The sequence below is a fragment of the Mustelus asterias genome, chromosome 14 (genome assembly GCF_964213995.1).
Source record: "Mustelus asterias chromosome 14, sMusAst1.hap1.1, whole genome shotgun sequence".
NCBI lineage: Eukaryota > Metazoa > Chordata > Chondrichthyes > Carcharhiniformes > Triakidae > Mustelus > Mustelus asterias.
Window position 1 is genome coordinate 88405369 of NC_135814.1, and position 72089 is coordinate 88477457.

A 72089-nucleotide genomic window follows, 5' to 3' on the forward strand; every position below is an offset into this window, starting at 1 on the left:
GTGGGATAGCTTGATCTTGGTTTCGGACAAAGCTCGGCACAACATCGAGGGCCGAAGGGCCTGTACTGTGTTGTACTGTTCTATATAATGAGGTTATATTGTCCCTAGAGAGGCGGAGCCTCCTGCAGCGCTAGATCGCGGACATGTTGAGGTGGCTGGATTGCTGCTGTACACTCTGGTAGCAGGATAATGATGGATTGGGGAGGTTGTTAGGGGTGGTGGGGAGGTTGTTGGGGGTGGTGGGGAGGTTGTTGGGGGTGGTGGGGAGGTTGTTGGGGGTGATGGGGAGGTGTTGGAGCTGCGGGGGGGGGGGGGGGGGCAGTGCACCCAATTTCAGAATATAAAATTCGCCCCCTTACAGCCCCAAAGACCAGTGTTTTCACCAAGAATACCTTACACACACTGTGGTCAATGTTATTCTTTTATTCACCACTGCTGATGAACATAGATACTTTCAGTGGAAACAATCACCAGATGTTCCTATGGATTTTCAAGCTGATGTTCTGTGCTCCCTCATTGTTGTAGTCCAGTTTCTCACTCTTTCCCTGACTCTTCCCGTTTGTCAATCAGCTCCAAGACCTGAACTGTGTTCCGTTTAGCCTGATCCAAGAGGTCAAAGGTCTTCAGTCTAGCCTGTGGACAAGCAGAGAGATGGTTAACTCCTAATCTGTAAGAAAATGTCGTGCTTCAACACTGAATCTACACATGGGGCAGAATTTTCCCGTCCCACCCGCCAGGGGAATTGTAACGGGCAGGACAGAAAATTTGGTGGATCACGCAAAGGTTCTCTGGCAGGAATTTCCAGCCTTGAGGTGAGCGCGGCCGGAAAATTCCGCTCAGAGTTTCTAGACTCAGACAGTAATACAGAAAATGACAAACGCTTGTCATTTTCTACTCTATCCCCACAAACCAATGAAACATCTGCCCACTTTAATGATACAATTATATTATATATGAAGCTTTGGATTTAGACACTTACAACTTATGTTTACAACATTGAGGCTATGTCCTTGCTGCACATTGGGGGTTTATCCTCATTTATCCCCACTGCTACATGGCAATATTTTCTAGTCTGCTTTCCTGTTGTTCTCCAATAACACTCACATCTGTCAGTTATATATCCTATTACATTTTGAGAGTTACAACTGAATCTGTTTCTATCTTTTCAGGCAGGGCTTTCCAGTTCACAACAACGAGCTGAATAAAACTCCACAACTCACCTCTGGATTTTTGCCAATTACCTTAAATCTATGCCCACAGGACTCTTCTGCCCTGGAAATAATTTGAACCTATTTACCAAAATGCTCAAATCTTCCCTCAATCCTCTCTAAGAGATTATCCACATGAGATTAAAAAGCTTTCAATGGGCTTCATGAATGGGAGATTTTTTATGATCATGTTTGTAGAGTGAGAGCTTGCTTAGATTTTTAGAGGTTTATTTTATTTCATCTCTACATGGCTCCTGAGGTCTGCCCAAAGTGGAAACTGGATGAGTTGGCATGGAGGCAATGTGGGGGCATGAGTTGGTATTGCATTGACATGGAGGCTGTGAGGAGCCATGGGGGGGGGGGGGGGCGGGGAATGTGTGGGGGGGCACGTGTTATCCTTATCTGGACTTGGAGGGGGTGGGTGGGTTTGAGTTGGCAAACTCAATGCCATGGGGAGTGGGTGGGTTTGAGGGAGTGGGTGGGTTTGAGGGAGGGGGAGGCTTCGTGGGAGGGCCAAACAGATTTTATTACAATTGGGACCCATAGAACTGAGGTGGGCCTTCTAACCCACACTCAGCAAACTCCATGGCCACCTAAAATCTGCTTCTGGGGTCAGTGGGCTTGAGCTTATCCCGACCTGCCACCTCCAAAACAAAAATTGAGTGTTTGGGGGATTGAAACAGAGGTGGGTTCTGCTGAGCTGTGAGCAGTGCACCTCAGCAGTGAAAATCCTTGACTTTTATGGAGAAGGATCCTGTATAATTCACTTGTTTTATCATCTGCCTCTTTCAAGGATTTTCATACATAAATCACCAGGTTTCTCTGTTCCTCTACCCCCTTTAAAATTATATAATTAATTTACATTCTTTATTCACATTCCTCCAAACAAAATGCATTACTTCACATTATTCTGCCATGTATCTACCCCTTTCACCAGTCTGTCTATACCCCCCTGCAATCCTGTCCTGTTCAAACCCCAGCCCCGTGTCCTCTGCTCCATCCATACCTTGGCATTGAACTCCTTCTCTTTGATATCTTTGAGATTAATGATGACGTTGTAATGGGCCCCAAATACTCCCAGCTCTAAGGCTTTAGCCGCCACCTAGAAACAAGACAGAGAGTTTAGAAACAAAGTTGGGACCAGAGGCTGGAAGATCTGACTTCCCCCACAGTTACTCTTCCAATTCATGATTGGTTCAAGTTCTAACATAGGAGAGCCCATGGTCAAAGTATATTCCAGTGTTCAATTAGATCACAGGCTGAGGGAAACAAATTAGGCTCTACAGCCTTAAATGGAAATCAGCTTTTAACAAGCTAGAGGAATCTAGATCCTTCTCAAAGAACGATAAACAGTTATGATACAACAGCGCATGGCTCCAAATACTAAAAGAGTTTCCATTTAGATGCCATGAGTGATCAACATTTGCTCCCGCCTAAACAAACCTCCTTGTAAACTAACCAAAACTTGTTGGTTATTTCTGAGGAACCGGGGAGACGCCACTTGAGGGTTTCTTACTCGGCCTGTAATCACGTCTACCTGCAGATCGGATTTGCACGCCAGGTTTCCACATGTTGCCATCTCCCGGAGCACTGGCCACAGGCTGTTCACTTTCTCTGCTAAGGACAGAGGGACACTGACTGCTTTCTTCAAGCCACCCTGCATCGCAGCTTCTCGCCTGTAAAAGGAAAACGGAAAAATCAGGCTCTTGTCGCCGTGAATGCAGTTCCATCAACTGAAAGTGTGCAACTTGTTGAATGTCCCCCTAATGCCACAGTGGGACGGATTGTAACTTTCCTTGTAATTACTGAGGCTGTTATATCTTCAGTAAGGCAGCAGGGTACCACAGTGACAACATTGCAGAACACCTTGAGAATAACCAAGTCAAACATTGTCCCAAAATCCACCAATCCTCACACGTTAAAATGGGATTACAGTGGGAAAGAATTTGGGAAACACTGTCCTCACCATTCATTGCGTAAAAAAGGAGTTCCTCATTTTCCTGTTTTTTCCTTTGCCATTCACCTTAAATATATATCCTGCGGGTCTTGGTCCACATTTCCCCCTATTGACTGTGTCCCGGTCCCTCATTGAACACTTCGATCAAATCTCCTCTCAAACCTCTCTTCCCAGGAAGAACACCACCAGCTTCTCCAATCTATCCATGCAACTGAAATTCCTCATCATTGCATTCATCCTCAGGAATGTTTCCTGCGGCTTCTCCAAGGACTTAATCCACCTAAAGTGCCCCAAAGAATAGTAGACAAAATGCATGACACCAGAGGACAACGGCGCAAGGGCGCCGGGCTCCACCGGGGCAAGGGCGCCGGGCTCCACCGGGGCAAGGGCGCCGGGCTCCACCGGGGCAAGGGCGCCGGGCTCCACCGGGGCAAGGGCGCCGGGCTCCACCAGGGCAAGGGCGCCGGGCTCCACCAGGGCAAGGGCGCCGGGCTCCACCAGGGCAAGGGCGCCGGGCTCTACCGGGGCAAGGGCGCCGGGCTCCACCAGGGCAAGGGCGCCAGGTTCCACCAGGGCAGGGCGCCGGGCTCCACCGGGGCAAGGGCGCCGGGCTCTACCGGGGCAAGGGCGCCGGGCTCCACCGGGGCAAGGGCGCCAGGTTCCACCAGGGCAAGGGCGCCAGGCTCCACCGGGGCAAGGGCACGGGGCTCCACCAGGGAAAGGGCGCCAGGCCCCACCGGGGCAAGGGCACGGGGCTCCACCAGGGAAAGGGCGCCAGGCTCCACTGGGGCAAGGGCACGGGGCTCCACCAGGGAAAGGGCGCCAGGCTCCATTGGGGCAAGGGCGCCGGGCTCCACCGCGGCAAGGGCGCCGGGCTCCACCAGGGCAAGGGTACAGGACCCCACCGGGAATATAGTGCAGGAATCCACGTGGAGAAAAGCTCAAGACTCCACAAGGACAGTAGTGCAGTACACTGCTATTATTCTTGGTATGTCCCGCACTATTGTTCACATGAAATGTCAGCAGGTCAGGCCACTAAAATTGTCACGCCGGACCCAATTTCATGAGCTGTGGTCAGCAAGCCATGTGGAGACTCCATTTCTGCTTCCAAAATGAGCAGGTAATGTTAACGATTAAGGTGACAACTCGAATTACTTTTTGTGAGCCTCTCTGAATTTTTCGAGTAGCCCATGGGCGATACGGGTTGGTGGGTGGTTCAGAGCCTCACAGCATTTAAAGGTTTCAGTGGGCTGGCAACAGTTAGTGTTGCTGCACATTGCAGTCATGCAGTTAGGCCTTTCACTTTCCTTCCTAAAAGTAGGAGGGATGCCATTGATTTGGGGGTGAGTTGCTCTTGCCCTGGCAGTTGCCCTGGCAGGGAGCTCACTTGAGAGAGGCATGGTGCTGGGTGAGGTCTGAGCACCATTGCAGGTCCAAGTGGAAAGATGCCCCCGTTAGACTGGCAGTGCCTGTGTGGAATGGACATAGAGGACACAGGAGAACCGGAGATGGAGTGAGGAGCAGGGCACATGGATCTGGACAGCAGCAACAATATTTCCACCTGCATTGGGGAGCAGCAGAAAACCGCAGCGGGGACCATGAGCAGAGATGATCACTGAGACCTGGGTAGCCAGGGCCGACACACAATGGTTCAACTACTTCCAGATATTGGGACAGCAGCCTGAGATGGAGGTTGTTACAATCCGCTGCTTATTCATTCACTAAAGGAGGAATATGGAAGCAGTCTTTCCTTAACTTAGGTTTATTCGCAAACCCAGAGAACACATGCACAGGCTTCCAGTTCCTTTCCCCATCCAGCTGCAAACCAGTTCTCACATATACTTAAGAATAATGTGCTAACCTTTCTCCAGTTAGTAACGGGTGCTCTCACAACTTTGCATTACAAACACTGGACTTCGCAAGGCGGCTAGGTTTTAAAATATTTCCTTTTAACTTGGGAAGAAAGATTGTGAGGTGATACTAGACACCTTTGAATCTACAGACCCATGTAATCTTGTTGCTATGGAGAACTCAGAGAAACCTGTTGAAATATATCAAGTTATAGTTTTCAACCCTGGACATCTGCTTTTTGAGACACTGGGTAAGCAACTACTTCTATGCGGAGAAGCAAAGCAGCTACTGCTGTGAAAAACAGAGGAGGCCTGTTTTGTGATAATAACCCAGCAGGATGCTGGTGAGAGTTTGTTTTAGGTTCAAAAAGGGGACAGACCAACAGGACATTTTGTGACTTAAGGAACAAAGGAGTGACCAAGATGGGCCTCACTGGTGAAAGTTAGAGTTGGAAGACTCAGGCTGAGTGGAACGACTTTCAAAGGACTCTGGAGGTTTTGACCTAGATCAGCAGGAGAAGTGAGCCTGCTGGAGAGTGCAGGGTTTGCAAGACGTATCTTGATTGTGATAGTTAATGAAAAAGTATCTTTTCTTTAGTTTGGTGAATCAATTACTAATTAAGTAATGCTTGGTCAATGTTGGTATTAATTTGTTTGTTACAGTCGAAGTTTAAAAACCATGAAATATTGTTCTTTAATAATTTTCATCAATCACTGGGAAATTAATCTTTTAAAAGTGGTCTTTAAAAAGGTCGCTACAGGGATCATAATAAATTAAACGTTAATTACATGAATTATAGCACACAAGCTGCTTCCCCTGTGTCAGCGGACAATGAAGTCATTGCCGTAAGGACTGCCTCAGGAAGCTGAGTGCTGGGCAATCCTGCCTGTGTCCATTCATTGCAATCACTCTGTTAACAGAGGTTAGAGCAGGAGGGACTTTACCATCCACTTCCAATCCCACCTCCACATTCCTTCTGGGTCATGGAAATTCCTGACCCAAAATTCTACTTCAATGCCTCTTAATTTGGACAATTTACACTATACGCCACCTTTATATTAGTCAGGACCTGGGGAGTGGAAAAGTTCCTGGTCATCTGCCCTAGGGGGCTTAAATTTGTTCAGTAATGCTCCCCTGAGGAACTCTAGGACCTTTTAACGTATTTTTGAAAAAAAGGAGACAAAGCTGTCAAAGCTTTTCATCTTGCACTCATCAGGACAGATACAAAAATGCCAAATTTCAAAGGGAGCGACAATTTATACCACTTGAAAGAAGAGTGCTGATTGGTTGGCAAGTCAACTCTGATCGACCAATGTCCCCCACACTTTTGTTTCATTCAAAAAAAAGGCTTGGATGTGTTCCTTTAGAGGACAGGTCCCTGTAGATGAATATACAGGAAACTGTGTGTTATCCAGCATTCTACCAAGTAGAATTCTCTACGAACCAGAATCGTCACTTTACCAGCCAGAAGCAATTACAAAGTTATCCACAAACCGGATCTGTATATTGTATTATTTTATACATTAATTTATGTTTCACTGTAGTGTTGATAGTTAGAAATAAAAAAAGGGTACTGTTCGTTACTGCCCGAGTACTTACATATTAGTTCATACTCCAAGTATTGCGTTGTATTCCATAGCTAAATAGAGCTCTCTGGTAACCGGCATTTTTGATTAAACAGCACCACCTGTACCCCAAGCATGCTGGATAATAATGATTTTATTGTACGTAGATTTGAGCAAGCCTAAGTGAACATTGCTACATAGATTCATACACAGGAACCTGAACTCTGCAGGCAAAAGGAACAAGTCCAGGCATTTCTGCTTTCTTGAATGAAACAAAGTGTGGGGGGGGGGTGGAGAAATAGTTTCCAGGGTAGTTATCCACGGCAACACCTCAACCAGAGTTGACTTGCCAACCGATCAGCATTTCTTTTCATGCAGTATAAATTGTTGTTCCCTTTGAAATTTGACATTCTTATGTTTGTCCTGATGAGTGCCAGATGAAAATCTTCAACAGCATGTCTTTTTATTCAGCAATACTCTATACTACCTTTTACAATGTTAAATGCGCTATTTAAATACAAGTTGTTGTTACTTTAAGCTGCTGATGCTGAAGTCCCACTTTCCCTGAACACATAGGACTAGATAGATAGCTAGAGCAGCCTCCTATGTGTTATAAGTATGAGGCCACCTCCATGCTCGACTGTACTCTGTATCCATTCTGTACTCCACCGAAGCAGAGAACTCATGCAGGCAACTCCCTTCCCTCAAGATAATGACACAAAAAATCTTAAAGGGAGGTGGTTTTTCCCGGGCACCACATGGACCTTGCCAAAATGCATCTGGGCAGAGGGATCTGGTGTCTTTGTTCATGAATCACAGAAAGTCGGTATGCAGGTACAGCATGTAATAAAAAAGGCTAATGTAATGTCAGCATTTATTGTAGGAGGACTGGAGTATAAAAGTAGAGAAATGTTGTTGTAATTGTATAGGGTGTTGGTGAGACCACATCTGGAGTATTGTGTCCAGTTTGGTCTCCTTATTTAAGGAAGGATGTGGTGGCACTGGAGACAGTTCAGAGGAGGTTCACCAGATTGATTCTGGGGATGAGAGGGTTGACGTATGAGGAGAGATTAAAAAGTTTGGGCTTGTACTTGCTGGAGTTTAGAAGGATGAGAGGGGATCTGATCGAGGTATATAAAATACTAAAAAGGGATTGATAAAGTAAATGTAAACTAAATGTTTCTTCTTATGGGACAATCTAGAACAAGAGGTCACAGGTATAGGTTGAGAGACGGTAGATTTAAAACTGAGATGAGGAGGAACTACTTCTCGCAGAGGGTTGGTGAATTTGTGGAACTCGCTGCCCCATAGCACAGTGGAGTTTGAATCGTTGAATGGTTTCAAGGAGATAGATATATTTCTAATTTAAAAAGGGAAAGAAGGATATGGGGAACAGGTGAGGAGGTGGATTTGAGACCAGGGAGAGATCAGCCATGATCTGATTGAATGGCAGAGCAGGCTCAAAGGGCTGAATTTGCCTACTTCTACTCCTAATTCCTATGTTCCTATGTAAGAGCAAGAAACAGTGAATCCAGAGAACTGGGTTCAATCAGAATTGTTGGCACTCCTACGAGTGAGACTTACCTTTCCCTTTCTGCTGATGTCGACTTGGGCATCTTGATGGCAGCCTGAAGAAGAGATTGGAAGATCACAAGCTCAGTTTACCATGTTCCTCTGGATGGACACATACATTGAGGAATAAGTGGGAATGGAAGAAAACATGGACCCAGGGATAATGCAAAGCCAACTCTTTGTTGCGCAGATAAAGTCCCCAAATTTTTTAAAGGATCAAAAACACTGACAGGCTCAAGCAAGCAACTTCAACAAGTACTGTCCCTTCCTCTTCCAGAATCCAAATAGTAATAGTTAGTACACATCTCTGTGAAACCAGCTGCCTGCACAAAGTCTATCATAACAATACATCCAATTTACAGCATGGACATTAATCAACTAATCTATAGCAGGGTTTATGCTCCGTACAAATCTCTTTCCATCTTAATTGATCCAATTCACTCAGCATAACTGCCTGTACCTTTCTCCTTTTTATGTTTTAAAGGAAGTGACAGCAGAGATAGTGGAGGCTTTGGTGATAATATTCCAAGCTTCCCCGGATTTTGGAAAGGTTCCAGTGAATTGGAAACACATTAATGTAACATCCCTGTTCCAAAAGGGAGCAAGGCAGGAAGTAGGAAACTATAGGCCAGATAGTTTGCCAACTCTGATTGGGAAATTGTTGGAATCCATTATTAAGGAAGTAATAACAGGGCTTTTGAAAGTCAAAACGCAATCCATCAGAGTCAGCATGGTTTTATGAAGGGTAAACCATGTTTGACTAATTTGCTCGAATTCTTTGAAGATGTAACAGGCAAAGTGGATAATGGGCGTCCTGTAGATGTAGTATATCTGGACTTCCAGAAGGCATTTGATAAGGTGCCACACAAAAGGTTAATATACAAGGTAGGATCCCACAAGGTTGGGGGCACAGTGGTAGCACTGCTGCTTCATAGTGCCAGGGACCAGGGTTTGATTCCCGACTTGGGTCACTGTCTGTGCGGCGTCTGCACGGGTTTCCTCCAGGTGCTCTGGTTTCCTCCCACAGTCCAAAAGACGTGCGGGTTAGGTGCATTGGCCATGCTAAATTCTCTCAGTGTACCTGGAGTATGGCGACTAGGGGATTTTCACAGTAACTGCACTGCAGTGTTAAGTAAGCCTACTTGTGACAATAAATAAACTTTTAAAAACTTCAATATATTAGCTTGGATAGAGGTTAGTTAACCAACAGAAAGCAAATAGTAGGAATGAATACGTCTTTTACAGAGAAATTAAAGACCAGAATCAGATAAGGACACTGTAAAAAATAGTGGGAACTGAATAACGTTAAAAGGACTAGCCTTAAGATTTTGTACCTAAACGCTTGGAGCATTCAAAATAAAATGGATGAATTAGTTGTGCAGGTAGATGTAAAGGGGTATGATATAATTGGGATTACAAAGACATGGCTCCTAGGTGACCAAGGATGAGAGCTAAACATTGAGGGTTATTCAGTATTTAGGAGGGGCAGACAGAAAGTAAAGGTGGTGGAGTTGCATTGTTGATTAAAGAAGATATTGATAAAATATCGAGGAAAGATATTAGCACAGACGATGTGGAATGTGTATGGGTCGAGTTAAGAAACACCAAGGGGCAAAAAACATTCATGGAGGTGGTATACAGACCACCAAACTGTAGTGGTAATGTTGGGAATAGCATTAGACAGGAAATCAGAGATGCATGTGATAAAAGAACATCTGATATTACGGGTGACTTTAATCTGCATACAGACTGGGTGAGTCAAATTAGTCACAGTACAATAGAGGAGGAATTTCTGGAGTGTACACGGAATAGTTTTCTGGACCAATATGCTGAGGAACCAACAAGGGAGCGGGTAATCTTGGACTGGGTGTTGTGCAATGTGGAAGGATTAGTTGGCGATCTAGCTGTGAGGGAATCCTTGGCGACGAGTGACCAACTAAGTGCCACACAATAAGGTGGAAAAAGCCACCACTGCCGCTGGTGGGCTCAATACCACTTTTTCTGCCTGACATTGGATTTTGCTGCTATGGAGATGATTCTGCCCTATGCCAGCTCTCTGTAGAACAATCCAATCAGCCCCTTTACCTCACTCTATCTCCACAGCCCTGCAAATTTATCTCCCTCATATGCAAATCCAATTTCCTTTTGAAATCATTCACTGTCTTCACTTCCACCACCCTTATAGACAGTGAGATCCAACTCATTACCACCCACCACATAAGAATGTTCTTCCCCACATCATCCCTGCATCTTGTACCCAAAACCTTAAATCTATGTTCCTCTAGTTTTTGTGCCATCAGGGTGGCACAGTGGCACAGTGGTTAGCACTGCTGCCTCACAGCACCAGGGATCCGGGTTCGATTCCAGGTTTGGGTCACTGTCTATGCGGAGTCTGCGCATTCTCCCCGTATCTGGGTGGGTTTCCTCCAGATGCTCCAGTTTCCTCCCACAGTCCGAAAGACGTGCTGGTTAGGTGCATTGGCCATGCTAAATTCTCCCTCAGTGTACCCAAACAGGCACTGGAGTGTGACGACTAGGGGATTTTCACAGGAACTTCATTGCGATGTTAATGTAAGCCTATTTGTGATACTAATAAATAAAAGATTGGGAACTTTGTCTAACTTTGCTGAATATGTCATAATTTTGTATACCTCTAATAAATCTCCCTCTATCACCTTTGCTCCAAGGAGAACAACCACAGTTTCTCCGACCTAACAGTCGGGGCGGCACGGTAGCACAGTGGTTAGCACTGCTGCTTCACAGCTCCAAGGACCTGGGTTCGAATCCCGTCTCGGGTCACTGTCTGTGTGGAGTTTGCACATTCTCCTCGTGTCTGCGTGGGTTTCCTCCGGGTGCTCCGGTTTCCTCCCACAGTCCAAAGATGCGCGGGTTAGGTTGATTGGCCATGCTAAAAAAAAATTGCCCCTTAGTGTCCTGAGATGCGTAGGTTAGAGGGATTAGCGGGTAAATATGTAGGGATATAGGGGTAGGGCCTGGGTAGGATTGTGGTCGGTGCAGACCTGATGGGCCGAATGGCCTCTTTCTGCACTGTAGGGTTTCTATGAACGTTGTAGCTAAAATCCCCCATCTCTGGAACCATTCTGAAAAATCTCCACTGCATCCTCTGAAGGACCTTCATATTCTTAATGTATGGTGGCCAGAAGTGGACGCAATATTCCAATTGTGGCCTAACCAGACTAAATGCCAGTTCTTTCTTTATCAATCATTCATATATCACTCACCATGTAGCTGTTGAATGCGTTGGAGTCATCATCCACCATTGTGATAAGCTCTTTCATTGTCTGATGGAATGGAGTGATCAGCCTCCTCATTTGACTGTCCAGATGGTCAAACTGTCGCTTCCCATAGGTCATTAATCCAACCATTGAACCCAGGGCCGCACCCTAGTAAATGAATGCAGATTAAACAAACAATTCATTGGAGAGTCAGACAGAAGCACAACCCAACACTAGTCCAAAGATGTGCAGGTTAGGCTGATTAGTCATGTTAAATTGCTCCTTAATATCAGGGAGATTAGCAGGGTAAATACGTGGGGTTATGGGGATAGGGCCTGGGTGGGATTGTCATTGGTGCAGGCTCGATGGGCTGAATGGCCTAGGGGTTCTATGATTCTATGACTAGTCACAGGGGTGACTGTGAAATTGAATTGAGGATGTATTTTGCAGTACATCTGAAACCTTAATGTACAAACCATGGCAGCCACGGCTGCAGCAACAGATCCTCCCCCAGGGGCTGCGGAACGAGCTCCAACGCTTTGGATAAACTCCCGCAAAGGTCTAGAAACCAGACAGTCCTCTCTCTCATCCTGCACCATGTATCTGGTGAAAATAAACATACCATACATTGAACAAACCTCCTAAAAACATTAGGGAGACCCTTGTAGATCATATTCTTTAGACATTTCTTTACAGTATTATAAAATAAATAAAATACATAGGCAGTTTTCTTTAAATCAACCAATTCTTGAGTTGCAAACATTTTTGTCCCATTCACAGATTACTGCTAGGTGTACATTACGTCAATGCTATTTGTTCCAGTCCGGACATTCATCTTGATCATTCTGGGGTATTATCTCTAAAGGTTGGTGAATCTAATAACATCATTCTGGTCAAATGGTCCATTTATTGCAGTATGAGTGGAGGTGATAAAGGATGGAGTAATCTAACGTTGGTAATATGTCAGAATGCTCAGGGTTAACCCAAGCTTAGCCTCTGTTCATCGCTGGCATTCTTTTCTGAAACCTGTTCCGCTTTGTGACAGAGCTGCAGAGCGGAAACCTAATGGCAAAGCAAAAATAAACAGGCAAGGAACATGAGGAATAAAATGTGACACTTTTGAGGATAGATAAGGGTAGCTCACTGGTACAAATGACTGTCAGGGGATGTTTACTGATGGATATCAACCGAGAATCGTGTGGTGCTCTGGTACTAAAGCTGTACCATCTTTCCCATTTTCAGTTAGTGAACCAGCTGAGGTGTTGAGGTGATCATAAGAATGGCCTCTGTCATCACAATATAGCCTTAAGATGCAGCTATATACATTGTACTTGATTGCAGGCTATTAAGTTTAAATTTATTTATTAGTGTCTCAAGTAGGCTTACAAAGTGCCGCCCATAGATTTAGGATTAATAAATTTATGCCTGTGTGGAGAGCAAAGCAAAATACTGCAGATGCTGGAATCTGAAGCACAAACAGAAAATGCTGGAAAATCTCAGCAAGTCTGACAGAATATTCTCTCTCCACAGGTACTGTCAAACCTGCTGAGATTTTCCAGCACTTCCTGTTGCTGAATGGAGATTTCTTGAACTTGCTGACTAAATACACCCAGACCCCAAGGGATAATGTATTAATGTAGATAAGTGTATCTTCATACCTACTGGAACAGAAAACAAAAAAAAACACAAAATGAAGAAAAATTAATTACCAAAGCTCAAAAAACATTTGGGGTGATGCCTTCATGATATCAACTTTCCCTACGGCTGCAAACCCCCCAGTCATAGAATCCTACAGTGCAGAAGGAGACCATTCGACCCATCGAGTTAACACCAACCACAATCCCACCCAGGCCTTATCCCCGTAAACCCATGCATTTAACCCTAGCAAGTCCCCCTGATACTAAGGGGCAATTTAGCATGGCCAATCCACCTAACCCGCATATCTTTGGAGTGTGGGAGGAAACCGGAGCACCCGGAGGAAAGCCACGCAGACACGGGGAGAATGTGCAAACTCCACACAGACAGTGACCCAAGCCGGGAATCGGAGTCCACTGTTTTAACATTGTTGGAGTGAAAGCAGTTCTGAAGAAACTCCTAACTATTTGCTCTTAAATCTTCGCTCGTGTCCCTTCAAAGGTCAGCAGACCTTTGCTCGTTGTACAACAATGATGGTGTTGTTTAGAAATAGCAATTTTAGCGACTAATAAACTCATACCAAGAAGTGCATCACTTACTCAATGATTCTTTCTTTAGCACTGAAAGGAGCGAGAGAATCCAGTCCCAGGCGGCTTATAACCTGCAGTTAAGTGGATAGAGCAGCACAATAAGGAACATAGAAAGAAAGGAACAGGAGCAGACCATTCAGCACTTCATATCTATTCTTGGCTATTTAAATCGATCGTGGCTGGTCTGCACTGTAACTCTGTTTAACCACCATGGTTCCATAATGTTCAACACTTTTGCCGAAAAATAAAGGAGGAAGTGACGGCATGGTGTTAGGAAAAACATTAGCTTAAATTAATGCTCACTGATTGACTCCCTATCTAGTACAGTAGAATGGAGCTAGCCCACACATGCCCAATATGGTCCAATAGAGATATATCACTCATATCCAGTATGGCAGGATGGAAGTATCCTATACTTACCTTCTATGTTAGAATGGGGATGTTCCACATTTCCAGGACAAGCCCAGATTGGGGGTGGGCGGAAGGAGAAAGTATCTTCCCCTGCATTCAAAAGATGTGTCTCAAAGGCACTTCAGTGTTTCCTCATGAGAAGTAGGTATATGCAGTATATGAAACATTGTGTTTATCATAATACATGCAGTTTGCTATGTGTATATTATAAATCTGTCAAAGGGTCCATTTATAGTGTGCGTGGAATATTTCCATATGATAATTAAAAATATCCCTACCCCACTGCTACTCTCCATTTTGCCTCAAGTCTCTCTCCAGTCTCCCTACATTCCATCCCTGAGCTCTTGCTAGTTTCCATTTCATCCCCATCTTCACCTTGTCTCCTGCAAATTCATTTGTCCACCCTCAACCTCCTTGAGCATCTCTTACTTTTCTCTTGGTCTCTAAATAATTGTGTGTGACTGAGGTGACTGTGTTAACTGTTTCCTAACCTCAGCACTGTCCTTCTCAGTACTGATGTTAAACTGACTTGATTGTAATTGTTGGGGCTATCCCTACAACCTTTTTTGAACAGGCAGGTAGCACAGGAATCAATCTCCTGAGATTATCTCACACTAACTGCTTTTACATTTCAGGTACTGGTGAACGAGGGTGGTTCCAGAGAGCACTGGAGCAAGAACTACGTTCGTGGCACGACAGGTAGCTCAGCTGCACAGGACGGGAGGAGGAAGAGTGGAAGTGTTATAATGGTAGGTGTTCCCACAGTTACAGCAGCAGATGGGTGTTTCTACGACTGTAGATGAGACTCCAGGATGGTATGTTGCCTTCATGGTGCCAGGTTCATGGATGTCACAGAGCGACTGCAGACCATTCTTTTGGGGGAGGGCAAACAGCCAGAGATAGTACTCCCCTTGGGACCAATGACATCGAAAAAGGCTGAGGTCCAGATTTTGGGGAGTTAGGAAGAGAATTAAAAAGCAGGAGCTCAAGAGCAGTAACCTCAGGATTACTCCCAGTGCCACATGCTAGTGAGCATTAGAATAGGAAGATTGGTCAGTTCAACACGTGGCTGGAGAAAAGGAGGAAGAGGGAGGGTTGTAGATTTCTGAGGCATTGGGACCTGTTCTGGGGCAATGGGATCTGTACAAGAAGGTCATTTTCCATTTCAATAGGACTGGGGCTAATGTTGTTGCAGGGATGTTTGTGGGAACCTGGCAATAACATTGATCGGTATAGTATATAGACCACCAACTAGAGGAAGGGATGTCGAGGAACTAATTTGCAAAGAAATTACAGAGAGGAACAAGAATTATAGGTAATTCTAATGGGGGACTTTAATTATTCAAATATAGATTGGGATAGGAATAGTATAAAGGGATAAGAAGGGCGAGAGTTCCTGGAGTGTGTTCAACATGATTTTCTGCAGCAGTATGTTTCTGGTCCAGGCAAGCACTGTTGGATCAGGTTCTGGGGAATGCGTGGCCCATGTGGATTCAATAACAGAGCATTGAGGGGACAGTGACCATTGTATCATAAGGTTTAGGTTTTTTTATTCATTTGTGGGACATGGGCGTCGCTGGCTGGCCAGCATTTATTGCCCATCCCTAGTTGCCCTTGAGAAGGTGGTGGTGAGCTGCCTTCTTGAATCGCTGCAATCCATGTGCTGTGGGTTGACCCACAATGCTGTTAGGGAGGGAATTCCAGGATTTTGACCCAGCGTTCGCAAAGGAATGGCGATATATTTCCAAGTCAGGATAGTAAGTGGCTTGAAGGGGAACATGCAGGTGGTGATGTTCCCATTTATCTGCTGCCCTTGTCCTTCTAGATGGAAGTGGTCATGTGTTTGGAAGGTGCTGTCTAAGGATAGAACATAGAACATAGAACAGTACAGCACAGAACAGGCCCTTCGGCCCACGATGTTGTGCCGACCTTCATCTGAAACCAAGATCAAGCTATCCCACTCCCTACCATCCTGGTGTGCTCCATGTGCCTATCCAATAACCGCTTAAATGATCCTAAAGTGTCTGACTCCACTATCACTGCAGGCAGTCCATTCCACACCCCAACCACTCTCTGCGTGAAGAACCTACCTCTGATATCCTTCCTATATCTCCCACCATGAACCCTATAGTTATGCCCCCTTGTAATAGCTCCATCCACCCGAGGAAATAGTCTTTGAACGTTCACTCGATCTATCCCCTTCATCATTTTATAAACCTCTATTAAGTCTCCCCTCAATCTCCTCCGCTCCAGAGAGAACAGCCCCAGCTCCCTCAACCTTTCCTCATAAGACCGACACTCCAAACCAGGCAGCATCCTGGTAAATCTCCTCTGCACTCTTTCCAGCGCTTCCACATCCTTCTTATAGTGAGGTGACCAGAACTGCACGCAATATTCCAAATGCGGTCTCACCAAGGTCCTGTACAGTTGCAGCATAACCCCACGGCTCTTAAACTCCAACCCCCTGTTAATAAAAGCTAACACACTATATGCCTTCTTCACAGCTCTATCCACTTGAGTGGCAACCTTTAGAGATCTGTGGATATGGACCCCAAGATCTCTCTGTTCCTCCACAGTCTTCAGAACCCTACCTTTGACCCTGTAATCCACATTTAAATTAGTCCTACCAAAATGAATCACCTCACATTTATCAGGGTTAAACTCCATTTGCCATTTTTCAGCCCAGCTTTGCATCCTATCTATGTCTCTTTGCAGCCTACAACACCCCTCCACCCCATCCACTACTCCACCAATCTTGGTGTCATCAGCAAATTTACTGATCCACCCTTCAGCCCCCTCCTCTAAGTCATTAATAAAAATCACAAAGAGCAGAGGACCAAGCACCGATCCCTGCGGCACTCCGCTAGCAACCTGCCTCCAGTCCGAAAATTTTCCATCCACCACCACCCTCTGTCTTCGATCAGATAGCCAGTTACCTATCCAATCGGCCAACTTTCCCTCTATCCCACACCTCCTTACTTTCATCATAAGCCGACCATGGGGGACCTTATCAAACGCCTTACTAAAATCCATGTATATGACATCAACCGCCCTACCTTCATCAACACACCTAGTTACCTCCTCAAAAAATTCTATCAAATTTGTGAGGCACGACTTGCCCTTCACAAATCCGTGCTGACTATCCCGGATTAATCCGCATCTTTCTAAATGGTCGTAAATCCCATCCCTAAGGACCTTTTCCATCAACTTACCAACCACCGAAGTCAGACTAACCGGTCTATAATTACCAGGGTCATTTCTATTCCCTTTCTTAAACAGAGGAACAACATTTGCCACTCTCCAGTCCTCTGGCACCATCCCCGTGGACAGTGAGGACCCAAAGATCAACGCCAAAGGCTCTGCAATCTCATCCCTCGCCTCCCAAAGAATCCTAGGATACATTTCATCAGGCCCAGGGGACTTATCGACCTTCAGTTTATTCAAAACTGCCAGTACATCCTCCCTCCGAACATCTATTTCCTCCAGCCTATTAGCCTGTAACACCTTCTCTTCCTGAAAAACATGGCCCCTCTCCTTGGTGAACACTGAAGAAAAGTATTCATTCATCACCTCGCCTATCTCTACTGATTCCATACACAAGTTCCCACCACTGTCCTTGACCGGCCCTAACCTCACCCTGGTCATTCTTTTATTCCTCACATAAGAGTAAAAAGCCTTGGGGCTTTCCTTGATCCGACCCGCCAAGGACTTCTCATGTCCCCTCCTAGCTCTCCTCAGCCCCTTTTTCAGCTCATTCCTTGCTAACTTGTAACCCTCAATCGAGCCATCTGAACCTTGTTTCCTCATCCCTACATAAGCTTCCCTCTTCCTTTTCACAAGACAGTCCACCTCTTTTGGTGAATTGCTGCAGTGCATCTTGTAGATAGTACACACTGCTGCTACTGAACACAGTGGTAGAGGGATTGAATGTTTGTAGATGTGGTGCCAATCAAGGGGGCTGCTTTGTCCTGGATGGTGTCAAGCTTCTTGAGTGTTGTTGGAGCTGCACCCAACCAGGCAAGTAGGGAGTATTCCATCACACTCCTGACTTGTGCCTTGTAGATGGTGGATAGGCTTTGGGGAATCAGGAGGTGAGTTACTCGCTGCAGTATTCCTAGCCTCTGATCTGCTCTTGTAGCCACTGTGTTTATGTGGTGAGTCCAGTTGAGTTTCTGGTCAATGGTAACCCCAAGGATGTTGACAATGGGGGATTCAGTGATGGTTACACCATTGAATGTCAAGGGGCGCTGGTTAGCGTGTCTCTTATTGGTGATGATCATTGCCTGGCATTTGTGTGGCGCAAATGTTATTTGCCTGGATATTGTCCAGATCTTGTTGCATTTGAACATGGACTGCTTTAGTATCTGAGGATACTGGCAGTGGAAAAGGACAAGGAGTGATCCAGAGCAGGGATAAATTGGGGAAAAGCCAACTTCGATTGGATGAGAGTACGTCTGAATCAGGTGAGTTGGAATCAAATGTTGGTAGAAAAGACAGTGGGCTACATTCAAAGTGATTGTAGTTCAGGCAATTTCAATGCTTATTCCATTGAAGGGGAAAGGTAGGACAAATAAATCAAAAGCATGCTGGGTGATGAGAGATAAGTCAAGGGAGTGGACTTTGGTAGAATGCTCCTTCAGAGATCAAGTGCAGACTCAATGGGCCAAATGGCACTGTAAAGATTCTGTGTTTGCGTGATTCTGTGATAAAAAGCAAACAAAACACTGGGGTTCATTTCCAGAGGGATCGAAACGCTGTCAGCAGTTATGGGAGGATTCAAAACTCAAGGTCATAAAGATAAGACATTCACTCATAAGTTCATCAGGAATTCACCTATAGATTAAATTTACCTATAGATGCAAAATTCACGACCACATACAGTTGTTGATGCACTTAAGGGGAAGCTAGGTCTGTAATTAATGGAGAAAAGAAAAGAAGGGTATCCTGATAGAGAGATGGGAGGTGTTGTTTAAAGGGTTAATGTTAAATATCTAAATATATAGTCTACATTATCAGTGACGTAAGATCACATTACAACAAGGCATAGACAGAGATAGTTCTATGTAGAGCCTTGTGCTATCTGTATTGAATACGGTTATAATGTTCAATAAAAGATAAAGTTTACCAATTGCCTTGCCTCCAGAAATCAAGATCACGAACAACCCCATCTAAAACTCACAACGTTGATAACACAGGAGTTATATATTTCACTGGTTGGATGATTGCTTTAAGAGCCAGTCACATGATTTGATGGTGGTGTCATTGGGGTGTTTCAGAGGCTCCTGCTTTAGTTAGTTTCATTTTCTACTCTGTGCAGGCAACAGCTCCTGCAATAAATCTGTTGTTGTTATTTTGAATCTATGGGGCAAATTTTCCAATTCTGCCCACCACTTGAATCGTAGCAGGTGAGGGGTGGGCCATGGAAAGGTTCGTTGACCTTGGGCAGGATTTTCCGGTTTCAGGGCGAGTGCTGCTAGAAAATCCCACCCTACAAACCAGATGTGCAAACCACATCTTTTTCTTTAAAACCCACAACCCCTAAGGTAGTTAGGACATTACAATAGAAGAAGGCCTGTGGGAAACATAAATATTGGCGTACACACATGGTCCAAATGGCCTGTTTCTGTGCTGTTGACTTGATGTAAGTTTCCCTCAGTTAGGTTAGATTTCTAGACATCGCTGAATCTGTCATTGGAAGTGAAATGGCAAAGTGTCCATTTCCCACATGGTGTGGGAATGGCAGGGAGATGTCTCCATGGGTCTGAGATGGAAGTGTTTGATTCTTTGGCACGACTATTCCTCACATTAATGGGCACTAAACTCAGGCAAATAAAACTCTGCCTCAGGTTCTGACCAAGACCACAAGAAACTACAAAGGGTCATGAATATGGCCCAGCCCATCATTCAAACCAGCCTCCCATCCATTGACTCAGTCTACACTTCCCGCTGCCTCGGCAAAACAGCCAGATAATCAAGGACCCCACTCACCCCGATCATACTCTCTTCCACCTTCTTTCATCAGGAAAAAGATACAAAAGTTTGAGATCATGTACCAACCGATTCAAGAACAGCATCTTCCTTGCTGCCATCAGACTTTTGAATGCCCTGCCTTATATTAAGTTGATCTTTCTCTACACCATAGCTATGGCTGTAATACTACATTTTGCACTCTTTCCTTTCCTTCTCACCTAAGTACTCTATGAACGGTATGCTTTGTCTATATAGTGTGCAAGAAACAATACTTTTCACTGTATACCAATATATGCGACAATAATAAATCAAATCAAATCAAATCAATCATCCCCATTTGCAGTTAACACACATACCAGTCGGACTTTATGCTCTTCCTCAAGAATAAATAAGTTTTCCTTCTTCATGTAAAATTCTGCCGCATCCATCATGGCTTTCAATGGGATGAGGCCCACAATCTGAGAACCCACTATGGGCAAGTCCAAATCCTGTGAAGAAAATAACATATTACCATGGCAACAATGGAGTACCAACTACATCGCGAATGAAGAGTGTTCCGATTGACAAATAACCTGACTAAGTCCCATTTGTTCTTTGGTGTCATCTTCTTCCCAGAATGTTGACTTGCCATGGATCTCCCCTCTGCCTTTCCTGCACGGCCTCTACACATTCTGCATTAATCAACAACATCCAGTCCATTATATCCATCATCCATTTTTTCCTCTGCTTCCATCTCCTTTGTTTTCTGTCGATCTTCCTCTCCAACACTGTCTGTGTCTACAACCTACTCTACTGATGTGGCCTAAGTATTATATCTTTGTCTCTTTGATATCATGCACTCATTTCCTCTCTTCTCCAGCCATTATCAGCACTTCCTCATTGGTCTTTCTGTCCGAGTAGATTATGCGGAACATCTTCCTATATGTCTACATCTCGAACGTATTCAGCTTATCAATGATCTCTTAGTTTTTTTGCCGTTGTCTCCATGGCACATAACACAGATGAAAAAATCTAGCACCTCAGCACTCTATTCCTAAGATTCAGGTTCATTTGGGGACTGGGCAGAGCAGATGGGGAGAAACTCTTCCCCCTTGTAAAATGGTCAAGAACGAGAGGGCACAACTTTAAACTGATTTGCAAAAGAAGCAAATGTGATGTGAGGAAACACTTTTTCACACAAATAGCTTGGTTCTGGAATGTATTGCCTGGGAGGAGGCAGGTACAATCGAAGAATTCAAGAGGACATTCGATGATTATTTGAATAGAAACAGGGATACGGGGAAAAGGCAGGGGAATGGCACCAAGATACACACCTTTATTTCCTGATGGTAGACTCTAGTAAGTGCCTTCCTATAGTTTATGAAGCATACATACACAGGTTTTTCACATTTCCGGGTATCTTTCAATCACTACTTGCAAGTTAAAGATCCCCTTTCTTGTTCCTTTCTTGGGTCTGAATCCTGACGAGTCATCTCTCTGTCTCTCTGCAGACTGGTTTATTAGAATAATTTTAATCACATGGCTCATGAAGCAGATTGCCTGTTCGCTGAACACTCAAATGATTTTTCATTTCTTTGAGAGCTTAATGAACAAGATGCTCAGGTCAGAGTCAATAATGTGTGAATTTTGTCGCAGAGGTCTGTCAGTGTCCCAGCATTAACATTCAGGGTTTTCAGATGTTCTGTTGATAACTCAATTCCTTTTCTTCCATCTTCTCGATCACTCCACTAACTTCTGCCTCAATTATCTCTGCTCCTCTTGTTCCCTCTGATGTCAATTCACTTCGGTCTCAATTTTATTTAGTTCTCTGATGGACTCCACACATCATTTCTCTACACTTGCCTTTTTTAAAGAGTGGTTTGCCTTCCTTGCTCCACATGCATGGGTGGGATTGTGGTCGGTGCAGACTCGATGGGCCGAATGGCCTCCTCCTGCACTGTAGGGTTTCTTTCTATGCTTTTTTTAAAAGAGAGGTTTGCCTTCCTTGCTCTTTATGCAGCCACTATTTGTAGTTTTTCTTCCTCGCTGTTAGTGCTTCAACTTCTCCTGCAATGACCGCATGTTGTGCGATTCCCTTGCAGTGATCTTCATACCATTTTCCTCGCTCTCCCTTCATGATTTTCTTATCTGTTTTTCTATATACTTCGTATTTTTCTTTATTGTTAATTTCTGTCTCCTTTCCTCCATCATCATCACTCTTGATGTTGCCATCTCTCTTTCTGAGGGAGTGCCTCGGTTACAGAGTGTTTCTCGCTCTGTTTCAACTTTGCCCGATGCATTCCTATCATTTCCTCCTCACTACAGATCTTGATTCCTGAATTAAAGATGCTAGCTACCTCCACAGAATACTTCATCAGCACACCTTCCCCATCAGCCTGCCTACACTGGGATTTGCTCTTTCATGGGATTTCCAGCTTGGTCTCCATCTTCATCAGAAGCAGGCAGAGACCGGGATTGACGTCCATATTCGGGTAAGTGAAGGCATTTTTGATGCTGTTTTTGTACCTCTTGCTGATCGGCAGATTCGATTTCTGTGAACATCTCCTGGATGCCTCCAGGTGTACAATCTTCTTGCATGATGTTTGAACAACAGACAATTTCCAATGGGTGGCACAGTGGTTAGCACTGCTGCCTCACAGCGCCAGGGACTCGGGTTCGATTCCCGGCTTGAGTCACTGTCCATGCGGAGTCTGCACGTTCTCCCCATGTCTGTGTGGGTTTCCTCCGGATGCTCTGGTTTCCTCCCATAGTTTGAAAGACATGTTGGTTAGGTGCATTGGCCATGCTAAATTCTCCCTCAGTGCAACCAAACAGGCGCCGGAGTGTGGCGACTAGGGGATTTTCACAGTAACTTCATTGCAGTGTTAATGTAAGCCTACTGGTGACACTAATAAATAAACTTTAACTTTGAAAAAGTCCCATAAATTTTAGTTAAGAAAGTTATTTGAAGTGGAAGGGTGCATTTCCTGTTCTTACTGCAATAGCCTGCAGTACATAAAGATATGCCATCAAATAGTGAAGCTACATTGTCTAGCAATAGAAGCTCTATAACACAAACTTACAATGTATGTTGCTTCTTCCACATTACCTTGGCATCCTTACAGACTTCCTCAAATACGGTGTGCAACGCAGTCACCTCAAAATCCAGAAGATTAGTAGACACCTGGGCAATATTGGCTTCTTCCAAGTACCAGCCGATAGCCTGGACTTTGTTCAGACGTCCTGGCTGCACAATACAAAGAATGAGTCACTGAGACACTTTCCAAAACATTACTTCACAAATTGCTATTGGAACGCCCTTCACTTAAATAAGGTTTGAGCTCAAAGTATCATGGCTACCACCTCAATCTTACCAATGCCTGTGACCCCTCTATCCTCAGGATCTCAATCACTGCTGATAGGATCTCCAACCACTTCCCTCATTGCAGCCCCCTTCCCCCTTTCAACTCCACCTCCTTCTGCATCTACCCCCAGAAATAACGCCATCCCTAAGATTTTTACAGTTGCTCATTCACATTCCCAATAGTTTTGCCTTTGACCCTTATTCACCATGACAGCTCTGCAACCATCAACCTGCTCACTTCCATTTTTAGTGCCTTGACCCTATCAAAACCTTGGTTCTCTCCAATTGAGAAGCTCTCTGCCAATGTGGGCCCCTTCTTCCCATCCTCAAGTTGGAGTGGCACAGACATGGGAGTGTCTGGTGCACAGCCCGGTTTAGTCATCTTCACCTGGCCTGGCTGGACAACACCGATAGATTGCAGACCTCCCTCCCTCAGCCCAACATTGTAGAGTGATCCTGAAGACCAAAGATCTGACTACTTCTCTTTTCCATGACATAGCGTGTCCATAAACCCCCCTCCACCTTCAACAATAAGTGCCTCTTGCCTTGTTCTCTCATTCCAGTTTTCCCTCATTCTTTCCTTGAGCCCATCTAATTGATGAGACCTGTGGCCTGATACCACCATCCCCATTTAACCAATCCAGATAATATGAACACAAATCCTCATGTGGCCTTTGAACAGTAAAATCAGCCAAATTGAAAATGCCCCATCTTCCTATTCCCCGCCTTGAATGTTGGGTTAAAATAACTCAGGTAAACATGTTGGAAGCTGCGAATTGGTTGAAGAACAGGCTTGTTAGGTGACCCTTCCTGCGGCACAATACCTATCAGGGCTCCTTCTGGCAGAATGGCTCATTCTGGATACCATTTGGAGTCTACTTTGAGGAAACTCATATCCAGTGGGTTTGATTTTAGCAGGTACACTGACATCACCAGCTGAGTTAACACTGAATAGCACTGTGGGATCATTTGTATGGTTTGCTTCAGTTAAAAGACTTAATTTCAAGGTATTTCTGCCTGTGTAACTAATTATGCTAAGCTTTAAAGCTAACAACCACACTTTAAAACTCACCTGGGAATTCTGGGATGAGCTTAGAAATTGACTGCATTTGAAAATACAGTGTTAGCAGAAATGATGCTGAACAGCCTCACAGCTGCCAATTGTTTATGTAAGTTGGAGACTGTGTGTCCCTGGCTCTTTCAATAACATAGATAAGAATTCATCTATTGTAAGTAACAGTTATCTGTTTAATTCAGTCCAGTCCTGTGCAAGGTCTGAGTTCAAGTCTGTACAGGGCCTGGCCGTGAAGCCAGTCCCTAACTTCTCTCTCTCTCTCTTCAGTAAATCAGTCTTTTCACTTTCTGATGTGTTAATTTTAAATGATGCACAATAAAAGAAGTTCAACTTCAGGCCAGTGTTGCCTGTGTCTATTCTAACAGATGAACAGACTGTACAAGCACTAACCTGCTCCTTCCCTCGGCCCTGCTCGCGGAGGTTGAGGGCGATACGATGAGCTTGCTCCTTGGTGCTCAGCAGATTAACGTTGTAGGCAATGAGGAAATTTCGTGCTCCAGTTACTGTGGTCCCCCAGCGCGGGACAAAGGTTGCCGGGCCAAAATCCGGAGCCCACTCAGGGTTCTGCAGCTGCAATGAGACAGGTTAAAATATTACACATCACCCACTGGTCTGAAAGGATCTGAAACTTTGCTGAGGCTCCATCTTTATCCTCTTGAATGGCCCATCAGAGGCCTAAGTGATATTATCCTATTTAAGCCCAGTCCCATTCAGGTCCAATTACCACTCCAAAACACTTCTTTCCCTCCAGGTGAATGGATCAGGAACCTTTTTTAAAAATTCATACATGGGATGTGGGTGTCGCTGGCTGGGCCAGCCTTCATCACCCAATCCTAGTTGCCCTTGAACTGAGTGGCCATTACAGAGGGCAGTTAGAGTCAACCACATTGCTGTGGCTCTGGAGTCACATGTAGGCCAAACCGGGTAAGGACGGCAGAATTCCTCCCCTAAAGAACATCAGTGAACCAGATGGATTTTTTCGACAATGGTTTCATGGTCATCAGTAGATTCTTAATTCCAGATATTTCTTTTATTGAATTCAAATTCCACCATCTGCCGTGTCGGGATTCGAATCCGGGTCCCCAAGAACATTAGCTGAGTTTCTGGATTAATAATACTCTAGCAATAATACCACTAGGCCATCACCTCCCCATCTCCCACAACAATAGCAAATATCAGGATCTGGTTAAACAGCTTGGGGTCTTGAGAAAGTATTGAATCATTTTTCTCTCAAGGTTATGTTTCACCTGTCACAAAAAAAGATTGTTCAAACAAAAAGCCATGATGATCTTAATCAGCCAGTTGAGGACATTCTGAAGGCTGGGTTACCAACCCTCCAGGATTGTCCTGGAGATCTCCAGGGATTGAAGATCTATTTCCAGAACATTGTTGTGTACAACGCTGGAGAAATATCATAAGGGCGTTGAAAAAAATAGGGCTTACGTTATTGTCTTGAACATTGCACTTTACCAGATATAAAAATATCTGACTGACAGTCAAGCATCATCCAATTGGATAAGGAACCATTTTGCTTTCCAGTTGGTGTAGGAAGGCAGTGTGTCACAAGGATGGACTTATTGGCTGAAAAATGGCTGAAGTGTGGGGACAAATCACGTGATGAAACCTCCAGGAACACATTAAATTCAGGTTGGCAATCCTTCCAGAACATGGGAATGACCCCAACGAGATGGCTGTGAACTGAAAGGAAGACGGTTCATGTGGTAGGATTCCTGTGTTGCTGACTGCATTTAGGTGGCACGGTGGTTCACACTGTTGCCTCATAGTGCCAGGGACCCAGGTTCAATTCCCAGCTTGGGTCATTGTCTATGTGGAGTTCTCCCCTTGTCTGCATGGGTTTCCTCCAGATGCTCCGGTTTCCTCCCACAGTCTGAAAGACGTGCTGGTTAGGTGCATTGGCCATGTTAAATTCACCCTTAGTGTACCCGAACAGGTGCCGGAGTGTGACAACTAGGGGATTTTCACAGTAACTTCATTGCAATGTTAATGTAAGCCTACTTGTGACTAATAAATAAACTTAAACTTGCATTTCCTTTCCTCATGAAGATGCCCTCGGTAACTTCCATGCAACTGCTTCCCTCTGTTGTTAATATAGAGCCTCAAAAATGATAAGATTACTGCAGCACTTCTGTGATGCCTGCTGGTAATTCATGTTAATCCAACTCATCCCTCTCAGCTAGCTTCCATTCTGGGGACCCAGGGGTTCGAATCCCACCACGGCAGATGGTGGAATTTGAATTCAATTTTTAAAAATCTGGAATTAAGAATCTACTGCTGACCATGAAACCATTGTCGATTGTCATAAAAACCCATCTGGTTCACTCATGTCCTTTTGGGAAGGAAATCTACCGCCTTTACCCGGTCTGGCCTACATGTGACTCCAGACGCACAGCAATGAGGTTGACTCTCAACTGCCCTCTGAAACGGCCTAGCAAGCCACTTAGTTCAAGGGCGACTAGGGATGGGCAACAAATGCTGGCCAGCCAGCGACACCCATATCCCATGAATGAATTAAAAATTACCCCTCCCAAGCAGCACCTTATGTACCTATCAGAATCTGCGCTGACAATAAATCCTGCTCTTTTGCTCTCCCAGAAAGTGTTGAGAGTACATCCATCTCTCTGTTGTTGGACTCAGACATTCCAACAAGGTTTTAAAACAATAGAGGATGAGGGTGCAACACTTACACAGCACCTTAGATAAATCCAAAAAGTTTCACTTACAATGACTTGTTCTAAATGTTGTGGAGATGTTAGCATTGGACTGGGGTGGGCACAGTAAGAAGTCTCCCAACACCAGGTTTATTTGGAATCACGAGCTTTCAGAGCACTGCTCCTTCAAGAAAATGTGCTCTAAAGTGCAGCTACTGCACTGTTTCTCGATATAAACAGCAAGGAGATGAGATACCTTTTGTTATCGCTGGCTGAAGTGGGCTGGAAAAGACAGTGCAATCCATCTGTCTGGTCCCAAAACCTAATAGCTCTCAAAATCCTCAAATAACTACCCAATCCTCCCCATACATGTCCCACCTTTATTCTCCTACACTATCTCCTTGTTTGGTCTCCTTCACCCAATTATCAACCCAATTATCAACCCAATTATCAACCTCCTTCCTCTCCGTAAAATCATCAAATCGCAACTATCATCTTCCCTCTCCAAGGCCTGGGTCTGTGCCCCTGGTTCAAGAGTTTGTAGCAATCTCAAAGATAGTATCAGACTTCCATTTACCCAATCCTCAAGAGTCTCAAATATTTGAGAATGGCTAGCACCCTCTCTGAATGGTGGTATTTTTAATCTCAACCCAAGCCGCCAGAACAGGCGTTTTGACCTCAGTTTAAAGTCTCATCTTGGGAAGAGTGTTACTGACTATGTCAAGCTGAGGGCAAGATCAGAGTGAGATGGTCGGAAACATTTCAGATTCTAGACTGCACTGAGCCAAAAGGTAATAAATCCCCGAAATGTCCAGGCGGATGGAGTGAGGTTGATCAGTTTTCAGAATAACGGTGGCCTTTAATCGTTCCTCTTTTCTGTACCTTCTCCTGTAGACCTTCATATTCACCAGTTCGAATGCTGGGCAATGTTCTGCGGCGCTCATCGCGAGCTGCTTCTGCATATAAATACACTGCAGGAAGAGTAACAGTGGAATTAGAACAAGTTGGCGTGGGCAAACCTATAGAGACAGTGAGCTTGAGTTTTTTTTAGGGCTGCTCCCTCAGACTGCACAAGGAAACATGAGCCTCCCGCAGGCCTGATGACAGCTTCTTGCAGCTTTCCCTCAACATCCACCACTCTGATTGTGACCCAGAGCCCTCAACCTCCCTACAATCACCAGGGACCTTCCCACTGACACACAGCAGCGACCTCCTTACTGCTCCCAGCCAGGTAGACTGTTGGACAGGAGTCATATCCAAAACTATTCAAATGGGACTTTACTCTTATGATCAGCAGGGCATTCCCGTGTCCCTGGCCTTGTGGATACTCTACCTGCAAGCGAGCTCCCGACACACTCCCTGGTTCCCTGTTAATATCGGGGCCTATGTGTCAGCATACAGGCAAACGCACAGCCCATATACATGGCCAACTGGGCAGAACATGAGTAAACACAACTAGACAGCGCACGCACACGCACAAACACACACACACCTGGAGAAATGTGACACATGGTGTTCCTGAGAGATCTGTTCTGGGCCTTAGCTTTTTACCATATATAATAATAACGGATGAATAGAGAGATGCTTATCCAAGTTTGTAGTTGACACTAACTTAGGAGAGACAGTGAACAAAGAACAAAGAACAAAGAACAATACAGCACAGGAACAAGCCCTTCGGCCCTCCAAGCCCGCGCCGCTCCCCGGTCCAGGATTGAATCCTGAATCCCCGCCCAATTTTCCAGCCTATCTACATCCTAATATCCTATCCACCGAGCTGTCCCTCACAGCTACGATGCTTTGTTCATCACAACCTATTAACTCACCCCCACCCCCCCATTCCAGACCATGTGATCTCCAGGGAGAGGCGAAAACCCAGAGTGAAAACCCCAGGGCCAATATGGGGAAAAAAAAATCTGGGAAATTCCTCTCCGACCCCCTGAGGCGATCAAAACGAGTCCAGGAGATCACACTGGCCATGAACAGAAAATGCTTCCCAACCCTAGTCATTTCCACTTCTGCTTTATGAACACCATCTGAATTCCCTGCCCCCGAGACAGGTTCCCAACTATCCGCAGTCTCGCTCTGTACTGGCACCAGCAAGATGATCATAGAATGAAGCCTTGAAATGAGAAACAAAGAACAATTAGCCCGCGACGCTCCCTAGTCCAAACTAGACCACTCTTTTGTGGGCGGAATTTTCTGGTCCTGCCTTACCGCCAACCATGGGAATCGTAGCGGGCGGGACACGGACCATACAAAGGTCCGTTGACCTCGGGTGGGATTTTCCGATCTTGGGGCGAGCGTGGCTGGAAAATCCTGCCCAGTAAGTTTTGTAGATAAAAACAGGATGGTGCAAAGTGACATGAAAACAAAAATGAAGGACAAAACTGGTAGATGGATCTCAGTGCGAGGAGGAGAGATGTCATCCACTTTGGAACCATGAAAGACAAAGTAGAATGCTTTGTCAGCATCGAGAGACTCGGAGCTGTGTCGAAACAAAGAGATCTGGGTGTCCATTGCATAGTTGACAGGTATAAAAAACAATCAAATTAGCTAAAGGATCATTGGTTTAATCGCTAGGGGGTTTGATACAAAGGCGAGGAAATAATGGGCACCATTCTCCAGGAAAAGAAACAATGCTACCGCCAGCGGGAAAATGGCTGTGTTTTCCACACGCCCTGGCAGCGACAATCAGGTTTATTCATGAGCACTTGGAAATTCTTTTGGAGAGGGTGAGGCATTGGCCTTGAGAGGGGCAGGGGCTAAACACACTGACAAGTCTTGCCCTTCAAGGGCAGCACAGCGGCAAGCACTGCTGCCTCACAGTGCCAGGGACCCTGGTTCGATTCCCGGCTTGGGTTACTCTGTGTGGAGTTTGCACGTTCTCCCCGTGTCTGCGTGGGTTTCCTCCGAGTGCTCCGGTTTCCTCCCACAGTCCAAAGATGTGCGGGTTAGGTTAATTGCCCCTTCGTGTCAGAGGGAGTAGCAAGGTAAATTTGTGGGCTTACGGGGATAGATGCTGTCGGTGAGCTTGCTGTCGGTGCAGGCTTGATGGGCCCAATGGCCCCCTTCTGCACTATAGGATTCTATGATTCAAGTCTTGTTCGCTGCTGGCTGTCCCTGGAAAGGGAGCGCGCAGTGTCCACCAGCCTGATCGAGATCTTCCATACCCGCTGGACACTGCACAGACTGGGGTGATTTCTCAGCCCCCTTTTATCACACTTTGTTTTGATGTTTGAAGTTTACTTTGAGAATCTGTTTACTTTGATGCAGTATCTCTTTAAGGGGCTGCCCTGTATTTAACCCTCAATCTGTTGATTTTGTTTATTTGGTTCTCCAAAAGAAGCAGAGCTATTTGTGTAGGCCAGCGTTTACCCCTTTGGGGCCTAACCTTTCCCCTTACAATTTGTTTGCTTTTCTCAAATGTACTCACCAGGCACTTGCAGTTTCTCTGCAAGCCGTCTCCCAAACTCATTGGCACACTGTACACAATCCTCCATGCTGACATTACGGACCGGGATGAAGGGACAAACATCCAAAGCACCGATTCTGGGATGTTCACCTGACATCAAAAATGACAAAATTCATATCTAAGAAACACAAACTTCTTAATCTTCCAAAACTGTGTCAATTGTAAAAGAGCAAATAACACATTGAATACAAAGGTCCAAAGCAGGACAATTAGCCCAAACATTCCCAATTAAGGAGAGGCACATCCAACTATCCTGCTTCTGGGTTAAACTTTTCCGCCCTTCCTGCTAGCGGGATCTTCCAGTCCCGTCGACAGTTACCCCCACCCCCCCCCCCCCCCGTCTCCTCCCCACTGAGCATTCCCCACAGGCAGAGGTGCACCCTAGCATTCGCTCCCTGCCTTGCTCCCTGGAGAGTCTGTTCCTCACCCAGGCAGCCTTCCCACCTTCCCTTTTCTCCAGTGTCCCATCTCCACTCCACCTTTCTGCCCCTTGCCTGCTTGTCCACTTGGCATCTGATATGAGTGGCCCCCAAGAAGGTCAAAGCAGCATCTACCCCCCTCAAAACCATGGAAAGGGTGAAGCTTACCAGGTGCACACCATTTATATACAGTCCTAAAAATAAATGCTCTAATTTCTGATTGGTGGGGAACTTCATTCCAGCGAGGTGGCATTTTAATGAGCACAAATGAGATGCTAATAATTGCAAAAGGGGTTCCTGACAATGTTGAACAGGAAGCTGAACCTGCCTTTAACCCATCTTCCACACGCTTTTAACCACCTGTATCCTGCCTTGAACACCTCCATGAATTAGACAAGCTTCTGAAATTTGAATTTTTTGAAGCATTTAAAAAGCTCTCGGTATTGTGGCTCAAGGAAGACCAACATTTTAATGCACAGAACCTACGATGACTTCATCACTATAGTGGCAGAGCGGCTCAGAAACCAATTCACGAATGAAGTTAAAGATGCTAAATACTATTCCACAAGAGTTGATTCAACACCAGATGTGAGTCATGTGGACCAATTCACATTAATTTTGAGATGTGTGACCAGCGATGGTGAAGTTGAAGTGCGATTTCTCTGTTTTGTCCAATCCAACATTTCTGAGTGTCTGGAAACAGCGGTTTTGGAAATCATTGCAAATTTAGGGTGCTCATTCTACCCGGCACTGACCTGGCCACACATCGATGGCAGTGGCTGACCTTTCCATCTTACTGCTCATTAGTAAGTTCCATGTTTGCTCGCTTCAAGATTCACATCACAATATTGACTATCTTTACCATCATTCTGACAACAGGTCAGCTTGGATTTCAATTCAGCAATTATTCACACAGGTGTGTTCTTTACAAGTTAGAAAGCACTAACGCAGGCTAAGCAGCAAGCAATTCGTGTACTTTTGTGGCTTGCACCTCTGTGTTCTGTGGGGTGAGGGTGTGTGTTGGGGGAGAGCCAAAATTAAAGTGAGTGTGGGGCCCCTAACACAAAATGTAAATCCTCCACTGATACACAGACACACATGCACACACACACAGACGTACACAGGTGCATGCGCGCACACACACAAACACAGGTGCACACAGACATACACAGGTGCGTGCACGGGCAGGCAGGCGCGCGCACACGCAGGCAGGCACACGCAGGCAGGCACACGCGCGCACACGCAGGCAGGCACACGTGCGCACACGCAGGCGCGCACACGCGCGCACACGCGCGCACACGCGCGCACACGCAGGCAGGCACACGTGCGCACACGCAGGCAGGCACACGCGCGCATACGCGCGCACACGCAGGCAGGCACACGTGCGCACACGCAGGCAGGCACACGCGCGCACACGCGCGCACACGCAGGCAGGCACACGCACGCACATGCAGGCAGGCACACGCGCACACACACAGGCAGGCGTGCACACGCAGGCAGGCACATGCGCACACACGCAGGCAGGCGCATACACGCAGGCAGGCGTGCACACGCAGGCAGGCACACGTGCACACACACAGGCCCTTCGTGTCAGAGGGAGTAGCAAGGTAAATTTGTGGGCTTACGGGGATAGGGCCTAGGTGAGATTGCTGTCGGTGCAGGCTTGATGGGCCCAATGGCCCCCTTCTGCACTATAGGATTCTATGATTCAAGTCTTGTTCGCTGCTGGCTGTCCCTGGAAAGGGAGCGCGCAGTGTCCACCAGCCTGATCGAGATCTTCCATACCCGCTGGACACTGCACAGACTGGGGTGATTTCTCAGCCCCCTTTTATCAAAACTTTGTTTTGATGTTTGAAGTTTACTTTGAGAATCTGTTTACTTTGATGCAGTATCTCTTTAAGGGGCTGCCCTGTATTTAACCCTCAATCTGTTGATTGTGTTTATTTGGTTCTCCAAAAGAAGCAGAGCTATTTGTGTGGGCCAGCGTTTACCCCTTTCGCAGGCAGGCACACGCACGCACACGCAGGCAGGCACACACACGCACACGCAGGCAGGCACACGCACGCACACGCAGGCAGGCACACGCAGGCAGGCACACGCACGCACACGCAGGCAGGCACACGCACACACACGCAGGCAGGACCATGCACACGCACGCACACGCAGGCAGGCACACGCACACGCAGGCAGGCACACGCACGCACACGCAGGCAGGCACACGCACGCACACGCAGGCAGGCACACGCACGCACACGCAGGCAGGCACACGCACACACACGCAGGCAGGACCATGCACACGCACGCACACGCAGGCAGGCACACGCACGCACACGCAGGCAGGCACACACACGCACACGCAGGCAGGCCCATGCACACACACGCAGGCAGGCCCATGCACACACACGCAGGCAGGACCATGCACACACACGCACACGCAGGCAGGCACACGCACGCACACGCAGGCAGGCACACGCACGCACACGCAGGCAGGCCCATGCACACACATGCAGGCAGGATCATGCACACACACGCAGGCAGGCCCATGCACACACAATCAGGCGCGCGCACACAATTAGACCCACAGATCAATGAAACAGATGTGCAGAGGGACATAGTTGGGAGAAAGGAGGAAGCCCTTGGACCGGGTACCAAATTGTAAACACAGCTACAGATTGCACAGAGTGCTGAAGGCCACAAAACAGAATTTCCCATTTACTTTAGCATCAATGTACCAATAAAGCAGATCGCAAAATCTGTCTAATGTCCCCACAACAAGCCAGCTACCAGCTCACCTCGGTGTGTGGTCATGTCAATGAGTTGAGAGGCCACCTGTGCAGCGTTCAATGCTCCTTCCACAGCAGCCTCTGGACAACCAACAAATGTGTAGACAGTCCGATTGGTGGAGGGACCAGGATCCACGTCCAATAGTGAGCAGCCATCAGTCCGTGAAATGGCATCGGCAATGGCATCAATAACCTGCCGGGTAGAATCCATGAAACCCATTTACCCAGAGCCACAAGGGGAACCCTTTACAGGTAAAATAGTGCAAAAACAATGTGGAACTTTCAAACACAAGATGACCCGGATACAATCTAGGCTTATGTTCCTGAGAAAATCCAGGAGAGTCCTGTGCACTCCCCTGCCATCTTCCTGCCTCCACACCGATTAAGGCAAACTCGATATGGTTTTTTAAGAGACTTCTGGATGAGTACATGTGACTTAATAGGATTGAGGGTTATAGGTAAGTCTATTTATAAGCCTAGGTAGGTAGGGACACGACCGGCGCAGCTTGTGGGCCGAAGGGCCTGTTTGTGCTGTAGTTTTTCCATGTTCTATGTTCTAAACCCATGGGTGGTCTTCCCAGCCTGCTGCCAATTGAAAATTAGCCTCCACTTAAAGGCCTCTTCCTGCTGCCACCTGTATTAACCCTGTCAAAATAACATAAAAACTAACCCCGTGCCAGGTCTGGTCTCACCATGCACACAGCTCAACGAGCAAACCCTTGTGTGTGGCACTGCTTGGGGGCTTCAAGGAGTGCTCCCTTGTTCAAAAGCACTCAGTGCCTGATGGAGTAAGGTGGGGTTGAGGGTGAGGTGTATAAAGGTCACTCCCTACCCACCCTCTGCAATCCAGCCATGTTCCTGTAACTCACGGGGTTTCAGCTGTGGTGCTGCCACTCAATAGATCTGCCGACCTGTGATTGGCTCTTGGTGGGCAGGACTCCTAAAAATCTATCAAAGCTGTTACTCGAGCACGCTAAAATACCCATTCATAAAAACCATTCGAAACATATTAAATCACCTCAACCCATTGTCAATGCAAACAAACACTGATTCACCTCCCACATCAAAACCAGACAAAGCTCAATTTACCTTTGCAGGAGAGAGCCTTTTAGCAAATCACTGCAGGAGAAACACATCTAACTTACAATACACAGCTAACTTATCATAATCTAACTTGTGAAACTGTAAACAGTTCTTTTGTTGTGTTTCAAAGCTGCATATGGGCTAGTTACCCACATCCTTATCCCGCACTTGTGGAAATTGCTGGAATTGGGAATGGAGGTGGGAATCCCGGGGTCAGGCCCTGTCTGCCTTTTTTTAAAAGGGCTTCCAAGTTGGGCCCAACTCAGCGAACATCTGGGCCTATGTCACTGGCTCTCACAGCAGAGGACAATATTTCTCTCCAAAATCTCTATCAAAATCTTTAATCATCCTGAACTCCTCAGCTAGATTACACCTTAACCTTCTACACTCAAGACTAGCTTAAATCAGTGCTCTGGTTTCTTCCCACACTCCAAAGATGTGCGGGTTAGGTGGATTGGCCATGCTAAATTGACCCTTAGTGTCAGGGGGTTAGTAGCGTAAATAAGTAGGGTTATGGAGATAGGGTCTGGGTGGGATTGTGGTTGGTGCAGATTTGACAGGCCGAATGGCCTCTTTCTGCACTGTAGGGATTCTATGGTCTATGCAACCTGGCCTCATGATTTAATCACTTTAACTCATTATTGCTTGTCATTGACACAGGTTTCAGTCAGGAGTCAGCCCTGATCTATGTTAATACAGTTCAGGTCTTCAAATGGCTGCAATTTTATCACTAACCTGGCAACCCCAGCCTAGTCTCTTGCCCAAGGATAAACTGGCTACATTGAAATGTAATGTATTCTATTCCCCAGTATCAACATCCTTCATTTCAATTAACACAAATTTGACAAGAAAACCATGAATGTAAGATTTGGTATGAGGAACAGAAGTGTCTGTTAAAGTGGTTTTTCCAGCCTGCAGTGTGGTATAGCAGCAGGGTGGCCATTCATTCCTGAGGCTGCAGCTGGTGGGTGTAAGGTCGGCTGGGGGGGTGGGGGGGAGCGCAGGCTAACATTTCCATCAGCTCAGTAAACAAGCTGCACAACAAAGTCCGAGAGAGAAAGCAAGCAGTGTTTATCTATCAGACTGAGATTCACACATCAGTGCCACCACACTCAGATAGCCTGGTCAAAGAGATTCTTTCATTTTCACTGAATACGGCTCTCAATCTGTTTACTGCATGAGGAACAGTTATAGATGAACTTTCAGACCATTCAGATCAATGCTTACACTCTGATTTATAACTGCACCTTCTCCCAGAGTCTTTGCCACCGGTAATTATTAACCCACAATCAGTGAGGCATACACATCTCTGATTTATAATCCCAGCTTCCTCAGGATTCCTGTGTGTCCATTATTATTTAACATTCCTTCCCCCTCCCTCCCCCAGAGTGTGCGCTTGCAATCTGTACCATGTCCTCTTAAACCTCCTTTGCTAAACTTTGTGCACATTACACTAATGGATACTCATGTTAGCGATTTCAGGCATCACTATTGGCTCCATCCGCAGTTCTGAGATAGAGCGTGGGCTAGTTAGAGTCCAGCAACCCCGCCAAATATTCCAAGGGGAGGTACAGCACAGGTTACAGTGTAAAGTTCCTGAGGACTGCCCCCATCACTTTGTCCTTCACTTTAGCAGGAGGAATAGAGAGAGATCGCAAAAGTCAATAGTACAGAGGGATCGGTGTACAGTGTTAGTCTCGGGAAAAAGGATATCATTGTATTGGAAGCAGTTCAAAGAAAGTTCACTCACAATGGTTAGCACTGCTGTCTCAGCACCAGGAACCCAGGTTCGATCCCCGGCAAGGGTCACTGTCTGCACATTCTCCCTGTGTCTGCATGTGTTTCCTCCCACAGTCCGAAAGACGTGCTAGTTGGGTGCATTGGCCATGCTAAATTCTCTCTCAGTGTACCCGAACAGGTGCTGGAGTGTGGTGACTTGGGGATTTTCACAGTAACTTAATTGCGGTGTTAATGTAGCCTACTTGTGACACTAATAAATAAACATTAAAAAGTTTAAACTTTAACAACTCATTCCTGGGATTAAGGGCTTATTTTATGAAGAAAGACTGAACAGGTTGGGCCATTGCCCAATGAAGAATGAGAGGTGATCTTGTTGAAACATAGGATCCCGAGGCGACTTTGATCAGATGGATACAGGGAGAGTGTTTCCTCTTGTGGTGGGACACAGTAAAAGAAAAAGATGTAAAGAGGAATTCTTTAAACACAGAGATGAGGAATATTTTTCTCCCAGAGGGTTGTGTGTCTGTGGAATTCTCTTCCACAGGGAGCAGTGGAGGCTGGGTCATTGAATTTATTCAAGGCCGAATTAGACAGATTTTTGATAAACTAGGGGTCAGGCAGGAAAGTGGAGTTGAGACCACTATCACATCAGCCATGATCTTATTGAATGGTGCAGCAGGCTCAATAAACTGAATAGGCTACACCGGCTCTTAAATCCTATGTCATTGTCTATCAGACACTCTCAGGGCAGATACATCACATATTAGATATACAGGAAAGCTGTCTCTACACTGTTCCATCAACCTCTCTCAAGGCAGCTACAGCATTGAGACAGAGTTAATTTTCTTGACACAATTTTCTTCCTCTAACCTGTGTTCCTGAAGATCATAGAATTCTAAGGTGCAGAAGGAGGCCATTCGGCCCATCGAGTCTGCACCAATCATAATCCCACCCAGGCCCTATCCCCATAACCCCATGCATTTAGCCTAGCTAGTCCCCCTGACGCTAAGGGGAAATTTACCATGGCCAATCCACCTAACCTGCACATCTTTGGACTGTGGGAGGAAACTGGAGCACCCAGAGGAAACCCACACAGACATGGGGAGAATGTGCAAACTCCACACAGACCGGGAATTGAACCAAGGTCCCTGGCACTGTGAGGTAGCAGTGCTAACCACTGTGCCACCATGTTGTCCATACTATCGGTTCATTGCAGACATTCAATTTTGAGGGTGTTATTTGTATCCTGATGTTCTGCCAAGTGGTTATTCTTCATTTGTGAGCTGAGATTCACTGTTCAAATCTCCTCGGTCAAATCTTGATTCAGCTCATATCACCAGCAACTGCTGTCCCTGGGGAGTGTTAATTCTTTCTGGTCTATTCCTAAGCCCTTTACAGCCTTACATATGGCGGACCACATCATCATTTGCTTAACCTCCATCGCTCATCTCCATGGGATTGCTGTTGTGTGGTTCCACCCTTTTACTGTCTGGTCACAGTCACTACTTCTCCATCAATGGCTTTTCTTTCCCAATTGTTATTTCTGAAGGACATCCCACCCAAGGATTTATCCTTGTTTCTCTCATTCCCACGCCGTTCCTCAGCAACATCCATCCACTGGCCTGGGATAATACGCAACACTGTCCATTTACAGCTCAAACTCAGACTCTCCAGCTGTTAAATCATCATCCATCTTTTATATTCCTTCTAGACTCCTTTACTGATCTCCCATTTCCATAACACCAATGTGTCCAAATCTCTACCACACATACCCTCTCCTATAATAAATCCTACACTATCACATTGCAGATTCTGGCCTACATTTTCATAAGACTGGGGAGGGTGCCTGGCTTAGCCAAAATGGCACCAAGAGGCCCAGATCTGGAAGTACTGCCGCTGAACCAGGCATCCAGCGTGAACAGCGGGGTGGTGAGAAACATTGTCGTATTGTACTTCGCACATTAGTGACCAGAGGCAAGTGCAGCGGCCTTCAGTCAAACGTCATTGCAATAGTAATGATGTGGAGATGCTGCCATTGGACTGGGGTACGCAATGGTAAGAAGTCTCATAACACCAGGTTAAAGTCCAACAGGTTTATTGGAAATCATGAGCTTTCAAAGCACTGCTCCTTCATCAGACTCACCTAATGAAGGAGCAGCGCTCCAAAAGCTCATGATTCCAAATAAACCTGTTGGACTTTAACCTGATGTTGAGAAACTTCTTACTGTTGCAATAGTACAGTGGATTTTAGCAAAATATTCACTTGCACTAGTAAGAATATACAATAGATAAACTTGTGTCTAGACTCATGCAGGAGAGAGGAATTGAATTCCTGGGACGTTGGGGCTTAGTTGTGTGGAGGAGGTATATAGTCCAGTTGAACAGGTTGCAAACCATTGTTCCCTGTAAGATTCACAGCCACAAAGCTGCACGGCAACATGAAGTCCCTGAACAGGCTGTGCTCAAGTCAGTCCCTTTAAGTTACCATGTGGGCGTGGCCACACAAATATTTAAAAGGTCCGCAAACTTAAATAAATCACCCACGTTCTCCAAAAACAAATGAAAGGTACTTTGTTTGCACCTGAGCAGAGCTGGGACCAATGACACTGCGGACAGATTAACTGTTGCCATGGGGGTGAGTTTGAAGAATTTGGTAGTGTGTTGGGAATCAGGATAAACTGCATTGTCGGACCCAAGATTCACATCATGACCCTGCGGATGTCTGGAAGTATGGACCTCCATGGGAATTGCCCGGGAAGTTTGAGCTTCTGACGGGAAATTCCCTTTCTCAAGACCCACCGTCAAAGTCCCTTGAGAACAGAGAAGGATAAGAGGAGATTTGGTGGAGGTAAAATGTGAAGGGTAATAATTTGAAAGGGCTCAGATTTAAGGTGATGAGTAAAAGAAACAAATTTATTTTACTCATCACCTTAATTCTTTCATTACATTTTGGAATACACTGCCTGATCTGGGCTGGAGAATCGGATTCATAATTAGCCTGCAAAAGGAAACTGGATGAAAACACTTAGGAGAAAATATATTGCAGTGATGTGGGAAAGGAACAGAGGAGTAGGACTAACTGGAGTGTTCTTCAAAAGAGCTGGCATAGAGGTGATGGACTGAATGGTCACCTTCAGTGATTTCTATATTATGGTACTCCAATACAGGGGACATCAGAACATGTGAGTCACTAAATAGCAAAACAGAGAGGGAATTCCAACCATTTTACTTTTCCCCTGACCTGGGAAACCAACCCAACTTCCATAGAATCATAGAATTCCAACAATGCAGAAGGAGGCCATTCAGCCCATCGAGGCTGCGCTGACAACAATCCCACCCAGGCCTATCCCCGTAATCCCACATATTTAATGAATCCCCCTGACACTAAGGGGCAATTTTTAGCATGGCCAATCCACCTAATCCACACATCTTTGGACTGTGGGAGGAAACCAGAGCACTCAGTGGAAACCCACGCAGACATGGGGAGAATGTGCAAACTCCACACAGAGTTTGAGGCAGGAATTGAACCCGGGTCCCTGGCGCTGTGAGGCAGCAGTGCTAACCACTGTGCCGCCATGGGGAGTTGAAATTGAGATCTCCGTTTCATATTCTATACTTAACACCTTAACCTTAATCTTCAGTTCATTCCTATGCTTCTAGTCTTGGCATGATATCTTGTAAATTGCTATCCAGCCACCAATACAAGTCCATTGACAACCTCACCTCTTTACTTTGCCCATTGGAAAAGTTTGGCACACATTCCACAAGGCGGGCCATGATTTCCCGAGGAACTGTCACTCCCTGCAAATAAGCAGATTGTAATAAAATCTCCTCAGAGCAAAGTTAGTCCCAAAACATTGTACTCATAGCTATCCATTATTACAACCCTTACCTTTAACGTGTCCGTGGCCAGACTACAACCTCACTGGACTTTTCACAGTCTATCAATCAGTTACTAAAAGGACAGCTTCCTGACATCACCACCTGATAAATCAGAATGGAAGGCACCAACCCTTTAAAGGTGTAGCCTCATCTTTAAAGAAACAAAGACTTGGGGAGATTTTTTGGTGACCTAACTTGGGAAATTCATTCTGCACGTGTCAGACATCATCTCATTTAAGTTAGCTATCTTCCAATTTAGAAGCTCTACTTTACATTCTTCCTTTATACTTTCCATTATTATTCTAATCCTTATGCTGCTCATTCTTAGCCACATGTTCCTCCACAGACACATGATCCACTTGGCCCACCTCATACCCCAGCACCAGACCCAGCAACGAATGCCTCCTTCCTATAGAAATCAAATACACCCTATAGTGCAGAAGGAGGCCATTCGGCCCATCGAGTCTGCACCGACCACAATCCCACCCAGGCCCTACCCCCATATCCCTACATATTTATCCACTAATCCCTCTAACCTACGCACCTCAGGACTCTAAGGGGCAATTTTTAGCATGGCCAATCAACCTAACCCGCACATCTTTGGACTGTGGGAGGAAACCGGAGCACCCGGAGAAAACCCACGCAGACACGAGGAGAATGTGCAAACTCCACACAGACAGTGACCCAAGTCGGGAATCGAACCCAGGTCCCTGGAGCTGTGAAGCAGCAGTGCTAACCACTGTGCTACCGTGCCGCCCCATCTGGACCATGAAGATATTCATCAAGAAAATTCTCCAGAGTTTATTTCAGAAAGCCCTCACCCTCTTTCCCCTTTACTGTCATATTATTCCAAATGGTATTTAGGTCATTAACATTGTCCAATATGATACTCTATAGATTTCCTGGCAGATTTAGTATCCCTACCCTTTTTTCCCTTCCTTCTCTTTTCTAAACACTTTATCCATGAAAATAGGTGCCTAGACCTCACTATTTTAAGTTATGGTCCCATTGTTGACTCTACAAGATATCTCCACTTGGCTATTTGAGCTTGTGGCTCACCAACCATATTCACTATACTAGGACTAGACAAGAAAGAAGTACCATATTATATATGAGCAGACTAAGATGAGCTACAAGGAATACAAAGCCAAGTTTAGAACACCTTACACATAGGTATTCTAAACTTGGCTTTGTATTCCTTGTAGCTCATCTTAGTCTGCTCATATATAATATGGTACTTCTTTCTTGTCTAGTCCTATCCAACACTCTCACTCTTCTGCACTTTATTCCTCTTTTCTATAGCTTTATACTGGTGCCCACCTCCCTGCCAACTTAGTTTCTCTCCCCATACATACTAATGAACCTCCCCTTGAGAACATTGGTCTCAGTGCTGTTGAGGAGCAATTAGGTACCTCCTGCCTCTAAATTAAGGTCAGAAGTGGGGATGTTCGCTGATGATTGCACAATGTTCAGCACCATTCGCAACTCCTCAGATACTGAAGCAGTCCATGTTCAAATGCAACAGGATCTGGACAATATCCAGGCTTGGGCTGACAAGTAACATTCACACCACACAAATGCCAAGCAATGAGCATCACCTATAAGAGACACTCTAACCACCATCCCTTGACATTCAATAGTGTTACCATCACTGAATCCCCCATTGTCAACACCCTTGGGGTTACCATTGACCAGAAACTCAACTGGACTCACCACATAAACACAGTGGCTACAAGAGCAGGTCAGAGGCTAGGAATACTGTAGCGAGTAACACACCTCCTGACTCATCTCATAGGCTCCCCAGAGCCTATCTATCATCTACAAGGCACAAGTCAGGAGTATGTTGGAATACTCCCACTTGCCTGGTTGGGTGCAGCTCCAACAACACTCAAGAAGCTTGACACCATTCAGGACAAAGCAGCCCCCTTGATTGGCACCACATCTACAAACATTCAATCCCTCCACCACTGACGCTCAGTAGCAGTATGTGTACTATCTACAAGATGCACTGCAGCAATTTACCAAAGATCTTTAGACAGCACTTGCCAACCCATTCCATCTAGAAGGACAAGGGCAGCAGATACATGGGAACACCACCACCCACAATTTCCCCTCCAAGCCACTCACCATCCTAACTTGGAAATATATCGCCGTTCCTTCGCAGTCGCTGGGTCAAAATCCTGGAATTCCCTCCCTAACAGCATTGTGGGTCAACCCACAGAACATGGACTGCAGCGATTCAAGAAGGCAGCTCACCACCACCTTCTCAAGGGCAACTAGGGATGGGCAATAAATGCTGGCCAGTCAGCGATGCCCTTGTCCCATGAATGAATAAAACAAATTGGTCTCACTGTTCCAAAGGGTTGAAGGCCTCCCTCTTGCACCATGCCTGAAGCCACACATTGATCCTCCTGCCTGCTCTCCTATTTCCATTCTTGCTGTCATGTGGCATTTGGAGTGATCCACAGGTATCAGTTTGAATGTACCTGCCCCTTCTATGTCATTGCTACAGACATGTACCACAACTTCTGGATCACTCCCTTCCCTATGCAGAATATTCTGCATCCTCTCCATGAGTCAGGAGGTGAGTTACTTGCCACAGTATTCCTAGCCTCTGACCTGCTCTTGTAGCCACTGTGTTTATGTGGCGAGTCCTGTTGAGTTTCTGGTCAATGGTAACCCCAAGGGTGTTGACAATGGGGGATTCAATGGTGGTAACACTATTGAATGTCAAGGGATGGTGGTTAGAGTGTCTCTTATTGGTGATGGTCATTGCTTGGCATTTGTGTGGTGTGAATGTTACTTGTCAGCTCATGTCTGTCTGGTGATTTGTGGTGAGTGTCCCTTTAAGGACAACACAACAGAGTAAGGGTCACCTGGCTTGGGGGACCAATTGGGACTGAGAGTAGGTAATCACCCCAGGGGGTGGAGTCCTCTGAGGTAAGAGCCAGCTGTAGAAACAAAACTGTTGCTTTCTTCTTAATAAATCCTTTTTACATTTACAAGTGAAGTCTGGTGAAGGTGCATCATTACAGTCGGTCTCCCTAACTGTGCAATGTAAACAGTTCTAAGCTTTGCTGAGCAAATGCCATTCACCACTCTGCTTGTTGACTTCCATTAATTCGCAGCCCAACAACAAGTTGATTTTAAAATTCTCAACCCTTGTTTCCAAATCCCTCTATGGACTTGCTCCTCTCTGTCTGTCTAACCTCCTCCAGTCCTACATCCCTGTGAGGTCTCTGCACTTGCCCAATTCTTGCCTCTTGTACATCTCTTTAGCTCAATTTCGGGGGAGGGGAGTGGGGGCGCTTTGTCCAAGAAATTCCCTCCCCAAACCACCCTATCCCTCTACCTGTCTGAATTCCTTAAAACCTACCTCACTAACTCATTTCATCATCTGTCCTAATATCCCCCTATGTTGTTGTGTTCCAGATTGTTTAGGAGAACACTACACTTCAGTGAAACACCTTGGAGCATTTTACTACACTGAAGGTGCAAAATGCTGTCATTTACATCTGCCAAATAACCCCCGTCCGGCAGTCTATTCTTCCCCAAGGAACCAGCTGCAAATGAAAGGCTGAGTGACCATAGAACCATAGAACCAGAGGGTATTACAGCTCAGAAACAGGCCTTTTGGCCCTTCTTGTTTGTGCCGAACCATTTTTTGCCTAGTCCCACTGACCTGCACTTGGACCATATCCCTCCACACCCCTCTCATCCATGAACCCGTCCAAGTTTTTCTTAAATGTTAAAAGTGACCCCGCATTTACCACTTTATCCGGCAGCTCATTCCACACTCCCACCACTCTCTGCGTGAAGAAGCCCCCCCTAATATTCCCTTTCAACTTTTCTCCTTTCACCCTTAACCCATGCCCTCTGGTTTTTTTCTCCCCTAGCCTCAGTGGAAAAAGCCTGCTTGCATTCACTCTTATCTATACCCATCAAAATCTTATACACCTCTATCAAATCTCCCCTCAATCTTCTACGCTCCAGGGAGTAAAGTCCCAACCTATTCAATCCCTCTCTGTAACTCAGCTTCTCAAGTCCCGGCAACATCTTTGTGAACCTTTTCTGCACTCTTTCAACCTTATTTACATCCTTCCTGTAACTAGGTGACCAAAACTGTACACAATACTCCAAATTCGGCCTCACCAATGCCTTATATAACCTTACCACAACACTCCAACTTTTATACTCGATACTCCGATTTATAAAGGTCAATGTACCAAAGGCACTCTTTACGACCCTATCCACCTGTGACGTCACTTTTAGGGAATTCTGTACCTGTATTCCCACATTCCTCTGTTCAACTGCACTCTTCAGAGTCCTACCATTTACCCTGTACGTTCTTACTTTGGCTTGTCCTTCCAAAGTGCAATATCTCACACTTGTCTGCGTTAAATTCCATTTGCCATTTTTCAGCCCATTTTTCTAGTTGGTCCAAATCCCTCTGCAAGCTTTGAAAACCTTCCTCACTGTCCACTACACCTCCAATCTTTGTATCATCAGCAAACTTGCTGATCCAATTTACCACATTATCATCCAGATCATTGATATAGATGATAAACAACAATGGACCCAACACCGATCCCTGCGGCACACCACTAGTCACAGGCCTCCACTCAGAGAAGCAATCCTCCACAACCACTCTCTGGCTTCTTCCATTGAGCCAGTGTCTAATCCAATTTACTACCTCCCCATGTATACCCAGCGACTGAACCTTCCTAACTAACCTCCCATGAGGGACCTTGTCAAAGGCCTTGCTGAAATCCAGGTAGACAACATCCACCGCCTTCCCTTCATCCACTTTCCTGGTAACCTCCTCGAAAAACTCTAATAGATTGGTCAAACATGACCTACCACACACAAAGCCATGTTGACTCTCCCTAATAAGTCCCTGTCTATCCAAATATTTGTAGATCCTATCCCTTATCACACCTTCCAATAACTTGCCCACCACCGACATCAAACTTACTGGCCTATAATTTCCCGGATTTCTTTTGGAACCTTTTTTAAACAACGGAACAACATGAGCTACTCTCCAATCATCCGGCACCACCCCCGTGAATACTGACATTTAAATATGTTTGCCAGGGCCCCTGCAAGTTCAACACTAGCTTCCCTCAAGGTCCATGGGAATACCCTGTCCGGTCCTGGGGATTTATCCACTCTGATTTGCCTCAAGACAGCGAGCACCTCCTCCCCTTTAATCTGTAAAGGTTCCATGACCTCCCTACCTGTTTGCCCTATTTCCGTAGACTCCATGCCCGTTTCCTCAGTAAATACGGATGCAAAAAAACCATTTAGTATCTCCCCCATCTCTTTTGGTTTCATACACAGTCTACCACTCTGGTCTTCAAGAGGACCAATTTTATCCCTCACTATCCTTTTGCTCCTAACATACCTATAGAAGCTCTTTGGATTTTCCTTCACTCTGTCTGCCAAAGCAACCTCATGTCTTCTTTTAGCCCTCCTGATTTCCCTCTTAAGTAGCTTCTTGCACTTTTTATACTCCTCGAGCATCTGATCTGTTCCTTGCTGCCTGTCCATTTCATACAACTCTCTCTTCCTCTTAATCAGTGTTACAACCTCCCTCGAGAACCAAGGTTCCTTATTCCTATTTACTTTGCCTTTAATCCTGACAGGAACATGCAAACTCTGCACTCTCAAAATTTCTCCTTTGAAGGCCTCCCATTTTCCATTTACATCCTTACCAGAGAACAACCTGTGCCAATCCACACTTCCCAGATCCCTTCTCATTTCATCAAATTTGGCCTTTTTCCAGTTCAGAACTTCAACCCGAGGACTAGATCTATCCTTATCCATGAGCAGGTTGAAACTAATGGCATTATGATCACTGGATCCAAAGTGTTCCCTCACACACACATCCATCACCTGCCCCAACTCATTTTCCAATAGGAAATCCAATATCGCATCCTCTCCAGTTGGCACCTCTATATACTGATGTAGAAAATTTTCCTGAACACATTTTACAAACTCTACCCCGTCTAAACCTTTAACAGTATGTGAGTCCCAATCTATATGTGAAAAATTAAAATCCCCTACTATCACAACTTTGTGTTTCTTGCAGTTGTCAGCTATCTCTGTGCTGATTTGCTCCTCCAGTTCTCGCTGACTATTGGGTGGTCTATAATACAACCCCATTAATGTGGTCATACCGTTACTGTTTCTCAGCTCCACCCACAGGGCCTCTGTAGACAAGCTCCCTAATCTACCCTGCCTGAGTACCGCTGTAACATTTTCCCTGACCAACAATGCCACCCCCCCACCTTTTATCCCTCTGCCTCTATCCCGCCTGAAACATTGGAACCCTGGAACATTGAGCTGCCAGTCCTGCCCCTCCTGTAGCCAAGTTTCACTAATGGCTATAATGTCATATTTCCATGTGTCTATCCATGCCTTCAGCTCATCTGCCTTCCCCACAATACCCCTGGCATTGAAATAGACACACCTCAAAAGGTTATTTCCACCACACTCAACCCTTCCATTTGTGATTTTGCTTGAACTAACCTGGTGAATTTATTTTCCTAAGAGCACATTGCCCAGTAAATAACTGTTAATCAAAAACCACAAAAAGACAAGCTAGTGACCTTTGTCCTGTGATGCTTAGCCTTAGAGTTAATAATGGATTAAAGACTAATCATATTAACCAAATAGTCATCTCTACTTCAAAAGTAGAAGATTCACTGCAACGCTCGTTGTTGGCTTGCAAGTAAAGTTTAAACTTTCAGCGTTCACACAGCTGCATGCTGTTTGCTTCAACACTGGTCTTTATGTGAATTAGCTACAGTCAGTTACAGTAGTGACATCTTCCATAACAAACACCTTCCAAAGACATGCAGCTTAGGTTGATTGGCCAGGCTAACTTGCCACTTCGTGTCCCAGGATGCGTGGGTTAGGACAATTAGCGGGGTAGGGTTATAGGGATAGGGCCTGAGTAGGATGTTCTGTTGCAGAGTTGGTACAGACTCGATGGGCCAAATGGCCTCCTTCTGCACTGTAGGGATTCTATGATTCTAAATCAAGATGGTGGTGTGACAAAAATAGAAAATGCTGGAAAATCTCAGCAGGTCTTCAAGCACCTGTGGAGAGAGAATTGAGCTAACGCTTTGAGTCTGGGTGACTCTTCATTGGAGCTCTGTTCTCTTTCCACAGATGTTGTCAGACCTGCTGAGATTTTCCAGCATTTTCTGATTTTTGTTTCAGATTCCAGCATCCGCAGTAATTTGCTTTTATCAGGAGGATTATGCCTCCATTTATAGAAATGAATGGAAGTTTTGTCAACCACAGTTCAATTCTTGTAAAATTATTTTCAAACTATGGCCTTGAACTGAACCCAGCACCTTGATGCACGTTCAAAAGTCCATGGTTGAAGATTTCATGTTTCTTCGGGCAAGTGTTGGGTGCTGCACTTTGGGAGATCAAATGTTATACAGTTAATGACAGGACCCCGAACAACATGAATGTTTTTAAAATTTATTTATCAGTGGGCTTGTATTTATTTACAAGTAGGCTTACATTAACACTGCAATGAAGTTATTGTGAAAATCATCTAGAGGGAATGTCCAGAGGGTTCTTGGGATTCAATTCAATAGCTCTCTGAAAGTGGCCACACAAGTAGATAGGGTGGTAAAGAAGGTGCATGGCATGTTTGCCTTTATTGGTCGGGGAATTGAGTACAAGAGTCAGGATGTCATGTTGCAGCTTTACAAAGCTTTGGTTAGGCTGCAGTTAAGGGCATTGCATTCAATTCTGGTCACATTACAGGAAGGGTGTGGAGGCTTTGGAGAGGGTGAAGAAGAGGTTTAACAGGATGCTGCCTGGATTAGAGGATATGAGCTATAAGGAGAGGCTGAACAAACTAGGGTTGTTTTCTCTGGAGCAGCAGAGGCTGAGGGGAGACCCGATAGCAGTGTATAAAATTATGAGAGGCATAGTTTGGGTTGACAGTCAAAATCTTTTTCCCAGAGTTGAAACATCTAATACTAGGGGGCATGCACTTAAGGTGAGAGGGGGAAAGTTCAAAGATGTGAGGGGCAAGTTTTTTACACAGAGAGTGGTAGGTGTCTGGAGTGCACTGCCAGGGGTGGTGGTGGGCGCAGATACAATAGGGGCATTTAAGGGGCTTTTAGATAAACACATGAGTACGCAAGGAATAGAGGGATATGGACGAAGGGCAGGCATCATGTTTGGTACAACATCGTGGGCCAAAGGGCTGGTTCCTGTGCTGTACTGTTCTATGTTCCATTTTCATGTCAACAACGACTAAAGCAAAACATGGTCACCAGGCTCTCTTACTCCTGCAATTAGAACTTGGGGCGGCACGGTAGCACAGTGGTTAGCACTGCTGCTTCACAGCTCCAGGGACCTGGGTTCGATTCCCGGCTTGGGTCACTGTCTGTGTGGAGTTTGCACATTCTCCTCGTGTCTGCGTGGGTTTCCTCTGGGTGCTCCGGTTTCCTCCCACAGTCCAAAGATGTGCGGGTTAGGTTGATTGGCCAGGTTAAAAATTGCCCCTGAGAGTCCTGAGATGTGTAGGTTGGAGGGGATTAGCGGGTAAATATGTGGGGGTAGGGCCTGGGTGGGATTGTGGTCGGTGCAGACTCGATGGGCCGAATGGCCTCCTTCTGCACTGTAGGGTTTCTATGATTCTATGATTGAAGTGTTTCTTGGAGCGAGGATTGTTGCCATTACTCAGGCAGGATAAGACTGGCCAGTAGGAAAATATATAAACTGCTAAAAACTGGACAGTGGCCAATGGCTTGTGACACAGTTACATGAACCCGTGGTCTCAGTGGTAGATTGTATTTCTAGAAATGGACCACGTGTTTCTCTATTGTCAATAGTCTTAGCTCAGATAATATGTGGCCCAGATGGGGGAAAAGTTAGACAGTCCCGCTATTTATTATTCTTTATTCACACTGGATAGTTCAGGAGTCCTATCCAACAATAGCTTTCACCTCCCAGTTTCACTGGCATGATTGTCATTAGCAAGGCACATTTCTACGAATCTCCTCTCCCTCAGGTGATGACAGTCCTGCTGGTTTGGCTTTCCATAATTAATTCCAATGTTTCACTCGGGACTGCATCGGAATCCAAGTATCAAAGAGATAAGAACACGCATAGAGTCATAGCATTTTACAGCACAGAAAGAGGCCCTTTGGCTTATTGTATTTGCATCGCCAGCCATCAAGAACCTATCTATTCTAGTCCCATTTTCCAGCACTTAATCCGTAGCCTTGTATGCTATGTCATTTCAAGTGCTCATCTAAATGCTCCTTAAATGTTGTGAGGGTTCCTGCCTCTCCCACCCTTTCAGGCAGTGAGTTCCGGATTCTCACCATAGCCTGGCCTGTTGTGTGTCTTCCAGCATTTTCTTTTATTTATTTTGATGCAGTCACGTGACTAATGAAATAAGTTCAGTCACAGTCCAATTCATAGTGTATATGAGACAAACTTTAAGAATAACGACACCATAATATTCCCTGGATATTGATTCCACTACTAGGGGGAAAGGTTTCTTCCCATCCACCCTACCCAGGTCCTTCATAATTTTATATACTCAGTCAGAACCCATGCTGTAGGTGTTGCTCTTCATCACTAACCAGCTGTCCAGCCAACTGAGCTAAACCGAGCCCCTCATACGTACAAGGTTTCCAAAGCTCCTATTCAATGTAGTTCCTTACCATGACCAGGTTCCCCAATGTTCCTGGGGATCTGGAGGTTCCAGAAGCAATCAGCTTGCTGCTTTCCATTTTCCCTAACAGCAGCCAATTACAACTTCCTATTGTTCTTTTCGTAAGTTCATAAGATATAGGAGCAGAATTGGCCCATCGGGTCCACTCCGCCATTCGATCATGACTGATATGCTCCTCATCCCCATTTTCCTGCCTAGTTCCCATAACCCTTCAACCCATTACCAATTAAAAATCTGTCTAACTCCTCCTTAAAATTACTCACTGTCTCAGCATCCACCATGCTTTGGGGTAGCAAATTCCACAGATTCACAACCCTTTGGGAGAAGTTAGTTTCTCCTCAACTCTGTTTTAAATTTGCTATCCCTTATCCTAAGACTATGACCTCTCATCCTAGAATGCCCCACAAGAGGGAAGCATTTGCTCCACGTCTACTTTATCCATACATTTTATCATCTTGTATACCTCAATTTGATCTCCCCTCATTCTTCTAAATTCCTCATCTCTGGAATCAATCTAGTGAACCTCCTCTGAACTGCCTCCAATGCCACTACATCCTTCCTCAAATACAGGGACCAAAACCGTGCACAATACTCCAGGTGCGGTCTCACCAATGCCTTGTATAGTTGCAACAATACTTCCTTACCTTTATATTCTCTTCCTTCAGCTATAAATGCCAACATTCCATTTGCTTTCTTTATTATCTCCTGTACCTGCATGCTAGTTTTCTGTGACTCATGATCGAGGACACCCAGATCCCTCTGCACCAGAGCACTCCGAAGTCTCTCCCCATTTAGATAATAAGTCGCCTTCCCATTTTTCCGATCAAAATGCACGACCTCACATTTCTCCATGTTAAACTCCATCTGCCACATTTTGGCCCACTCTCCTAACCTATCTATATCCATTTGTAAGGTTCTTATTTCCTCATTGCAGTTTACTGTCTCGCCTATTTTTGTGTCATCTGCAAATTTGGCTATAGAGCCTTCTATCCCTGTATCCAAATCATTAATATAGATTGTAAATAGCTGGGGCCCAAGGACCAAACCCTATGGCACCCCACTAGTTATTTCCTGCCATCCAGAAAAAAAAACAATTTTCCAATCCATTGGAACCTTTCCTGTGTCCAGGGAATTTTGGAATATAACCAATGGATCCACTATCTCCGCCACCACTTCCTTTAATACCCTAGGATGTCGGCCATCAGACCCGGGGGACTTATCTGCCCTCAATCCCAATAGTTTGCTGAGTACCTTTTCCTTATCGATGTTGATTGTTCTAAGTTCTACCCTTTCTATTACCTCTGACTTACCCGTTCCTATAGGAATGGCACTAGTGTCCCCCACCGTGAAAACTAAGGCAAAGTATTGATTTAGCATTTCTGCCATTTCAGTGTTCCCCACTATTAACTCCCCGGTTTCATCTTCTAAGGGACCAACATTCACCCTAGTGATTCTCTTCCCTTTCATATACCTATAGAAGCTTTTGCTATCCTTCTTGATATTTTGTACTAGTTTTCTTTCATAATTTACCTTCGCTCTTTTTATTATTTTTTTAGTCTCTCTTTGTTTATGTTTGAAAGTTTCCCAATCTCCCAGCCTGCCACTGGCCTTTGCAATAAGGTACACCTTAGTTTTTGTCTTTATATTGTCCTTGACTGCCTTGTTTAGCCATGGATGTTTTTTTTTACCCCTCCTAACCAACTTTCTTCCTCACTGGGATATATTTTAGTTGTGAGGAATTGAGTATCTCCTTAAACAACTGCCACTGCTCATCCGCTGTCCTACATTTTAGCCTTCCTGCCCATTCTACTCGGGCCAAATCTGTCCCCATGCCTATGTAATTTCCTTTGTTTAATTCCAGAACGCTAGTGTGGGACTCCACTTTCTCACCCCCAAACTGAATTTTGAATTCTATCCTACTATGGTCACTACTCCCGAGAGGATCCTTAACTATGAGGTCATCGATTAATTCCTCCTCATTACACAATACCAAATCCAGAGTAGCCTGCTCCCTGGTTGGTTCCACAACATACTGTTCCAAGAAACAATCTCTAATACATTCAATGAACTCTGCCACCAGGCTACCCTTGCCAATTTGATTCTTCCAATTTATGTGCATATTAAAATCACCCATGATTATTGCCGTACCTTTCTTGCAAGCCCCCAGTATTTCCTGGTTTATACTGTGCCCCACTGCAGAACTACTGCTTGGGGACCTATAGATTGCTCCTACCGAGTACTTCTTTACTTTGCTATTTCTTATTTCTACCCAGACTGATTCCACATCTTGATTTCCTGTGCTTATGTTATTTCTCATTACAGCACTGACCCCTTCCTTCACCAGCAAAGCTACACCACCTCCTTTTCCTTTGGGTACTGGGTCCTTTCAGTCTATCTTTCCAAAATACTGAGTACCCTTGGATATTCAATTCTCAGACCTGGACTCCTTGTAACCATGTCTCAGTAATCGCCACCAAATCATACTCTTCTGTTTCTAGTTGCGCCATTAACTCATTAATTTTGTTCCGAATGCTTCGTGCATTTAGATACGAAGCTTTTAAATTTGTTCTACTGGTAAATTTCCCTACTCTTTTATAATTCCTTGGTGCATAAAGACATTCACCCATTCTGTTCCTCTCTTTTGTTGTCTGATAACCATCCGCCACATCACTAACCTGCACTCTGACCTCCTCCTTCAATTTGGGTTTTCTAATTTCCCCTACAACTGAACCCTCCACCCACTCTCCCACCCCATCCCCCCAATTCATTTTAAAGCCCTATCTAGTTATGCGATTCGCCAGGACTCTGGTCCCAGCACGATTCAAATGAAGACAATCCCATCGGAACAGGTCCCTTCTTCCCCAGTACTGATGCCAATGTCCCATGAATTCAAACCCATTCCTCCCACACCAAACTTTGAGCCATGCATTTACCTGCTTAATCTTATTGACATTGTGCCAATTAGCTCGTGGCCCAGGTAGTAATCCAGAGATTATTACCTTTTTGGTTCTGCCTTTTAATTTAGCTCCTAGCTGTCCATAACTCCCTTAGCAGAACCTCTGCCCTTGTTTTATCTATGTTGTTGGTACCTACGCGGACCATGACAACTGGATCTTTACCCTCCCACTCCAAGTTCCTCTGCAGCCCAGATGAGATATCCTGAACCTGAGCACCAGGCAGGCAACACAACCTTTGGGATTCTCAATCCTGGTCACAGAGAACAGTGTCAATGCCCCTAACTATACTATCCCCAATTACCACTACATTTCTTTTTTCTCCCCCCACTTGAATGGCTCCCCGCACCACGTGCTGTGGTCAGTTGGCAAATCCTCCCTGCAGTACCCGTCCACACAGGGAGTAAGAATCTCGAACCTGTTGGACAAGGACAAGGGCTGAGGCTCCTGTAACCCTACCTCCTGGATCCCTCTACCTGCCTCACTCGCAGCCATACCCTTCTGTCCCTGACCACTGACCAAATTCAAGTTAGTTAGTCTAAGGGGTGTGACTGCCTCCTGGAACACAGTGTCCAGGTATCTCTTCCCCCTCCCTGATGTGTCGCAGCGTCCGAAACTCAGAATCCAGCTCAACAATTCTGAGCCGGAGTTCCTCCAGCAACCAACGTTTATTACAGACGTGGTCACTGGGAACCACAGTGAGGTCCAGCAGCTCCCACATCACGCAGGAACAACATATCACCTGAACCTCCATCCTCATTTTATTTGATTAGTTTTGAATTTGTTTTTTTTAAATTTAACTGCTTTTTTTATCTCTGCTTATTTTCTCAATCTGAACACAATTTATAACCAGTAATTTAACACAGATTCAAATTTAGCAGATTCCCTATTATCCAATCCAATCACAGCCTTACTGTGACGTCACTTTTCAGTCTCCCCTCCCAGTTGAAACACTCAGAATCAGAATCCCTGACGTTCCCAGAATCCCTGACCTTCCCAGAATCCCTGACCTTCTCAGGTTGCTCTCCAGCTCGTTCCCACTCAGCTCCGCTCCAGAAGTCAGTCACCAGCCAATCACTTACTTGCCGGTTGTGTCATCGCCCTTGCAGGTCCGCCTCTGCTCCTCCTGAAGATGACCACGTCTTTCCCCTCAGCACCGAATTCTCACTCAGCTCCAAATTCCCGATACCCTCACTCTGGCTAAATCTCACTCCGGCTGCAGTCTTTCGGTAAGAGTAGGGGTCAGTAAGTGGGTTGGGGTCCTCAGTTACTGCTCTGTCACCAGCCCATGGGACAAATAGCTCTTTGAAGGAGTGGCTCGGATGTCCATCAGACAGTATCACGTCCCAGTTCCCAAGATTGTCCTCCCTCCAATTCTTTGCTTAGTTTTTCCTTCATAGTTCTGTTCCTCCTTTCCACGATTTCCCCAGGACTGAGAACCATGGGAAATGTGCCATTTCCCTTTAACTCCCAACAACCTCGAGGTAGACCTATCCAGTGAAGTAAGGTAGCCCCCACCTGAAGAACACTTCTTTCACCAACTCCTTCACCTTTGCCAGGGCAGTGTTGGATTTAAATGGAAATGGCTCCATCCATTTAGAGGATGAACCAACACCAAGCGGTACTTACCAAGTAAATCAATCTGTACGTAGCATCATGGGACACTCCCTTGTGTGGCCCACTGGAGTTTTTCTCTTCTGTGGCTCAGACTTGTTGGCAGTGCACAAGTTTGTACAGAAATCTATCACATCTTCTTCCACATGGAGCCACTTTCCTATTTCCTCTATTTTACCATTAATCATTTCTGGTCCCATGTGAGTGGCCCCTGGGCCACCATGTGCTAATCCTCATGAACTCTCTGCCCTCCAGCACTACCCACGGTCATACCCATAGCCTTGAAAGGTTCCTTGATTGGGGTTCCCTCTTGTTTTTTTTAAAACAATTATTGTTTAAAATTAACCATACTACCATATCCTTGGCTACTATCTCCTTTCAATCTGGGAACAAGGGAATTATTTCTATTAGTCCCTATTGCTGGGTGACTGCTGCAATCATCCCTGATTGAAATGATCCCACTCTCTGCTGCCCCCCACTTTTGTTAGTTCATTGATCCTCTGATTACCTTCCCACTGGGGCTCTACCTCGAAATGAGCCTTTATCCTGTGACTATAATACTTGCTCTTAGCAGCTTGAGAATTCAGTCAACAATGGGGCTGTAGTCAAAGTCGCCAATTTGCAGCAGACTGAGCACTCAGTACACGAGTTACAAGTAAACGTAAGGGAAGAGTGTACAGTATAAAGTAGCAGAGGTCCTGTGGGCTGGGTCACTGCATAGAGCCAACACAGCCTGGGCAATTTTACTGCCCTGTCATGGCCCATGGAGCCTACTTCTGCCTCAGAATCAGAGATCCTGTCCATCTTGTCCCATCAATTAGAGCAACCCACATAAATATTGTGCTAGCTCCCTCCACCCCTAGGTGGATTACACTCTTACGCCCATGTCTGTCTCAACAAAGAACAATACAGCACAGGAATAGGCCCTTCAGCCCTGCACCGATCACATTGTCCTATCTAAACCAACCACTTGTATCCCTCCATTCCCCATCTGTTCATGTGCCTATCCAAATAAGTCTTAAAATGTCACTCATGCGTCTGCCTCAACCACCTCACTAGGCAATGCATTCCAGGCTCCCACCACCCTCTGTATAAAAACCTTCTCCCACACATCTCTACTGAACCTTTCCTCCCTTACCTTGTGCCCCCTTGTAGTTGTCATTTCTACTCTGGGAAAAAGCTTCCAACTGTTCACCCTATCTATACCCCTCATAATTTTATAAACTTCTATCAGGTCACCCCCTCAGCCTCTGTCTTTCCAAGAAGAAATCCCAGTTTATTCAATCTCTTCCGTGCTCCTTCAACTGAGCAATCATGTAGTTCCTCTGCTATTCCAAACTAACAGTAAACTGGGGCTCTTCCACTCCTTATACTTTTTATACTCGTTCCCGAGGAGGGTACAAATAGAAATCCTTTGGCTCAACACTGTGCCATCCCTCAACCATGCACCCATTAACAGTCTATTCAGGGGGGGGGGGGGGTGGTGGTGTGATGATCTGAGAGAGTTAACCCTGGAGTTCCAACGAACACCCAGATAGCACAACAAGGTTTCCACAATAATCTCTCAATATTCCACTAGTTTACGGCCAAATGTCTGAAGGAGTATAGTCAGACTGTTCAGAGTAAGCCTTCCCTTCCAACTCCCGCTGTGATTTATCTTACGTCTCCTTCGTGTGAAGTGTCCAGCTTCGCTACAATTATAGCATCTGTTTTCTTGGGAGGTCTTAGAGATAGGTTGAAGAGGTCAAGACCGTTTTTCTTGGAGAAGGCTGAGGCAGATAGAGGTATTCAAACTCGTGAGGGGTCTATACGGGATAGACAAGGAGAAACAGTTCCCTCTCGTGAAAGGATCGAGAATGAGAAAAGCAAAAGCCACACGTGGAAAACCTTTTTCACATGTAGGTGGTTGGGATCTGGAATGCACTGCCTGAGAGTGTGGTGGAAGCAGATTCGATCAAGGCTTTCAAGAGGGCCTGTCATTTGGTAAGTGAAATGTACAGGGTTACGGGGAGGAGGCGAGAGAATGGCAGTAAGTCAATTGGTCACTGGAAGAGCCAGTGCAGGCGTGATGGGCTGATGGGCCTCCTCCGTGCTGTAACAATTCTGTGATTCTGCTTCCTATCCCTCTGGTTTCCATCACTCATTATGGGTCTCCTCCTTCAAGGGTCCTCAGGCCTACTGCAATATATTTGCTTTTCCTGAGCTCCTTTCTGAACTATTCCTTTTCATTCCGCCATGAGAGACAAGGATCATTTTCCTCAAATTAACACCTCTGTCTCAACTACTTGTGGACCAAACCAGGCATTAGTTTGTGCTTTAATAAATGGCTGGCTTCTCGCAATCGCAGCCTTTAGCCAATGCCCACATGGTGCTCCATCAGGGCTATTTCTCACCAAGGCTCCACTGTCGGTTTTGCCAGAAAGTGGTCTGAGGTGATGAGTGAGCACCTCCAGAGTATCACTCTGATACTCATCACCCTGCCAGGGTACCCTGCTCTGGGTGGGCCTTTAAAGACAATAGCAAGAAGTTAAAATGTTCAACATCACTGAAGCCAACTCTGTTCTACAGCTCGGACAACATGGTGGGATGTCCCATCCCTAACTTAGGTACATCTCTAACTGATTCTCGGTGTTGAGCATTGGTGTCAGGGACCTCAATCATTATGTAATGTTTGAGTCCCTTATCCATCTAAACATTGTTGTTTCATTGGAGTTATGGATCTCAGGCCATTTCGGTCTGGAGACCCGCAGCCACTATCCTTGAGTCCAGCAATCCAACCATCCCCCAGACTCACATAGCACCTGCCACTGCTTTCCCAATGCTGTTCTCAATTACTGCCATTTTACTGCATGGCTCATTGTGTGATATGATAAAGGCAGCTTTTACATATTGTAGATGGAAACAAAAATGGCGACAACAATGATTTAACAACAATAATGGCAACAGTGGCTTTAAAATGGCTATTCTGACTGAGAGTGAAGCATGCTGGAAATTATGGTCAACTTATAGATTAAAACCAGATGCGGGTGTTAGAAGCTGTGGTCTGGGATTTTTGATCTGAAGCTTCCTGTGTTGGTCAGATCAGGGAAGTTGTTTATATTAACTGAGACATCGTGACTCCCATTTATGGCTGCTATGTATGGGACATGTAAAATTAACAAAGCATCATGGCGTCGTTCAAAACTAATTTCACTGGATGTTCGAGCCATGTGATCAGTTTCTGGTTACGCAATTTGCTGGATGATAGAGAATCTTCCGGAAGCAAGTGGAGAATTGTGAATAAAAGACACGCGAGTTCTTTGTTTGGCAGCGATAACTCCAAGAGAACAACCGTCGCAATAAAGCTGAAGAATGCTTCAGAGGGAAGATTGATTCTACAACAGGGATATTTCTTGGCCAAGGTTTTCCTAAACTCGGTAGTATCTATTTTCAGTTAAATAGTTAAAGTTGATGTTTAGTTAGAGTTAAAGTTCAGTAAAGAGTTAATGAGTTGCAATTGTTTATGTTTGAGTTGGTACTAGAAGTGTTAAATAAAAAAAAAAATTGAATTACTGTCCTTGTTTGTCTCATTAAACTGGAATGCTTGGAAAGTGTTTAAATTAAAGATGTATAACAATATTCTCCTCTATTAAACGTATTCTGCTCCTCCCATTCATCAACATTTTTCTTTACACTCTTATCAACTGACATTGCTACAACCACTCCACACTCTCCCATTTACCCCTTTCACGCTCTGACTTCTGTAAGGTTTACTCATTAACTTATTCACTAGCCTTCCTCTGGAATTCCGCCTTCTCTCACTCCATTTGTCTGATCTTTTCCTCTTGTCACTGGGTCTGTGCTGTATACACCAGGAGCTTTCATTAATCCTGCTTTAGCAAGAGAACCTCTGTCCAATTCACCAGCCTTTCCCACCTGATTCTTATTTCCAGTTATTTCCATAACCCAAACTGCTAACACTTTGATTTTTTTTAGTGATACATCTAGTCACTAACTCTTCCATTGCCTTATTGGATTTAGCCATTGTGTCAATTATTCAGTCTCTTACCCAGCACACCAAATCATCACCCTCATTGAGAATCTTAAACAAACCTGCTCTAAATTAAATCTTGAAATTATCCATTGGGTGGTCAATCCGAGATGACTATTAGTCACCTGGGAGTGATCTTTGACCAAGATCTTCCTGTTTAGTTCACCTGAAATTTGCCCATGATCCGTGTCTTTGGTCTTCTTTCTTGAGCATGGGTTGACAGAATACGGTTTTTGAAAGAGCAAATGCACAATCCTCTTCTGGATGCGGATTGATTGGGTACATTGGTGGGTAGCATATTTCCAAATGATCTTCCATTAGGTTAACTATAGGATCGCTTTACCTCTCGCCATAATTGCTTACACGTCTGATTTCAATCAGTCTTTGCTGCAGTTTGAAAGCATAAAAGCAGCTCCCTGGGAATCTGATCTGCACAGATCTTTTTCTCACGGATATACGCCATTGATGGAATGAAATCTCTTGAAATCAACAAAGAAGTGTTCGGAATGTTGCGTGTGTGTGCAGTCAATAGTTTCCTGCCACTGTGGGATGCACTTACTCTGGCAACTATTATCACAGGGGAAGCTCACCTAGCTCCCAGCCCTGGGAAGAAATCCAACTGGTTTCTCCCTTCTGTATGTGCAGCCCACTGCGAGACTCTTGAAATGCCCTCTTAATTTGACCCCGGGATAGGAGAGATATGTCCATTCAATCACCAGGGTCACCTACCTCCACTTCCGTAACATCACCAGTCTCCAATTCTGCCTCAGTTGTTCTGCTGCTGAAACCATCATAGATGCTTTTGTTACCTCCAGACCGAGCAATCCCAAAGCTCTCCCTGCCTGGCTTTCCATTCTCCATAACTTGGACTCATTCAAACTCTGTTGCCCATACCCTAACTCGTACCAAGTCCTGTTTCAGCCATCATCCCTTGCTCAATGACCTACATCAACTCCTGGCTTGACAATGCCTCAATTTTAAAATTCTCATTTCTGCTTTCAACCCCTCTATACATTCACATCTCATCTCTATAACCTCTTCCAGTCCTAAATGCCTTCACGATCTCAATGTTCCTCCAATTCTCGCTTCTAGACTTCCCCAATTTTAGTCACTCCACCATTGATAGCCATATCTTCAGCTGCTTGGCCCCAAGCTCTAGAATTTCCTCCCAATCCTCTCTTCCTCTTCATCTCTCTCTCTCTGCTACTTGGAAATGCTCCTTAAAACTCACCTCTTTGACCACACTTTGTGTCTCTGTCCTTGTATCTCCTCCTGAAGCTCAGTGTCAATTTTCTTTTGACAGTCATAGAATCCATACGGTGCAAGAGGCCATTCAGCCCATCGTTTCTGCACTGACTCTTCGACAGAGCATCCCACCCAGGGCCAATCCCTGTAACCCCACATATTTACCCTGTTAATCCCCCTAACCCACACATCCTAGGACACTAAGGGGCAATTTAGTATGGCCAACCCACCTAACCTGCAGATCTTTGGACTGTGTGAGGAAACCCACGCAGACTTGGGGAGAACGTGTGAACTCCACACAGTGACCCAAGGCCGGAATTGAACCCGTGTCCCTGGTGCTGTGCCACCGTGCTGCCCTTAAAACAAGGTTCCACCAAGATGCTCTCAATAATCACTTTGGGATGTTTTACTAGTTTAAAGGTGTTATATAAATGCTTCTTACATATTCCCACTTCACAGAAACTCCTAACTCTCATGGTGTCCTCCAATTACAGTGATGCACCAGGATGTGGATCTAGGATATGGTCCTGGAGCCTTGTGGGTTCATTATGACCATGCTGGTGATAGGAGTATCTAAGTTCCAGCATACTTGCTAATCAGTCATCTTCATGAAGTGAAACTTCAGTGAAAAGAATTGATGGAACAGCTAAGTATTGCTTCATTCGGAACCGAGATATAAGTGGCCTGCTGGAACTGGAAAGCATGCTCCCTAGGCTAGTCCATGAGGGAGGTGGAATTTGCTGCTTTCAGGTATACATTGATGCAAACCTGATAGTCAGATGGAATTTAGCTTTAAGGATTAACAAGTATTTGGCCTCTCAGTCATACAAACCACAAGCCCAGATTGTTAATCGGGACAGGGGCAGGGTGAGGGCAACTCCAAGCAGGCCAGGTCCTCATTAACAGATAGGCCTTATTTGAATACAATTCCAAACCTGGTTGGCGGGTGATCAATCAGGAAATGGGGGACAATTTGGGGTGAGCCAGGGAAGGGATGATCCTGTGAGGTGGTGACTGGGCATTGTGAAGTGACCAATGGAGGATTGGGAGAGGGGGGCATCATCTTGCGCCAGTGTGTAAGCTTAAACAGAACCTCCCACTACTATCATACAGTCAGAGTTGTACAGTGCAGAAAAGGCCCTTCAGCCTATTGGGTTTGCACTAACAATAACTACCACTAAAGTCGCACTAATCCAGGGCAGCACGGTGGCACAGTGGTTAGCACTGCTGCCTCACAGAACCAGGGACCCGGGTTCGATTTCCGGCTTGGTCACTATGTGTGTGAAGTTTGCACATTCTCCCCGTGTCTGCCTCAGGGTGGTCCAGTTTCCTCCCACAGTCTGAAAGACGTGCTGGTTAGGGTGCATTGACCCGAACAGACACCGGAGTGTGGCGACTAGGGGAATTTCACAGTAACTTCATTGCAGTGTTAATGTAAGCCTTATTTGTGACTAATAAACTTTATCCCATTTTCCAGCACTTCCCATATAATTGCTCATTCAAATACTTCTCTGCTTATCTGATGAAAACAGCATTTTTCTAGGAGGGCATATGGTGGGAAGACAGTGGGATTGGAGAGGCTGTACTCATTCAAACTGTCCCCCTTCTCGCAGTTTCTGCTGAAGGGTACAAGGAATTTAATTCAGGGCCACAGGAAGTTCTATATCCCAAACAGAAACCACTGATGACTTCTCACCACTTTAGCAGAAATTGGATGCTCCAGACGATGGTCTAGAAAGACTGACAATGTGATAACCAAGGGGTGGAGATACCGGTAAGTGTTCGGGTAAGCGTTCTCCAAGGCGGCCTTTACAACACACGACAACGCAGAATCGCTGAGCAGAAACTGATAGCCAAGTTCCGCACACATGAGGACGGCCTCAACCGGGATCTTGGGTTCATGTCACACTATCTGTAAGCCCCACAACTTGCCTGGGCTTGCAAAATCTCACTAACTGTCCTGGCTGGAGACAATACACATCTCTTTAACCTGTGCTTAACCCTCTCTCCACTCACATTGTCTGTACCTTTAAGACTTGATTACCTGTAAAGACTCGCATTCCAACCATTATCTTGTAAATTGAATTTGTATCTATGTATACCCTGTTTGTGAACAGAACTCCCACTCACCTGATGAAGGGGCAGTGTTCCGAAAGCTTGTGGCTGGTGCTACCAAATAAACTTGTTGGACTTTAACCTGGTGTTGTGAGACTTCTTACTGTGATACCCAAGGGCCACAGAGATGGATGGAGTAATGGACTATAAAGATTCGGTTATATGCTCTGTGAGAAAAGGCTTGGGCCCCAAAAGAGACAAAGAAATATTGAATAAAACCCACTATCAGTCCCTTCTCAATACCTGGTCTTCCTGATACCCTGTTTGATTGACCATGTCCAGAGATTAATGGCTTCATTCAATTTACACTCTCTCAAGATTCAAAAAGATTTGTCAAAAGCCATTCTTTTAGAAACATAGAAACTAGAAGCAGGAGTAGGCCATTCGGCCCTTCGCACCTGCTCCGTCATTCATTTTGATCATGGCTGATTCATCAAATTCAATATCCTGATCCTGCCTTCCCCCCATATCCCTTGATCCCTTTAGCCCCAAGAGTTATATCTAATTTCTTCTTGAAATCACACAACGTTTGGGCCTCAACTACATTCTGTGGTAGTGAATTCCACACATTCACCACTCTCTGGATGAAGACATTTCTCATCTCAGTCCTAAAAGGTTAATCCCTTATCCTCAAACTATGGCTCCTAGTTCTGGTCTCCCCCACCATCGAGAACATTCTTTCTGAATCCCCCGTCTAATCCTGTTAGAATTTTATAACTTTCTCTGAGATTCCTCTCACTCTTCGAAACTCCAGTGAATATAATCCTAGCCGACTTAGTATCACCTCATATGACAGACCTGTCATCTCAGGAATGCGCCTGGTAAACCTTTGCTGTACTCCCTCTACAGCAAGGACATCCTTCCTCAGATAAGGACATCAAAACTGCACACAATACTCCAGGTGTGGCCTCACCAACACCGTATACAATTGCAGTAACACATCCCTGTTCCTATACTCAAATCCTCTCACTATGAAGGCCAGCATACCATTTGCCTTCTTTACTGCCTGTTGTATCTGCGCGCTTACTTTCAGTTACTAATACATGAGGACACCAAGGTCTTGCTGATTATCTTAATTTACACCCATTCAAATAATAATGTCTTCCTATTATTGCTACCAAAGTGGAAAACCTCACATTTATCCACATTATACTGCATCTGCCATGCAAATGCCCACTCACTCAGCCTGTCCAAATCATGCTGAAGCATCTCTGCATCCTCCTCACAGCTCACCCTCCCAACCAACTTTGTATCATCTGCAAATTTGGAGATAATACATTTACTTCCCTCTTCCAAATCATTAATATATAATGTAAACAGTTGAGGTCCTCGCACAGATTCCTGCGGTATCCCACTAGTCACTGCCTGCCAATCAGAAAAAGACCCATTTATGCCAACTCTTTGCTTCCTGTCTGCTAACCAGCTTTCTATCCATCTCAAGACACCACCCATCATCTCATGAGCTTTAACTTTACTTGATAGTCTGTTATGTGGATCTTATCGAAAGCCTTCTGAAAGTCTAAATAAACCACATCTCCTTGGTCAACTCTACTAGTTATATCCTCAAAGAATTCTAATAGATTCATCAAGCATGATTTCCCTTTCCCATGCTGACTTTGTCTGATTATACCACTGCTTTCCAAATGCTGAGTTATTAAAATCTTTGATAATGGACTCTAGCTACTTCCCCAGTATTGACATAAAGGCAAAATACTGTGGATGCTGGAATCTGAAACAAAAACAGAAAATGCTGGAAAAACTCAGCAGGTCTGACAGCATCTGTGGAGAGAGAATAGAGCCAACGTTTCGAGTCAGGATGACCCCATGCTGTCAGACTTGCTGAGCTTTTCCAGTATTTTCTGTTTTTGTTCCCCAGTACTGATGTTAGGGTTACTAGTCTATAGTTCCCTGCTTTCTCTTTATTGCCTTTTTTGAATAGCGGGCTCACATTAGCTACCCTCCAATCTGTAGGAACGAGTCCAGAGAATTTGGGAAAATGACCACCAATGGATCTCCTATTTCTAGGGCCACTTCCTTAAGTGGGATGAAGGTTATCAGACCCTAGAGATTTATCAACCTTCAATACCATCAGTTTCCCCAAAGCCATTTCTCACTAATACTGATTTCCTTCAGCTTCTCACTAAAACTTGTTTCTCTCAGAGCTTCTGGTACATTATTAATCTCTTCCTTTGTGAAGGCAGAAGCAAAGTACAAATTTAGCTCCTCAGCCATTTCTTTGTTTTCCGTTATGAATTCTCCCCTTTCTGAATGTAAAGGGCCTATATGCGTTTTTCTCAATCTTTTTCTCTATACATACCTACAAAAACTTTTACAGTCAGTTTTTTATATTTCCCGCTAGCTTACTTTCATTTCTATTTTTCCATCTTAATCAATTCCTCGGTCCTCCTTTGTTTAATTTTAAACTGCTCCCAATCCTCAAGTCTATTTATTGCTTTTTCCTGCCAATTTGTATGCTGCTTCTTTGAATCTAATACTACCTCTAATTTCCCTTGTAAACCATGGTTTGGCCACAATTCCCTTACCACTCTTGCGTCAAACAGGAATAAACAACTTTTGGAGTTCACCTATTTGTTCTTTAAATGCTTTCCATTGCCTGTCCACTGTCCTTCCTTTCAGTGATGTTTCCCAGTCCATCATAGGCAATTCATGTCTCATACCATCATAGTTACCTTTATTGAGATTCAGGACCCTGGTCTCAGAATCAACTGCATCACTATCCACCTTGACAAAGGATTCTATCATATTATCTGGTCTACTCTAATTCTATTCTATTCTCATTTTCTTTCTAAATGTTACATAGATTTATTTATAAATATTTTCAGTTCTTTAAATGCTGGGTCCACATACAGTAGAATAAATTGTGATCATCAGCACCTTCAGGAATCGATTTTAACACTTTTTTCCCCCCCAAAAAAGGAAGATAAATGTTTTTTGTTTTATCTTGTGAACTCTGAATGATATGAGATACAGTGGTGGTCACCATGGAAACAGCGGCTTCTTGTCATTGCGGGATAGCTCGCACAGACAGTTCAGCAGGACCAGTGTGTCTCGAAGGAACTTGGCAGGAACCATGTCAATGACGAGTTTCCGCAGGATGATGGGGTTGTAGGTGATATTGGTGTAAGCATTTGGCCGCTGTTTGAGAATTCCATAGGTGTTGACCAGGAACTCACTGAAGCCAGTGTGGATGTCAGTATTGTAGTTGAGTTTTTCGAGTTTTGCTAACAAGGCTGTGTAAGTCTGGGTCATTTCCCTCCATTTCTGCTTATCTACCGTTCCGTCCATGGGATTAATGGAATTCTGTAAGAAATGCAAGAAGTCAAATGGAAATAAAAGCATCTGGAGAGATGAACATTAAACAATTGAGATTCTATCACCCTTTTCAAACTATTGAACAAAGTCAAACTCACCCCCAATGAGTCTCTCGGAGTATGCACAGCAGGCAAGAAGCTAATGCTGTTTTTTCTCCTTTGATCTGTCATGGGATGTGGGCTTTGCCTGAAAGGCAAGCAGTTATTGTCCATCTCTATTTGCCCTTGAACTGAATGGCTTGCCAGGTCATTCCAGATGGGAGTTAAAAATCAACCACATCGCTGTGGGTCTCGAGTTACATGCAAGCCAGATTAGGTAAAGACAGTGGATTTCCTTCCCTAAAAGGAACATTCGTGCCACAGAGGTGCCAGACAATGGCAATCTCCAAGAAGAGAGGATCGAACCATCATTCCATGACATTCAATGCACAGCAGGCAAGAAGCTAATGCTGTTTTTTCTCCTTTGATCTGTCATGGGATGTGGGCTTTGCCTGAAAGGCAAGCAGTTATTGTCCATCTCTATTTGCCCTTGAACTGAATGGCTTGCCAGGTCATTCCAGATGGGAGTTAAAAATCAACCACATCGCTGTGGGTCTCGAGTTCCATGCAAGCCAGATTAGGGAAAGACAGTGGATTTCCTTCCCTAAAAGGAACATTCGTGCCACAGAGGTGCCAGACAATGGCAATCTCCAAGAAGAGAGGATCGAACCATCATTCCATGACATTCAATGGCATTACCATTGCTGAATCCCCCACTATCAACATCCTAGGGATTAGCGTTGACCAGAAACTGAACTGGATGAGCCATGCAAATACTGTGGCTACAATAGCAGATCAGAGGCTAGGAATCCTCCGGCGAGTAACTCATCTCCTGACTCCTCAAAGCCTGTCTGCCATCCACAAGGCACAAGTCAGGAGTGTGATGGAATAGTATCCATTTGCCTGGATGAGTGCAACTCCAACAACGCTGAAGAGGCTTGACACCATTCAGGACAAAGCAGCCCACTCGATTGCAACTCTTTCCACAAACATTTCTCTCCATCACTAATGAACAGTAGCAGCCAGGTGTACCATCTACAAGATGCACTGCAGGAACTCACCAAGCTTCTTAGGCAGTACCTTCGAACCCACAACCACTACCATCTAGAAGGACAAGAGCAGCAGATATCTGGGGAACACCACCACCTAGAGGTTCTCCTCCAAGTCACTCACTACCCTGACTTGGAAATATATCGCCGTTCCTCCACTGTTGTGGAGTCAAAATCCTGGAATTCCCTCCATAACATCACTGTGGATGTACCTACACCTCAGGGACTGCAGTGGTTCAAGAAGGCAGTTCACCACCATCTTCTGAAGGGCAAGTAGGGATGGGCAATAAATTCTGGTCTAGCCAGTGACGTCCACTTCCCATAAATGAATTAAAAAAAACAAATGTTTCAACTTAATTAAAGTAGATTTCTAAACAAAATACCCCCATTATGCATATTCTACATTAAGTTCCCATTTAATTCAGTCAGATTCTAATCTTCTTTAGAGGATACAACACAAATAGAGGGAAGGATTGAAGTCATACCTGTTTGATTTTTGATGGGATGTTGGATACTGTGTATCCGTAGAGCCTGGTTAATCCCAGGAACACATGCGCCAGGATCCTCCGATCAAGTTGGAATGCTATCTCACCAATCACACGGCTGTTCTTTTCCATATTTGAGAAGGAGTCCATCTCTGAAAGATCATGTATTAAAAATGTGCATCAGATGAGATCGCAACAGTGAGGTGGACATGAACAGGAGGGTGCAGACAGAATGCTGTGATTGCTCTGTCCTGGATGCGTAGAGACTTTGCAGAGAAGTGCGATGCGATGCATTTTGGTAGGGAGAGTGAGGACAGATAATTTTTAAGAGGGCGTAGGAACGGAGAGATCTGGAGTTTATAAACACAAGTTTTGGGAAGCATACAGGTGTGATGATCTTTGACCTGAAAGCATACAGTAAAGAAAATTTGTAATTTTGTAAAAGTCTCTGTGGAATCTGCAATTGCTTTTGAAGGATACTTGCAAAGGACTTGTAAGAAATTACAAGATCAATTGGAATTTTCTTGAATATTGACCCAGACCTTCTGAGTGACCATCACTGTTGGGTTGCCACTACATTCCTACTTCACTGCACCATGCCAATGCTCCACATTTCAGGCTGGGACTTCCAATTCTGATATCTTCACAAATGTGGAGCATACCATCAATCTGACTGCTTCCTCGTGGTGCTGGATTATTAGGGAAAGATAAGCCGCGCCCCACTCTGACAGCACACACTGCCATATTCTGGCAGAGAAGATGAGACATTTAAACAGCTTTTCAGTCTGTTTATGAATGAGTGTCTGAGTGAATGGATGAATGTGTAAGTGGGTAAGGCTATGTGTGAGTGAGTAAGGTGAGTAGGGTGACAGGTGGATGAGGCTAAGTGGGTAAGGGAATAAGAACAAGGAGCAGGAGTAGGCCATCTGGCCCCTCGAGCCTGCTCCGCCATTCAATAAGATCCTGGCTGATCTTTTTGTGGACTCAGCTCCACTTACTCCACCTGTTCACCATAACCCTCAATTCCTTTACTGTTGAAACATTTATCTATCCTTGCCTTAAAAACATTCAATGAGGTAGTCTCAACTGCTTCACTGGGCAGGGAATTCCACAGATTCACAACCCTTTGTGTGAAGACGTTCCTCCTCAACCCAGTCCTAAATCGGCTTCCCCTTATTTTGGGGCTGTGCCCCCTAGTTCTGGTTTCACCTGCCAGTGGAAACAACTTCCCTGCTTCTATCTTATCTATTCCCTTCATAATCTTATATGTTTCTATAAGATCTCCCCTCATTCTTCTGAATTCCAATGAGTATAGCCCCAGTTTACTCAGTCTCTCCTCATAAGCCAACCCTCTTAACTCCAGAATCAACCTAGTGAATCTCCTCTGCACCCACTCCAGTGCCAGTATATCCTTTCTCAAGTAAGGAGACCAAAACTGTATACAGTACTCCAGGTGTGGCCTCACCAGCACCTTATATAGCTGCAACATAATCTCACTGTTTTTAAACTCCATCCCTCTAGCAATGAAGGACAAAATTCCATTTGCCTTCTTAATTACCTGCTGCACCTGCAAACCAACTCCTTGAGATTCCTGCACAAGGACACCCAGGTCCCTCTGCACAGCAGCATGCTGCAATTTTTTACCACTTAAATAATAGTCCATTTTGCTGTTATTCCTAACAAAATGGATGACCTCACATTTACCAACATTGTACTCCATCTGCCAGACCCTTGCCCACTCACTTAGACTATCTATATCTCTTTGCAGACTTTCAGCGTCCTCTGCGCACTTTGTTCTTCCACTCATCTTATGTCATCTGCGAATTTTGACACACTATACTTGGTCCCCAACTCCAAATCATCGATGTAAATCGTAAACAATTGCAGTCCCAACACTGATCCCTGAGGCACACCACTAGTCACTGATCGCCAACCAGGAAAACACCCAATTACCCCCACTCTTTGCTTTCTGTTAGTTAACCAATCCTCTATCCATGCTAATACATTACCCGCAGCACTGTGCACCTTTATCTTATGTAGCAGTCTTTGGTGCGGCATCTTGTCAAATGCCTTCTGGAAATCTAGATACACCACATCCACAGGTTCCACATTGTCCACTGCACATGTAATGTTCTCAAAGAATTCCACCAAATTAGTCAAACATGACCTGCCCTTCATGAACCCATGCTGCGTCTTACCAATGGGCCAATTTATATCCAGATGTCTCGCTATTTCTTTCTTAATGATAGATTCAAACATTTTCCCTACTACAGAAGCTGAGCTAACCGGCCTATAGTTACCTGCCTTTTGTCTACCTCCTTTTTTAAACAGTCACATTTGCTGTTTTCCAATCTGCGGGAACCACCCCAGAGTCCAGCGAATTTTGGTAAATTACCACTAGCGCATTTGCTATTTCTCCTGCCATTTCCTTTAGTACCTTGAGATGCATTCCATCAGGACCAGGAGACTTGTCTACCTTTAGCCCCATTAACTTGCCCAACACTATGTCTTTCGTGATAATGATAGTTTCTAGGTTCTCACCTGCCATAACCTTCCTGTCATCAATTTTTGGCATGTTATTTGTGTCTTCCACTGTGAAGACCGACACAAAATACCTGTTCAATGCTTCAGCCATTTCCTCATTTCCAGTTATTACATCCCCCTTCTCATCCTCTAAAGGACCAATGTTTACTTTTGCCACTCTTTTTCGTTTTATATATTTATAGAAACCTTTGCGATCTGTTTTTATATTCTGAGCTAGTTTACTCTCATAATCCATCTTACTTTTCTTTATAGCTTTTTTCGTGGCTTTCTGCTGACCTTTAAAGATTTCCCAATCCTCTAGGTTCCCACTAATCTTTGCCACTTTGTATGCATTTTCTTTCAATTTGATACCCTCCTTTATTTCCTTAGATATTCATGGCTGATTATCTCTTTTTCTACAGTCCTTCCTTATCACTGGTATATACTTTTGCTGAGCACTGTGAAAAATCACTTTGGAAGTCCTCCACTGTTCCTCAATTGTCCCACCATAAAGTGTTTGCTCCCAGTCTACCTTAGCCAACTCCTCCCTCATCCCTTTATAGTCTCCTTTGTTTAAGCACAAGACACTGGTATTGGATTTTACCTTCTCACGCTCCATCTGTATTTTAAATTCAACCATACTGTGATCGCTTCTTCCAAGAGGATCCCTAACTGTGAGATCATTAATTATTCCCGTCTCATTACACAGGACCAGATCTAGGATAGCTTGCTCTCTTGTCGGTTCCATTACATACTGTTCAAGGAAGCTATCGCGGATACATTCTATGAACTCCTCCTCAAGGCTGCCTTGACCGACCTGGTTTGACCAATTGATATGTAGATTAAAATCCCCCATGATAATTGTTGTACCATTTTTAATGCATCAGTTATTTCTTTGTTTATTTCTCGCCCCACCATGATGTTATTATTTGGTGGCCTATAGACTACACCTATCAGTGACTTTTTCTCCTCCCTATTTCTAATTTCCACCCAAATGGATTCAACCTTTTTTTCCATAGAACCGATATCATCCCTCACTACCGCCCTGATATCATCCTTAAATATCGGACCTACACCACCTCCCTTCCCTTCCTATCAGTCCCTCCAAATAGTTTGATACCCCTGGATATTCAACTCCCAGTCATGACCATCCTGCAACCATGTCTCTATAATGGCCACCAAATCATACTCGTTCGAATAGGGTGACAGGTGGGTGAGGCTAAGTGAATAAAGGAGTAGGGTGACGGATTTGTGAGGCAGATAGGGTGGCAGTGGGCTGCGGGTGGCAGGTAAGGTGGTCGGGTAGCAAATGGGTGAAGTTAAGTGGGTATGGTGGTAGGGTGGCAGGTGGGCAAGGTACTAGGGTGGTAGGTGGGTAGCTGGGTAGGATGGCAGATTGGTAGGGTGGTGAGTTGATTGGGCTGTAGGTGGGTACAGTGGTGGGTGGGTAGGATTTCAGGTGGGTAAGATGGTAGCTTGGCAGGTGGGTAGGGTGGTAGGACAGTGAGATCGGGTCGAGGGGAAGTTGGGGTTGGGGGAGTTGGGTGATGGAGTCGTCAATTCAGGGGAGAGTTGGGAAAGTGGGGGGTGAGTTGGATGGGTTGGGGGTGGCCGGGAGAGTTAGAGGAAGAGTCAGTGTAAGGTCAAGGTGAGTGATGGGAGGGTCAGTTGTATACTTACCCAGGAATTAGACTAGAATTTCTCTGTCTAACATTTCCTGAGTAACGATCCAATCTGTCAGATCTGTCCAAAGTCTCTGACTCTAACTCAAGAGTTGGAGGTTTTTTTCTGGGAGGATTCCAGGGAGCAGCGGAATTACCATCAGAAATTTAAACTTCCCAGGAAATTCCCACAGTCAGTGTAGTGGGTGGGACGCCTGAGGGATCCCAACACTTATCTTGAGGGACTCCAGTCTCCTGGCGATTCACAGACTGGAAGATCTGGGCCATGTGACCTGGTGACCCTTGATCTGGAAGTAAGGTAAGCAGATTTTCAAAGGTTCTGAGCAGATTATATTAACATGCAACAGGATTGCACTTAAGATCATTTATCAATTATCATTAAATAAGGTAAGATTATGTCTCCATAGTCCCAGATGACCATACGCTGCTTTCCTCTTTGATGGGGAGAGCTGACTGGTGGTGATTTAACCTGAGGACCACCATACCTCAGGTGAGGGGCAAGGTTGAGAAGGCGGGCCTTTTGGAATGACCTCAGCTGGTACAGGAATTGAACCCATGCTGTTGGTGCCGCTCTGCTCACTAACCAGCCCCGTCCAGCCAACTGAGCTAAACCGATCATTACATATCAGCCAGAATTTTCTGGCCATTCACACCAGTGGGATTCTCTGGTCCTGCTGCAGTGAACGGAGATTTGGCTGAGCGCCAAATTCTCCATCCTCGCTTGCAGTTGCGGCGGGGCATGAACCACTGGAGAATTCCAGCCATCATTTCCGTAAATCTGCACATTTGTCCCTGGTAATAGGTGCATCGTGAGTATTAAATAGTTGGGATACAATTCATAT

General features: G+C 45.1%; 2 protein-coding genes across 3 annotated transcripts; both read right to left on the reverse strand.

Annotated features, from left to right (window-relative positions):
- Positions 1-404: 404 nt before the first annotated feature.
- On the reverse strand, positions 405-47013 carry ftcd (formimidoyltransferase cyclodeaminase). 2 transcript variants are annotated; one of them, XM_078229253.1, is made up of 15 exons: positions 46993-47013; positions 40303-40380; positions 33766-33949; positions 30516-30644; positions 27965-28053; positions 24804-24983; positions 23084-23221; positions 20352-20483; positions 13624-13685; positions 11866-11992; positions 11396-11557; positions 8166-8209; positions 2746-2884; positions 2215-2310; positions 405-633 (listed from the first exon to the last, which is right to left on the reverse strand). In XM_078229253.1, exons 2-15 carry the CDS (start codon positions 40354-40356, stop codon positions 535-537), a joined length of 1635 nt encoding a protein of 544 aa, XP_078085379.1. In that variant the 5' UTR covers positions 40357-40380; positions 46993-47013; the 3' UTR covers positions 405-534. The 2 variants fall into 2 exon arrangements, with proteins under 2 accessions (XP_078085379.1, XP_078085378.1); XM_078229252.1 differs by lacking the exon at positions 46993-47013 and adding an exon at positions 40472-40528.
- An 18121-nt stretch (positions 47014-65134) lies between these two features.
- LOC144503418 (speriolin-like protein) lies at positions 65135-67174 on the reverse strand. The gene is made up of 2 exons (XM_078227727.1): positions 67043-67174; positions 65135-65458 (listed from the first exon to the last, which is right to left on the reverse strand). Exons 1-2 carry the CDS (start codon positions 67172-67174, stop codon positions 65135-65137), a joined length of 456 nt encoding a protein of 151 aa, XP_078083853.1.
- Between the last annotated feature and the right edge of the window lie 4915 nt (positions 67175-72089).

Excerpts from the sequence above, each read along its gene's own strand:
- ftcd (XM_078229253.1), bottom strand. The coding sequence starts at position 40,356 with ATGGCCCGCCTTGTGGAATGTGTGCCAAACTTTTCCAATGGGCAAAGT. Across the intron at positions 28,054-30,515 it reads AGAGAAACTGCAAGTGCCTG|TGTATTTATATGCAGAAGCA; the intron begins GTGAGTACATTT and ends CTCTTCCTGCAG. Across the intron at positions 2,885-8,165 it reads ACATCAGCAGAAAGGGAAAG|GCGAGAAGCTGCGATGCAGG; the intron begins GTAAGTCTCACT and ends TTCCTTTTACAG.
- LOC144503418 (XM_078227727.1), bottom strand. The coding sequence starts at position 67,174 with ATGGAAAAGAACAGCCGTGTGATTGGTGAGATAGCATTCCAACTTGAT. Across the intron at positions 65,459-67,042 it reads TCCCATCAAAAATCAAACAG|AATTCCATTAATCCCATGGA; the intron begins GTATGACTTCAA and ends CATTTCTTACAG.